General features: G+C 36.0%; 1 protein-coding gene across 1 annotated transcript; it reads right to left on the bottom strand.

Annotated features, from left to right (window-relative positions):
- Window positions 1-31804: 31804 nt before the first annotated feature.
- On the bottom strand, window positions 31805-32455 carry LOC123686178. The gene is made up of 2 exons (XM_045626187.1): window positions 32170-32455; window positions 31805-32094 (listed from the first exon to the last, which is right to left on the bottom strand). Exons 1-2 carry the CDS (start codon window positions 32453-32455, stop codon window positions 31805-31807), a joined length of 576 nt encoding a protein of 191 aa, XP_045482143.1.
- Window positions 32456-72089: the final 39634 nt, after the last annotated feature.

The following is a 72089-nucleotide window of genomic DNA, read 5'->3' as shown; positions in this document are numbered from 1 at the left end:
ACGCTTTGTTGCTTTTGATCGATTGTGAGCTCGCGCGGCACCCATTTTACACCCAGCTTCCTCATGTACAAATATTCGCGAATGATATGATGTACACATTCAGATGATATCTTCACAATGTCTGCTATCTCGATCAACTCCACTTCACGGTAATTCAAAATTATTTTGTGAATTTTTCTGATTTTTTCGTCGATGACAGCCTCTTTTGGGCTTCCAGACCGGGGACTTTTCAATTGGCCTAATATGTCAAAACTTCAGCAGGGGATTCATTGAAATCTAGGATCTGCAATGAAATATCCAAACCGCCTTAACTAAGCTGCCTGTACACATATGGCAGCACAACCAAGATGAACAGAATTCCCTATTACCGAAATCAGAATTTCATGGATATTATGAATAGCATACAAAAACTGGGCATTCCAATTTGAAAAAACAGGGCAGTATAATTAGTTTATATGTTTATGATGCTGGGTTTCGAAAAGATCGTATCATCAAGTCAGTGCTTCTCTGGATATTTTTATCCAAGATTTATCGCCCCTGAGCGGCGCTAGTTTGAGGGTCACTGTTCGAATTTAAAGTCGGTATTTTTTGGGTCTTTTCGCGAAGCCGGGGAACATATGAAGCGTGTAAAATTGGTTTGAAATATAAGTGCCATTGAAGCCTCGACCAGACCGATATCTTTGTCACCCTTCAAATGTCATTATAATGGCAGTCCCCGAGCGAATGGTCAGCAAAGCCAAGGAATAATAAAAGGGGGGATTCTTCACTCGACAATTCAATTTCTTTCGGTGATAGATCTCACATAATATGATATTGATATGACGCATACCAAAAATTTATTTATTTTTTATAGTTCGGATTGAATCCCGTGGACCCTATTCAACTTTTTTTCCTTAATGTACTTCAACTCTCTCTTCGTCCGCCATCCTCGTGAGGAATTTTCCTTTGTCCTGTCAATGTGCGTATGACAATGACAGCGGGGAATCTTTCGGTGCAATGTTTGTTTAAAAGATTTAAATTTCGATTTGTCCGTTCGTGATTTCTTTGTAAAGGGCAAAGATGAAGTTTCGATGAATTCCTTTCACAAGAGTTGTATTGGTAGAATACGACTTAGTCTCCACAATACGTTATTTGATGGAACTTATTATTATTTATTGATCATACGAAGAGTTAATATTCTCATATACCAAAATCTTTCACGAAAAAAATAGCAATAATATGAGTAGGATTCGAGGAGGCCGCCAAAATGTACAATTCAACGCAATATGACGTCACATGGAAGCATAAAAAACGAAGTGAACCAAGACTTTTCTTTTTATTATTGAATCAACGGTTTTCTTTTATGAAGATCATTTTGATTTGTATACTTATTTTTATTCGATAGTATTCCGTTGTTAAGATTGTGAAGGTTCTTACTATAACCTAGGAATTCATCAAGCTAAGTACTTGACTTTAAAATCAAGCTCGTGAGAAATTACATACTTGAGCTTGACTTGACTTGATTTTAGGTATATTTTGCTTGACTTGATATCAAGCTACTTGAAATTACTTGAGCTTGATATGCACGCGTCGCATGGCATATATTTCTGCAATCTCGTGCGGGCATTTATTGAATAAGGGGATTCCTCGAGCGCCGAGAGACTGAAGCATTCGCCAGTGTGACTTTATTAGTAGTTTTCTCACATTTCTATGAAATCTTTTGGTAGATTTTGGTAGCTTCAGAAATATCTTTCTCCAATTCTGTGGTTATTCCGTTTATTCTTCCACATCTTGTAGAACAAAATCGTGCGAGAATATATCAGAAACGCACAGTTTTCATGGTTATATTTTATTATTCTATGTTGGTTCTCCGAACTTTCCGCCACGGCTTTATCTGTCAATTCATCAATTTGCCTTAAAGAAATCAGTTCTGCCAACCAACATTTTTCAATGCAAAAATCACTCAAATATATTTATGGAAATATTTCATTAATTTCAATGAAAATGCAAAGAATTAGAGAAAATAATGTATAATACTCGTACAGAAGGCTCATTCTACCATTCGTTCATTCCAAAACTCGCAACTTCGTGGCTCGTTTTTGAACTCGTGGAAGAATATCAATGCCTTCTGCACTTGTATTATAAATAACTATGCCAATCTCCAATTCCAAGGATTTTCTATCAACGCCAGCATCTTCAGCTTCTGTTGAAAGACAATTTTCTAGAGCTGCTCTTACAGTTACAAAAACCCGCAATAGGTTAGGCGACAAATCCATAAGATGCCTCATGTGTCTTAGATCCTGGATGGAAAATTATGAAATCAAACAAAGCCTGGAGGTTTCTCAATATGTAGTATGTAATTTTTCACGAGCTTGAATTTCAAGTCAAGTGGTTGGTTAAAATGTCAAGCTACTTGGCTTGATGAATCCCTAATTATATGTAAGTACTCGGAACTCTCCTGTCACGGATTTACCCATCATCTGTCGAATTTGTGAAATAGAAAACAATTCTACCAACCAACATTTTTCAATACAAAAATCACTCAACGATATTCATGGAAATATTCCTTGAATTTCAATAAAAATTGATTGAATTAATAACGGACTTGACTGCCTGCCCAGACTTCGCACGTTCTGTCAGGAAACCCAAAATACATCCATCGAAGTGTCGAATTATACCTAACCTATATATTATACTCGTGCATTCAAAAATTTGAATTTTGAACTCGTGGAAGAATGTCAATGCCATCTGCACCTGTATTATGAATAACTAATCTGAAATACTTTGAAGTTGAGGATATTATCTATCTGAAGTCATCAACGGTGAGATTAGGGGGTTCAGGAATCATTTCCACACACTTCCAAGTTTTAGTGACTGGCACTTCTCAACTCCACTCGACAATCACGCAAAATAACAATCACCTATTGTTTCCCCTAATGACAATTTAGAACCATCAATATTTGATATCGTTTCCCTTCTTGCCTATACAGTGGCACCACACACCGTAATGCTCACGATTTTTCACTGTTTGCTCTTACTTAGTGGGAACGCCAACGTAATTTTAATAAATTCATTTCAGGTGGTGTTTGTTTGTCTTGCTTTATCGGTACATTTTTTTGGTAACATATCATTTTGCGCTTTAGGATGCCTTAATTATACGGGATCTAATGGACAACCGGTGTCACCGGAAATTATTCCCATTTTTTGGATTATTATCCTGTCAAAATACACGTCGAGGATTTATTTAGTTATCAAGAATGACGTTAGGAGGTATGTTTTGGTTTATTGCTACTAACAATAGGAATTATGTCGAATTGATGTTTGTAGAAACGTTTGTTACAAAGTGTCGGATATCTGAAAGGCCGGACTATATATTGTTTATTATTCTTAAATAGTTATACATTAATATTACATCAGAGGAAAAAATTTCTTTCACCAAGACAATGCATTTTGTCGCAAATCGATGAAAACCATGGTCAAATTGAAGGAATTGCTCCACTAACTGCTTGACCATTTGAGAAAAAACAGAAAAAATTGAAGTTCTATACAATATTCGTTATATCTCCTAAAATATTTTTTACAGGCCCCTCAAATGAATACGTTTTTTAAATATCGACCTCAAATGAAAAATACCTTGAGGGTTCAATTCCGTATCTTGCTTCAAGAAGAGGTATAGTTACCTCGAGAAATTGATCAACACTGGTACAAAAGCTATATGGTGAAAATTTTGAATTTTAATTTAAGAAATAAGATGCTAAACCGTCCTGTACTTAATTTATGAAATATACAACCCCTTACTATCCCAATCTTAATGGAAGGAATCCTCCACTAGATTATGGCCTCAATTTCACCGATGGGTTCAAATAGGATACGCTCTTGATTATTTGAACAAGGGTTGTCTCCAGGCGGTTTCTGGTACTGTTTACATTCAGTATAGTGAACCTTCAGCAAATATTGTCGAACAACAGTTCAAATGTTGAATTAGACTTGATGTCACACTAATAATATAACCTAATTGACTGTTATCTATTAAATCATAATATTCGATATACTGGAGTTAATCAACTACAAGACGTTCCAACGATTATTTACCACTCCCTCCCTGTAAGTCAGAAACAGATCTGAAATCGAAAATGTCAAAAGGGCACTTCAATTTTTCTAGGGAGTTGATCTTTGATATAAACTTCAGAATGGAAACTTTACCTACTAGAGGTCAGCAGCTACCTCCCCTATTTTCTCGTAAAATCAAAATAAGAATATAAAATTATTTTCTCTCTATTACCTCTGTATTTTTTTTAATCAGTTTATTCTTTATAGAGCAATTCGATGTTTGACGTTTTGTTGAAGTGAAAATTGGCAGTCAGTTTTTTATGTAGGAAATCAACAACAAAAAGTTTCAATGGGAATGAATTTCGACAGACAATTTTAATTTTTATTAAAATAAAACGTTAAACATTGAATTTTTCGATTGCACCAATGGCTCTAAAATAATAGAGGCGGTAAGAAAGGGGTGGCGCATGTAAGAAACACAAATTGGTGTTTTTTCTTTAAATTTTTGTTCACAGTACTGTTTCCGACTCAGAGAGGGATCACCCTCTTTTTGGAACACACAGTATAAAAATTTGGATATCTTTTACATCAAAAAGAAGAAGAGTTGTAGATAGATGATCCTTTTCATTCAATTGGATTTTATAATTACTGAATTCTAACTTGCAGAACTTTTTCCGTATATTTTATTTCGAAATGAAGACTGAGAAAGTTTGAGAAGGTGTCAATTACATTTTCAAATGATCAAATATGAATTATGTTGGTAATAAAATATCAAAATGAATGAATAAATCGAGATTAGCCTGCGGTTTGAGTTAGTCTAACGTGAATAAATCGAGGGATTGCCAGAAAACTAAACATTAGTTAGTCGAGCTTGAACGGATGTGTTGATACTGTTTCTTTGGGAATCAAAACAACATCGCGTGTGCATCAGAAACAGCAGGCTTCAGTTCCAGATTCGAGGAACGTCTCAATCCAGCCTGGAGGCTCAAATTATGCCTGTTGCATTCTCTGAACCGGAATAACGCACTGCTATAAGCTCACTGCATTTTCCTCCGTCCTAGCGTGAAATCCTTGTTTATCTCGGATCTTATCGGAAAAACTGAGTTTTCTAGACGACAATAGGTTATTCGGCAGTCTGAAAAATATTGTTCAATTAGATTCATGAGAATGGAAGTGATACGAAGGCTACTTTTTATGTATTGAGAATTAACATCGTAAAATTTGACATTTTTTGTGTTATAAGTACTCAACGTTTTACGTAAGAGCACAATTTTTGTTATTTACAGTAAATTGATAATTTCATCTCTTCCAAAATATGGATTTAACTCGTGAAAATGATGGTCCAATCGCTTATGCGAAAGTGTATAGATCTGAAAGGCGATTATTTTGAAAAGCAATAAAAATAATTTGCATCGAAATCGCTTGTTAATTTTTTGTATTCCCAATACATGAATAGTAACCCTTGTATTACTATGAAATTGTGTTTTGGGAGAAAAATTGATGCGAATTCTAAATATTCATTTTTATGTCCTTAATAAATAAAGATATAAATAAATCTGTCGAGAATTCTATTTCTCAATCGATTATATTCATTCTTCGAAATATCCTGTTGTGTCAAACGTAATGTGTAATGAGCCTTGGCGTGATATGAAAGCATCGTGCGGTAGAAAGACTAAGAAATGCTTTTTCCATTCGAGACTCGTAAAACATCTCGACAGAGCAGGAAGCCTGTTGATTTTCCTCGGAAAAACCGTTCTAATTTCTCTTGCCCGTCTCTTCCGATGCATAAATCTTGGAATGTCTTCCTTTGTTCCGATTCTGAAATGTTGCAGTTGCTAGCAACGGTTTTCTCCAGCTCTCTTGTAATATCCTGTATTACAGCCATGTATTCTTGAACTTATAATGCCTGGAGCATAAAGCAGTCTCGTCCTGAAATGGAAGGAAAGGAACAGACTGGATAACAAGAAAAAAAAAACATTGGTGCAATTTCCTGGAAAACTGAAATTATTCGTCCATAAATTTAGCACTTGCTATAGGGAACGACCTAGACGAATGAGTATTAATTCCCCTGAAATACCATTAAAATGATTAAAAGTTATCGAAGGGATATTTCACTCGCATAATTCGATAATATATTTGCTTCTGCATCGAAGTGGACTGGAATTGATACTTAATACGGAAAATAAGGGATTTCATTCGTCTAATATGTCACTTACTCTTTGGTAGTATTTTTATGGCGACATGAATGTTCCATATTTTAGGAGAAAACACACATAGGTTTCGTACTTTCTCTGCAAAAGAATATTCCAAGACACTAAAATTATCATGAATTTCGAAGCAAAGAATTGGCACCCAACGTGGGGCGCCAATTGTTGAAATTGATGAAAGGAATCTATTATGAATATCAAAATTATTACATATCACAACTAAACGTTTTTTAATAGGACGAATTATTTCAAAGCATAAAAGGAGAAATTTTCTTCACTAGTAGTATATAACCTCTGTTAATATACCATTCTTCCCTTTGCGAAGGTGAGAAGTGTTTCAACAAGTATTGTGGTAATAATAGATGAAATGGTAAGGTAATTCAAGCTAGGAAATTAAGAATTACAATATTTGTTGAAATTTTTCAGATAATGATACAAGTTTTCGATGAGTTGGGTAAATGAAATTGTAAAACATTGCGTGTAAATGGTCATTGTCATTGTAGCGAATTGAAATGGAGAAGCCTCTTAGCATAATATGATATTTCGTAGAGCTTCGTATTGGTATCGAATTCAATAATGATATTTCATCAAACATTTCGCTGGTATGTAAATTAATTAATATAAACTAGGCGACGGTCAGCGTTTCAGAGAACCTGATATGATCATTTCTATAAGGCTTCTGCGTTGCCCATATCCTGTTACCTTTTCGTAATTACTCACATTGTGATATATTGTTGTTCTATCATAGAAATTAATGGGCAACAATTCAACCTGAATTTGACAAGGGTGATACATTGAAAGAATTCGTCCACTTGAAATACTATTTTAACTTTTGAAAAATGATAAATTGGTGAAATGGAATAAGCGTGCAAAAAAAACTTCCATTGCCAGGATCCCTTCCTGCTCTAATCGATTTTACTTTGTTTCGAATATATGGGTCATTGCGTCTAGCTCTCTCTCATAAATGATTTCAAGGTAAAGTACAAGTGCAGCTTCCTAGGAGGGCTGCATTAACAGAAATTGCATAACAACATTACTCCAACCGCAGTTAGTTACTTGTTCAATGGAATCACTTCATGTTTTATTGGATTTTATGTCCGCACTTCCCGGGATGTCGATAAAAGTTTTTCAAGGATCCTGCAGTTCCCAAGGACTTCCGTCCATATATAATATCGTTTCACATTCGACCTTGCGACGAACGATTTTTAATAACGATATATAAATAAAAGCTCTCAGCAAGGACCTTCCCGACTAATCCTTTTTATTGGTCTTTGTTTATGTTTTCGGAACTATCCCGGACTTGTTTCCACCTCTTTTTTTTTTACTCTTCGGAATTTATGTGACGTGCAATAAACATGTACCACTTTGTACATTCGAGAAATTCCAGATTCAAGGAGAAGCATCTCTTTAAGTACCATCTATCTGTTTTGTCTCCGTAATATAGTCCAACATTTATTTGCCACTCGGGATGATCTCATCCCTTTGAAAATAGGGAGGTCCTGAAGGACATCGTCGGGATTTTTCAACAAAGTTTTTCATGAATGAATCTTGATTATTTTGAATGGAAACTATTTGATGTTGGGCGGGCTTTTGAAAACTTGCCATTGGCATCTCCGAAGTTATAAGAGGTTTTTAAGATATCTATTAAATTCACAATTTTGCCAGCTTTGCTGTAAAGTAGTCTTTACGAACTCTCAAATGATGAATTGTTCGTACTTTTTCAGTCTCGTGAAGAGCAATATGTCTATATAATGAAAAAAACAAGGGGGAGAATATCTGCAACAATCAATGTCTTATCATTCAACAAATACTGTTCAAATGAAATGGTGCATATGCAATATGCCGTCAATTTGTTCAAAAAGTGTCAACAATTATGTAGTATTTGCGCCTACAAGATATTTCATGTAGATTAACTGTACAAACTCAACAACCTGCAAACAATAGTCTGGGTTTTAGTAATTGGGTAGTTTCACCACCTTTACATGCATGCGATTCACACATATACCATCACAGTAGCCAGATAATTTTCGAAGGGGGGAACAACGGAAGCAATCATTAGTTTCGAGTTTCGTATTCGAAACTTTAGGGTCAATTAACGATAAAACTTTTTTTTTTTATCGACCAGTTCTGTGAATATGCAATTTCGAACTATACAGCTGCATGAATACCTCAACTGATGTCCATAATACACAAATGAAGTTCACATATACAATTAGGAATATTCATTTTCGATACTTTGTAATTACAAAACAAAATTGATATATATTTTTTGATAAATTTACTAGTAATCAAAATACATGGTAGTCTATAAGCTGATTAGTTAACAAAGGGATTTAATTCTTCTCAGTTAGCGTGGAGAGGATTCTTCTATTGAGGAGACCTCTTTATCCTCATCTGAGGTCAATTTGTCAAGTTCTCTTGAATCTTCTATTGGGTTGCTCCAGTTAGTATATTCTGTAAGATCAGTAATACTACGGCAGCATCTATAGCATTAGCTTTACCATCCGTAACAATATCTGTTGTGGTCCGTTCAGATCTTGACAGGTCTGCAGTCTATAAGAAGCATAGAAGAGGGCCCTGCACACAGCCCTGGGTCACACCAGATCTAAATGTTTCATGTTCAAATATTCAACGTTGAATGAATTTTTTTCTGAGAGTCCGATCGCTTAGGTGATATTGTAACAGTGCGGAGTATGATGGGAGTTTTTTCAAGATTTTGTGAAGAAGGACTTAATGCCTAAAAATGAGGATGTGTAGTATTTTTTCTCATTGAAGGACATGCTTATTTGGTATTCTGTCCTTGCTTGAGGGTTGAGTGGTGCTGTTGGAACCCAAATTAGAGATCTAGTTTCATATTTATTATTCCAATAATTCTTTGGCAGATCAACTTTCCAGGATTTCTACCGATTGGACTAATAGACCTATAGAACTGATTTCTTTCCTTATTCTTCTTGAATTTTTTATTCTTCTCATTGAACTATCATCACTAAATTCCACAAGAAGCTTAAAATGATTATTCTATATACACAGGCTGAATATCTACTCCATCGCATCTGTAATCATGAAAAAAGTATACAGAATCAGTAGTCGAATTTTGCTCATTAAGAAATAATAGTCACTATGATATTGTGTCAATATTTGAAAGAAACTAAGTTAATATAATGGAATAACCCAAGTATTTTCTTTCTGTATGTGCTTTTATTAATCGAGTCGACCAAGAAAATACAAGGGGACCATTGTTTTAATTTTTTTCACTTTTCAGATCATATCAGCGAACTTTGAACCATAATCTGGGTTGTGGGTGTTAAGACTGCTGGAGACATTAGCTAAGATCAGTAAGCCAGCCCAAGATCTACACCTGTTTACGGTAAGTGATATTAATTTATCTGGTCTAGGTACTTAATGAATTTTTCATGTTTTTTGTTCAGAATGTCAATGAGGGAAGTATCTTAGAAATCCATAAGTATCTGACAATAGTAAAAACGGATATCTTTCGATGAACCATTTTTCTCAAGGAATTATGAATGTAGGGAGGCTAAAATAGATCCTTGGGGAATTCCTTCTTTCTCGTCTTGACCGTCCTGAAATGCGCAATTTGTGAGTGTATTATTGTCGAGTGATTAAACCTAATCCAACCCAACAGATAAATCCCTACGTCTGACGAAGGTTGATAACCCAGGCTCGGAATTGATTTGAATAAAATACAAGGATAATAAGCAGCTAGATCCAATCATGTGTGTATCGCCGGCTCTTTTGGGGCGTATATATATGGGACAACGCAATCTTCCGAAAAAGTCGCCTTGCGTAGCGACAGAGATGATTGATGACATGGCGTCCCGGCGTCCGGCGTCGACACAGCGCCCTCTGGCGTAATCTGGTCTATTTGTCATCCGGGTTCACCTTCTTTATAAAGTGGAAAGTATTCTTTCAGACCCAATCAGCCGCCGCGGCTCGACTTTTGTTCGAGGTCCACAATAACTCTCCAAGATTACGGACACTTTATCTTTGTGTTATGAGGATTGATTAAGGCGAGGGGGGGGCCCGAATGAATTTCACACCAATTCCAGCGTCGTTGTTGTGTTTCGTCCGGATCGGAATTTATCGGCGACATTAGGGCCGGGCCTTGCTGATTCGAAATTATCGCGTTTTTTATTATAATGCCCGATTTTGCTCTCTCGATCTTTTGTAGTCGACCGGAAACGTTACAAATTGGGGTATTTGTCTGGCAGCCCTTATCGTTCCGGGTTTTTTTGTCCTTGCAGTTGTCTTTCCGTGATGATCCGCAATTTGCTCCTTCTCCTCATTTCGTTTCTGGCTTCCTGATGGTTTTCCCCGTCCCGCCATCCTCTGAAATTAATTTTGTTTGTTTCCATTTCTCGTTGGAGGTTTTGGATTCGCCCTCTCTGCTATTGTCGCAGCCCATTCTTTTTAGGATCTGTAACGGTGGACATGTTTGATTGGATTGAATCCAAGGAATGGGATGTTGCTTATACTGAGTTAATATGATAATATGTTATTCTGTATGTTTATTCTAGCTGTGTACTTCAGTATGTAATAATAAAAACAAGAAATGGTTTGTACTTCAGTACCATCGACAAAAATACTTTGTTTCCATTATCAAAGCGAAGTGACATAGTATAATTTCCCGAAATGTTGATCATCATTTCGAGAACTTATGATATGTTCTCGAAATGTTGATCATCATTTCGAAAACGTATGCTATGTTGCTTCACTTTGATGATGTGTCAAAACATACTTTGTTACCACCATCAAAGCGAAGCAACATAGCACAATTTCTCAAAATGTTGATCATCATTTTGCCTGAACATAGCATAAGTTCTCGAGATGTTGATGATCATTTCATTTGGAGCATAACATAAATTCTCGCAATATTGATCATCATTTCGAGAATTTATGCTGTGTCGCTGCTCTTAGATGATGTGTCAAAAATACGTTGTTTCCATTATCAAAGCGAAGCGACATAGCATAATTTCTCGAAATGTTGATCATGATTTCGAAACTGTATGTTACGTTGCTTCGCTTTGATGATGTGTCAAAACATACTCTGTTTCCACCATCAAAGCGAAGCAACATAGCACAAATTCTCGAAATGTTGATCATCATTTTGCCTGAACATAGCATAAGTTCTCTAGATGTTGATCATCATTTCATTTGATAAATAACATAATTTCTCGAAATATTGATTATCATTTCGAGAACTCATGCTGTGTCTCTTCTCTTAGATAATGTGTCAAAAATACTTTGTTTCCATTATTAAAACCAAGCTACATAGCATAAGTTCTCGAAAAGTTGATCATCATTTCCCTTGAACATAGCATCAGTTCTCGGAATGTTGATCATCTTTTTGATATGAGTTCAGCTGTTTTCTGGCTACAGAATATATTTTTCAGTAGTAATTTCTTGGTGTAGAATGGCAAAAATTCTAGGAATATTTATGCTCACGATTTCTGGTGGAATATGAATCATAAGACATATGTTTCAACTACATATAGAAGTGAATCAAGGCAAGACGTCGATGCTTACTACCTGATTACAGGGTAAACGAGTGTTTAAATAATGCCCACCAAGAATGAAGCTAAACAATGCGTACGTCCTCTTGACATAGTAATTGTGATTAGTTTAATAGAGAGGATGTGTTCGGGTCTGATCCGGCAAGCGAGAAATAGGTCAGAGGCTTCCTTCGGAGGCTCAAGAAGACGAGCTACGTGGACACGTGCCGGACGAAAATCGTAATCGATATAATAATACTTGCTCCAAGATAAACAGATCAGGCGGGTTTCAATATTTACAATGGAGAGAGCTGGATGGCGGAAGGTGGTGGAAACGTGATTGGAATCTGAGCCTGGACGTCTTGCGACGATAATCTCCACCGTGGTCCTTCTTCTTCTTCCTCAACAAAAACACGCACGGATTCCTTGACGGTCGGCCATATTGCGAAATTCCGGTAATCCGATAGTCGAGACCGATTGAGTTATGTTGCTCCGAAACCGGTAGACACCAAATAAACGAAAAATGTCATTAGGCCCGTGGCCATCGATTAGATTAGGGGCCCCGGCGTAGTCGAATTCTCGTCGCTTGTTTCGCAGTGGATTTTCTGGGAAAATTCTGTCCAGGAATAACGTTACGTAAAATTGAATGATGGATCGATAACTGCACAGGAGGATATTTTGTCCAGAATATGCGTTTCCGGTAATATACAGCCTGAAGGCCTCACCATATCAATTTATCCAATTATGAACGAAATTTTCGGATTACGCGTCCTGAAGTATAGTTTGAATCAGTTTTGAGAATTAATGAATTTTGTTCTTGACCTGGGAGGATCAATGTCTTATATACTAACTGGCAAAGAAACTGCAACACCCAGAAGGAGCTGTTTAAATTATATTTTTTTGGTGAAACAAGGCGTAAATGATTGAATTTGTAGAAAAGACCGTGAAGGTTTTTCATGTAAATAATTTTTGTTACTTTAATATTGTAGTCGTTTTTTGAAGGTTAAATTTTACAACAAACCAGCTGTTCAAAGAGATCCGAAGTCGATGTTTAGTTCTTGTTAAAATGTCTAGAGCACGTGTACGCGGAATTTATTGCCGGCTAAATGGATTTGAAAGAGGTCGAATTATTGGTCTACGGGAGGCGGGGTTGTCATTTCGAAAAAAGCGCTAACCGTGCGAACAGAAATACAACTACTGTTATGGGATGTTGTCAAGCGTGGTTTGATAATGCCCAAAATCGAAGAAGAGTAGGCACCGGACGTCGAAGGGGCACAAATGAAGTTCAAGACTTATGGCCATTAGAGACCGATTTGCGACAACTCGAACGGTCCGAACGGTTTACCGCCGGATAAGGTCTTTTGGACTGAAGCATCATCGACCCCATCTTATGTTACCTCTGACGGTTGAGCATCGCCGGCAACGATTATAGTGGTCAACATTGGAAGTTGGAATGGCATCAGGACATTTTTTCTGATGAATCTCGATTCTTCTTGGATGCACATCTTGGTCGAAGAAGGGTTAGACGACGTTGGGGAGAAAGACGTAAACCTCAGTTTGATGTTGAGCGTCATGTACACAATAGGCGTTATGGTATGGGGTGCTTTTGCACATGCCAGTAGGTCACCGTTAGTCTTTATTCGAGAAAACATGACAGCGCTGCGTTACCTTCAAGAAATTGTGGAGCCGTATGTTCTTCCTGACCTCACTCGGCTCGAGAATCCAATAGTTCAGCGAGATAATGCCCGACCTCATGTTGCCAGAGTTAGTTTAAACTTTTTCGAAGCGACCCACGTGAATATTTTGTTATGGCCGTCTAGATCCCCCGATCTTTCGCCCATAGAGCATGCTTGGGACATCATGGGTAGAAGGCTTGGAAATTTACCCCAGCCCCCACGGACTTTGGTAGCTCTGAGACATGAAGTACAGGTAGCTTTGGATAGTATTCCTCTAGAAGAAATAGACCAACTTATTGCATCAATGTCGAGACGTGTTGAGAGTGTATAGATTATCGCGGTGGACACACACATTATTAACAAACTTATTAAAAAAAAATTGTAAACCCTTCGTTTTTTTCTCCAAATTTCAATCATTTACTTCTTGTTATACTATCTATGTTTTACCAAAAAATAATTAAAATTTAAACAGTTCCTTCTGAGTGTTGCAGTTTCTTTGTCAGTTAGTATATTTACCTGGAATCTTCTGGAAACATCCGTTTTTATCACCGCATTGATCGTCCTAAATTTTTTATGTATTTCTATACAGAATTTTAGGTTGTTCCCAAAGAAAGTCTTGTAATTGCTTGAATGAGTTTTAAAATTGTTTTTCTCTAATTCTGTGGTTATTCCGTTAATTCTTCCACATCTTGTAGAACAAAATCGTGCGAGAATATATCAGAAACGCACAGTTTTCATGGTTATATTTTATTATTCTATGTTGGTACTCCGAACTTTCCGCCACGGCTTTATCTTCCAATTCATCAATTTGCCTTGAAGAAATCAGTTCTGCCAACCAACATTTCTCAATGCAAAAATCACTAAATTATATTTATGGAAATATTTCATTAATTTCAATGAAAATGCAATGAATTAGAGAAAATAATGTATAATACTCGTACAGAAGACTCATTCTACCACTCGTTCATTCCAAAACTCGCCACTTCGTGGCTCGTTTTTGAATTTTGAACTCGTGGAAGAATATCAATGCCTTCTGCACTTGTATTATAAATAACTATTCTCATCACCCAAAATATTCCCTGAGTTTGATCTAATTTTTTTCTAATACCCCCTAAATTATCTACATTCGTATGAGGCGAACGATCATTAAAATACAAGATATGATGGGTAACAAGTTTCTGGGTTCAAAATCACCATAATATCGTCCATTGAGCGTATAAAGGAACAATAATTGCAATACAAAAGAGGAGACGAGTATATTTCACGGGAAGACCTTGATATAACACGACTCCCACTATTACTACTTTATCGTTTGAATTTTTAATTTCGCTTCTACGTTGTAACCTCGTACATTGTAATAAAAATGCAGCGAATTGAACAGCTTTCCTCTTTGTCGAGCCATATCAATAAAATTCATCTGATACTATGATTGCATTTCTGAAAAGTGGAGATTGCATCGCTAATACTACAATGCTGGAGAAAAATCAGTTTTCCTAGGCGAGGAACTGTATGCTCTTTATGGTACCCTTGAAACTTATTTCCCACTAAACGCCATATCGAGGATCTAATGGAACATGTACGGGACATACGCGAAAACTCGTTAGCTAAAATCAATATTGCGTTTCTTTTTGGCTTCTCCCAGCATATGCAGTTATTCTACAGGGTGGCCACTTTTTCAATGGGATTGTATTGGTAACTTTTAAACCATAAGAGTTAGAAGGTCGGTCAAATGGAGAAAAAGTTGCATGCATAGAAGCATTATCAAGCAGTTCAAACAAATCGAAATTATCAGGGCCGATTATTAATTAAACTAAAGGTACCTGAATGTAATACAGATCCGACCTTAAGAAATTTGGATAAGGGTCAAAATCACCTAAAAATCAACTTTGAATGACATTGTATGATATATCGTTGTATTCAGCGTTAAAAGTTATTTCGAAAAGTGTCATAAAATATACAGGTCCGTATTGGAAAAAAGAGGGTGAGGGTGGTCCAGAGAGCACGAAACTTTGGATACGAAATCTGTTTACGTCAAATTGAGAACAATTTACTGTCGAATAAAAAATTCCTGTAACATTTTTTGATAATATTTGAAATAAAGTGGGAAAAAAAGAAAACTCAAAATGACAGAATTTACTTTTCTTATGATATCTCAATAACCGGCCCTGATAATTTCGATTTGTTTGAACTGCTTGATAATGCTTCGATGCATGCAACTTTTTCTCCATTTGACCGACCTTCTAACTCTTATGGTTTAAAAGTTACCAATACAATCCCATTGAAAAAGTGGCCACCCTGTATATCAGTGAGAATTTCTGGCCAATAAGTTTGTAATCTACGTTATCGAATCAATTGATTCCTATGTGGGAACTTCTAATTTTTGGTCAAAAACATTTTTTTTCAAGGTCCGGAATTACTATAGCTGAGCTGATTCCAAAAATGTATCACATGTTGATTCCAATTGGTACAGGGTGGACAAAAATACAATAGTTTTGTGTGTGCTTATAAAGTAACAATCTCCATTAGTTAAATTAACGGTATTATTATAAATACTTATTGTCTAACGGCAATTGGTTTGAATGTAATACCCCGTACTTTGTTACATTTTTAGATGAATAAAAATGAGCTGTCTCCAAACATGTTTGGTACTTGTGGTCTAGCAGACAGAATATGAAAGAAATTATTTCTTATTTTTATACATATTTATTATTCTAAAAATGTAACAAACTTCAGGGTTTTACATTCAAACCAATTGCCGCTAGACAATAGGTATTTTTGACAATATTGTCAATCAACTAATAAAGAATGTTAAGCGTTACTTTATGAGAACACACAAAACTATTGTATTTTTGTCCACCCTGTACCAATTGGAATCAACATGTGACACATTTTTGGAATCAGCTCAGCTAGCGTAATCGGAAAATTGAGACAAAATGGAGGTGTTCCATCAAAAAAAATGACGGTGACGTCATTACTCGAAAGTTATTCACCCTGTATATTAGATTATTAATTCAAAATACGGTAAATTGAAATGAAAAATTGACGTGTTTCATGATTATTTCTTAAAATGGCCTGTTTAGCTGAAAATTGAATTTGTAAAGTATTCATAAAACAATTTTAATAATTCATTCCACATAATAAATCTCTAACCTTAATTTTTCCGAGTTTCATTACCAAAAATAACAAACCAAAAGTACAACGGACGTCAGGTAGTCCTTAATCGGAAAAGGTGCTTCCTGTCAAAATGAATTACAAACAAATCCAACAGTGACCGGCTAACGGACACCTAACCAAAGTTAAAGCGAACAAAGAAGAGCCACGGCTCATTTAAACCGATATTAAGTGTAGATGGCGGCCTTCCGGGTTTACATTTACAACCGTCCTGATAAGATCTTTCACAGCCCCTCGCCACCTATGCCAGGGGTTGTGTATCGAGAGCCATATCTTTTTATTATTGAACTTATCTCGAATAGCAAAACCCTCACAGAAACAAACTCCTCATCCTGACTCAGACGATGAGGAAGAGGAAACCTACAAGGCTAGTCACTAATGGTAATAATACAATCTACAAGAGAGTCGAGCGCAGGACGTAAAAATGAAGAGTGTTTTTTTTCGAGGTATATAACTTTAAATTGGTATTACTGTTCAAGATAGCTACCGATTTAACAGCTGTCGAGTGATTTATTCTCAGTTTGGTTTGGCAATTCAATAATTCATCATGAACAGACTCACGCCTGAACAACGCTTGCAAATAGTGCAATTTTATTTCGAAAATAATGGTTAGGTGCGGAATACGTATCGCGCACTACGTCCATTTTATTTTGTTTAGCGATGAAGCGCACTTCTGGTTGAATGGCTACTTCAACAAACAAAACTGCCGCATTTGGAGTGAAGCTAATCCTCAAGTGTAAGTCGAAACACCGTTACATTTAGAAAAACTGACTGTTTGGTGCGCTTTATGGGCTGATGGAATCATTGGTCCGTACTTCTTCAAAAACGATGATGGCCAGAACGTTACAGTCAATGGTGATCGGTATAGAGCCATGATTACTAACTTTTTCATTTCTGAATTGAACAACCATGATGTCCAGTAGCTGTGGTTCCAACAAGACGGCGCTACATGTCGTACAGCTCGTGCCACAATCGATTTATTGAAAGACACGTTTGGTGACCGCCTAATTTCACGTTTTGGACCTGTGAATTGGCCTCCAAGATCTTGTGATTTAACACCGCTAGACTACTTTTTGTGGGGCTATGTGAAGTCATTGATCTATGCGGATAAGTCACAAACCCTTGACCATTTGGAAGACAACATTCGCCGTGTTATTGCCGATATACGGCCACAAATGTTGGAAAAAGTCATCGAAAATTGGACGTCCAGATTGGACTGCATCCGAGCCAGCCGTGGCGGTCATATGCCAGAAATCATATTTAAAATATAATGCCACAAGATTATCTTGCGGATAAATAAAATTCATGTCAATCGAATAATCCGTCGTTGTTTTAGTGCAATTTAAAGTTCAATAGCTCTAAAAAAAACACCCTTTATTGATGACAGACCCTCAAATTGAATAAATTTTTTTGATCTGAAACATAAAAATTTCAATTTTTCGATATGAAAATTTTCGGACAAATTCGAAATTCGACTAATTGAAAAACGTTAATATTAGCACTACCTACCGATCCATCGCAGACCTCATAGTTCATGTAAATTTCAACTCGAAATTCTGAAAAAATCAGTAAAATTTTAATATCAACACGAATATGTTATATCTCCCAAAATATTCAACACAGTCACCTCAAATAAAAATTTTTTTTATAAATCAAATTCTGTTCTAAAACATAAAATTTTATTTGAAAATTTCAGTTATCAACCCATTTATTTTGAAATAATGGACTTATCGCACAAGCATTTTTCTTTTTCGAAATAATGCTTTTTTTATTGGTTTTGAGAAGAGATCAATACAAACTTGTGTATTAAACTTAGAAATATCGTTTTACATCTACACAAAAAAATTTCATCTCGATATCAACCTAACCTTACCTAACCCTTTGTGCGTGTTATGTTCTTTTTTGTTCGGTTCTGGGCGCTGTCCGTTGAATGCTCTCACGTGGTCACTTCTGTGGGTCGGATTTCTAATTTATTTCGACAGGAAGGACCCTTTCCGATTTTTACGCGGCATCAAAAGGGGTTTTTTTATGTTACGCGGGTCTTATTATATGCGATACTAGTTTGTATCTGAATTATTGACCAAGGTATAATGGACATCTATAGCTCAGTATCATTATGGCTTACATTTCGTACTGCAACATTGTGATAATCGTACATTCATTATTTGAAACGGTCTAACGACTCCACAGGTATTGTCATAAGAGGAGGTAATGGATGTTAATACACGTGCAAGATATATATTATGACAACAGGCTCGGTCATATGAAAACTAATCAGATGCCCGATGATAACCAGGTAGTAAGGATCGTTTCCAGGACGTTGATTAAATTTCAACGGAGACCTTTCATGGCTAGACCCTCGAGAAAAAAAAGGAGACGTCGATGGGTCGAGAAGAAAAACCTTTCATCTTACCCTGATGTTCATATTCTGGGTAACTGAAAAAGTAAGCGCTGCCCAAGCTGTCAAAGACACTTTCAGCTTGAATTTAAATGCAGAAGTTACTCTTTTGAAATTGGAATTCAAATACTTAGCTGAAGTTACTATTTTAGATGCTCTATAAGATGCTTTTTTGGGTCCTTTATAAATTTAGTGGGCCTACGGTAACATATTAGCTAAAATTTTTCGATAGGATTTTCGGTATAGCTAATTTTCGGTATATAAAAGAATTTTTGGTCGGTAGGTATCTTAGATACTTTTCAGTAGGTATCGGATATGTTTTTCAGTAGGTATCGGAGATATTTTTCAGTAGGTATCGGAGATATTTTTCAGTAGGTATCGGAAATATTTTTCAGTAGGTATCGGAGATATTTTTCAGAGTCTGAGGTAGTATTTGGTTTTGAAAGTATTTTTCAGATTTAAAAACACTGAACGTTATCTAAAATACTCATGGACATCTAAGATGTTATTTTGAGTTAAAAATACAGTTCCTTTCAAAATTACCTGAGATACTAGTTACCTCTTGTGAAATTATAAAAGAAACTAATATACCCCAAAGTAACTGAGTTACCATTAATTAACTACGATAATTTTTTTAGAAGTTCTGGAGGAGTCAATTCATTATTTCATGAAAATCGTTTAGGCAAAGAAGTTTTAGACCCCTGGAAATATTCACATTTTCTCGATATCCTAGCTGAACTTGATCATGAATCTCGAAGGCTGTAAATTGACGATATACAGAAATAAGTTTATAGGTTATATTCATTATTGTTGATGATTCAAATGAGTGAATCCACTTGAATACGAATTGATGATACTATAGATTAAAAACCATCACAGATCAAGGTATATTGCTTCGAGTTTACAAGAGAGAAATGAGCCATAATAAAGGCAATCTAGCTCATTCAATCATGGAACTGAAGCGCCAACTTTATCCTCACCGAGACTTTTAACCTTTCCCGATGTAAAAAGAAAATTACCGCTTTATAACAGCAACAAATACTTCCAAGCTCATTCTCATTATTGAATTTAAAAATTGTTAATTGCCGCACTATACAACACTTAATGCATGAGGCAAATTGCAACGATAAGGATGATAGTCACTTGGAAATGGCCAGCAACAATTATGAAGTATTATTTAGATACGGAACCTTTTATACGAGATGAATATATAAAAATTGCAAATTGAGAGGTCGTTAACTATCTCATTCTGCTATTTGAGCACCTTGATACGAAAAGAGCAATGAATTTTGAGTCTATATACTTAATTCTATCATCTTAACACATATTTGAAGAAACTTTATCCTGGTCTATGAAATTATAAGGCCAATTGACATGTCCCCGGTCTGATGGATAGATGGCGGTGCTAGTATTAAACCCATATAATTTTTAGTTAGTACCAACCTTCAAACGATACGTGTTAAAATTTGACTGCAGTCCGACCAGTTTGTGAGATATAGCTACTTTTGTTATTTCAAAAAAGATCCCAAAAAAAAAAGAATTTCGTATGCTGATATAATATTGCTTTTTGAAGGAAAAAAATACAGTTGAAGCAAAAATGAATTTTTGCGTCGATATGTGACAATGGATGAAACATGGTTCCATCATTTCACACCGGAGTCCAATCGACAGTCAGCTGAGTGGACTGCACACGATGAACCGAATACAAAACGAGGAATAACACAACAGTAAGCTGGCAAGGTTATGGCATTAGTATTCTGGGATGCACAAGGTATAATATTCATTGGTTACCTCCAAAAGGGCCAGACCATCAACAGCGCTCATTATATAGCGTTAATGGATTGTTTAAAGGATGAAATCGTTAAAAAACAGCCCCATTTGAAGAAAAAAAGGGGCTGTTTCATCAGGACAATGCGCCGTGTCCCAAATCAATGAAAACAATGACAAAATTGCATGAAATGTGCTTCGAATTGCTTTTGCATCCACCGTATTCGCCAGATCTGACCCCCAGCGACTTTTCCTGTTCTCAGACCTCAAAAGAATGTTCGCTGGAAAGAAATTTAGCGCCAATGAAGTAATTGCCGAAACTGAGGCCTATTTTGAAACGAAAGACAAATCGTACTACAAGAATATTATCGAAAGTTGAAAGATCGCTATAATCGCTGTATCACCCTCGAAGGCAACTATGTTGAATACTAAAATCGAATTTTGCCAAAAGAATGTGTTTCACAATGGAAGACCGGGGACTTCTCAATTGGCCTCTTACCTGACTCTATGACTTGCCATGAAAAAAATAGAACGACGTGATACATTCCACACAATGTCATTTATAGATTTTTTGGAATGATTAAGTAGGGGAAACGATATTTCATAAATATCACATTTTATCGATGCTGTGAAAACTCGAGTCAGCATGGGAAGAGCTGTCAAACGTGTCCTATTATTGTCATGAGGTCTTTGGTGGAAATAGCCTGAGTAATAGTGGTAAATACGGACCAAGTAGATGTCAAACCGAGAATAGCAGTGCTCGTGTGTGATTGGAAATTCAGATTACGTATCATATGACAAAGGTCTTAACCATTGGTTCTATTTCTGGATGACCAATAATATCGCACCTGGGAATAGTAATCGAAGGCAGTTTTTATTTTACTATAGATTCTAATGGCCTGTACTTACAATCTGAAGTACCTATAAATAGTTCTCGATTAACTAGGAAGTTTAAGCGCGATAACTCTTCAATTTTCTTACCTACCACATCGATCGTTAGGAGGGACCAATTGAGTGCTTTTTGAAAATAGATTTATTGGAAAGTGACACCTGAATTATGTTAGGTCGACTTCAAAGATTCTATTAGATTGTAAATTTTACCTAAGAAGGAGTTTTATTTCAGATATTCAATAAATTAAATGTTGAAACATGCGAATCTTGATATACAGATGGTAAAATATGGTCTCTGAAAAAATCCAGAAACTAAAGATTTAGACCGTAAAATTAATAGGAATTCTGAAAAAAATTCACTGCCAAACTGGTCGTTTCTGCACACTGCCTAGAAACTGAGAACTCGTGTTGAAAATGTTGAAATTCAGGTAACTGGAAATTCAATTAGAGCTACACAACTCGAGTTAACAGAAAGAAACTGACTATGATTTGTTACACGAGTTAGGGAGAATTCAACTCGAGTTAACTCAAACTTAGCGCAATTCGAGTGAACTCGAGTTAGCAGGAAGAAACTGAGGAGTGTATAATTTGTTACACGAGTAGAGATAATTCAACTCGAGTTAACTCAAACTTAGCACAATTCGAGTTAACTCAAGTTAGCAAGAGAAACTGAGGAGTGTATGATCTGTTACACAAGTAAGGAAGAATACAACTCGAACTAACTCGAGTTAGCAGAAAGGAACTGAGTGTATGCATTCTTCCACGAGTGAGGGAGCACTCAAATCGAGTTAACTCAAACTTAGCACAATTGGAGTTAACCTCGGAGTTACAGGAGTAAGCAGGAAAAAACTGAGTGTATAATTTGTTACACGAGTAGAGAAAATTCAACTCGACTTAACTCAAACTTAGCACATTTCCAGTTAACTCAAGTTAGCAAGAGAAACTGAGGAGTGTATGATCTGTTGCACTAGTAAGGAAGAATACAACTTATATTAACTCGAGTTAGCAGAAGGAACTGAGTGTATGCATTCTTACACGAGTAAGGGAGCACTCAAATCGGGTTTACACAAACTTAGCACAATTGGAGTTAACTCTGGAGTTAACACGAGTAAGCAAGAAAAAAATGAGTGTATGATTTCTTACACGAGTTCGGGAGAATTCAAGTCGTGTTAACTCAAACTCAGCACAATTCGAGATATACGTCAGGCAACCATATGAAAGCCATTAGCGTCTCAAATATGCTCTTGATCCATAGGCTTGCAATTCCTCGAATGATGATAAGACCCAATAATTGTGAGTGGGAATATCCCATCTCCCCGCTTGAGGGCATCCTTAAAATCGATTCGATTCATCTGGATGTGAAACCAAAAGAAGGCAAATTGAAAATGCGAAAGGCAAGGGAGGAACGTAGAACGGAAAGAAAGGTAATTCGTGGAAGTAAAACCAAATAAAAATATCATTCCATTAATGCCATGCCGGTACTTTCTGATCTTCAATAAAAGGATATCCGGATGACTTTTCATCAGTTCATTACATTCGGCTGCTATTTAGCTTGCCTCCTGTTTACCTTTGAGTCGGCCTCCGTTTGTTCCAACCTAAACAACGTTGGCCGGGTATTGAAAGTCATTCGTGTACGTCGAAAATACCTCTCCAGGGATTAAATTTTACATGTGGATTGACAGTAATAACAATATATTCGGAAAGAAATGAGTCGGTGGATTCGCGGGGTTTTCTTTGATGTCAATATTAATAACCCGGAAATAAGAAGCGTATACCTTTTGTTATTTCGTCTGCATGCATAAAGAATTCCCTGCACTTTTATGCTGGGGCAGCATTGTAATGTTGGCTCGCGATAACGTAAGCTTAAATAAAATTCAAATACAGATATAAAATTTCCAGGGCAATGCCATTTTTGATCTTGTTATTCTTGGATCTCCAACCGGATTTACATCTTTATTGAATGTAAATGCTTCTCTTGCGAAAAATGGGGTAGTAAACACGATAAGGTGAAGCTGTCTAATTTTGGGTTTTCCAATGCATACGACGCTGTTTGCGGATTTGAATACATTGGTTAAAGTGAAAAAAACACCTCAATTTTATACTACAGTTAATTATATCCTCTATACAGGATGTTTCTAAATTGGGGGTATAAAGACAAATGAGAGATTCCTTGGATAATTAGGAAAAAAAGCATATAAACATTAGGGATTCACGGCTTGGCTTGATTTTTAAACTACTTGGCTCGACTTGATTTCAAGTCAGGCTCAAGCCAAGTAGTAGTTTTTCAATCTCAAGACAAGTCAAGTATTTATTTATCAAGTACTTGAATCATACTAAGCTATTTGATTTTTAGCAGTTTTATTGTGTAGTGTCACATCAATATAAAATGATGTAATGAGAAGGAACCTTGCAAAAAACACTTTCATTTATTGAGCTTATTGTATAGAAGAACCAAAAATATCAAATTTTTTGAAATAGAAACATGAATGAAATCACTATAAATCATAACAAAATGAGGAATGATAAAAGAATAAAGTTTCTTAATAGTGAGAAACCTCCAGGCTTTGTTTGATTTCATAATTTCCCATCCAGGATTTAAGACAATGAGGCATCTTATAGATTTGTCGCCTAACCTATTGCGGGTTTTTGTAACTGTAAGAGCAGCTCTGGAAAATTGTCTTTCAACAGGAGTTGAAGATGCTGGCGTTGATAATAAATCCTTGGCCATTTTGCCAAACTTTTGAGAGATATTTCTGAAACTACCAGAATCTAACACTAGATTTCATAGAAATGTGAAAAAACTACTAATAAAGTCACACTGGCGAATGCATCAGTCCCTCGGCCTTTTATTTAGTCTAAGCGCGCACGAGATTGCAGAAATATATGCCGTGCGACGCGTGCATATCAAGCTCAAGTAATTTCAAGTAGCTTGATATCAAGTCAAGCAAAAAATACCTAAAATCTAGTCAAGTCAAGCCCAAGTATGTAATTTTTCACGAGCTTGATTTTCAAGTCAAGTAGTTGGTTGAAATGACAGGCTACTTGGCTTGATGAATCCCTAATAAACATGGGCCCACAAACGCCCTATTTTCGAGATACAGGGTGCTTCTTGTAGTCCTACTTTGTTATGATGATTATACCAGTTTATTGAATGTTCATTGATTTTTTTTTTGATTTTTTCTCATATCATCCGTACTTCACTAGATATTGTACTAAAATTTGGCATAGTATTCCAACTTACAGTTCACATTTCAACTTTTTTTTCGGTGAACCACTGACAGTTCGAAAAAATATAAAAGGAACTTTGATTTAGTAATGAATTTTCTGGTTTCTTGTAGTTTTGTCGTATCTACCACCGAGTTCGAGAAAAAAAAATGCGCAAGTGTTTGTGTTTTTTTCAGTTTATTAATTTCTACTGTTTCTCAAATATTGAGTTTGATTTATATATTTTGTATTTGTATAAATATTGACAAAAATTCACCTTTATGTAAAACGTGGTAAAAATGATATGATACTCGCAAGAATAATATTTCGCTCGTGTAGAAAACATATGGATTTAAGAGTATTACAGACCGATAGTTAGAAAATATTAGAATTGCGAGGGTTTGGCGACTCCAACATCTATAACTTATTTTTCCGATATCTCCATCGAAAGATAGTGAATGCGGAGGATTCGATAAAGAGTGAGTAAAACCGAGCAGTAAATAATAATGATTTCGTAGTCGATATGTCGGCATCCTTACCAATCTTATCCCGATGCCGGTATAAACACATTTCTCCCCGCGTTCCCGTCAATAAAAAAGCAAGAAAATTTTTCCGAAGGATAAAGTTCAGCTTAAATAGATTCCGATAATCGTTATTCAAGAATTTATGTTAGGAGAAAAGGATCCAGCATCTGCGAGTCGTTTCGGGGAGACGTACCATTAATTCCTCCGCTTTGTCGCAGAACACCACTTGTAATAACAATAAGAAAACTAGCAAGAACGTCTTGGAGTTAATATTAAGAATTCACAGGCATTACTTATTATAGTTTTCGCCATTCTGGCACCCACATAAACCATAAATAAAACATCTAGCTGGATACGTCTGAATTTCAGTGGTGTAGATGCAGATTCCGCTCTTCTTTATATAAGGTGTAGCAAAAAGAAATCCATTATTTCGGCTTGAAAAACAAGGATTTAATTACCTTAGTTAGAATGATCCCTATTGGCAAATCGATTTTCATAAGCCTATGTTGAAGCGAATTTTTCACCAGCAAAATTGTTCGCCATGGACAGGAACAGATGGTTATCACTTGGTGCCAGGTTCGTACTATAAGGTGGATGCATAAGAACATCCCAACCAAGCCCCTGGAGCTTTTGGCAAGTCACTATCGGTGTGTGTGGCCTGTCGTTGTCCTGATGGGACACAATTATTTGACGCGCGTTCAAACTAAACTGAGTCAACCAATCACAAAACTGCCACAAAAGTTTTTGTAGAACGAAATCTCATATTTCTAATGGGTGGAACCTAATCGGACCTATACAACGCGAGATACAGATAACTATAGCCATCTATTGGAAGAATAATGGATTTCTTTTTACTACACCTAAATTTTGTTTTCCTGTTAATTATAGAGCCGCAGATTTGATCAAGATGAATATTCACATTTTCATATGAAATGAATGGATATTTTTGATAAGGGAGAGAGATTCCGTTGACTCACAAGATTCCACGCTGCCACTGCCAAGCAATCAGCGGTAGTCCTAGCGAATCTTTTTGATAATAGCACATTCGACTGAACCCATTTGTTCCACTTGGTCGCCTGCCTAACTGGATAGAACAAATAACAAGGAGCTTCTGTGCACATACACTTCGCTATTAGTAGGTGATAGAATGCCCTTTTTACTCTACATGGACGTTACTAAATCTGACATTATCGGAAATGATACTGAATGAGAGGAAACCCATTGAAACGTCTTGGGGCGTATCAATAACCTGAATGGGAAAAATATAGAAAAGATTATGGCATTGTCCTCACATTTTTTGTGTGGAGTTCAATGTCTTCGAATATCAGGGGAATTCGAATCAGATCACTTATATAAAAGGTGTTTTTTTCAGAGCTATAGAACTTTAAATTGCAATAAAACAACGATGGATTATTCGATTGACATGAATTTTATTTATCCGCAACATAATCTTGTGACATTACATTTTAAATATGATTTCTGGCATATAACCGCCACGGCTGGCTCGGATGTAGTCCAATCTGGACGTCCAATTTTCGATTACTTTTTCCAACATTTGTGGCCGTATATCGGCAATAACACGGCGAATGTTCTCTTCCAAATGGTCAAGGGTTTGTGGCTTATCCGCGTAGACCAATGACTTTACATAGCCCCACAGAAAGTAGTCTAGCGGTATTATATCACAAGATCTTGGAGGCCAATTCACACGACCAAAACGTGAAATTAGGCGGTCACCAAACGTGTCTTTCAATAAATCGATTGTGGCACGAGCTGTGTGACATGTTGCGCCGTCTTGTTGGAACCACAGCTCCTGGACATCATGGTTGTTCAATTCAGGAATGAAAAAGTTAGTAATCATGGCTCTATACCGATCACCATTGACTGTAACGTTCTGGCCATCATCGTTTTTGAAGAAGTACGGATCAATGATTCCACCAGCCCATAAAACGTACCAAACAGTCAGTTTTTCTGGATGTAACGGTGTTTCGACATACACTTGAGGATTAGCTTCACTCCAAATGCGGCAGTTTTGTTTGTTGACGTAGCCATTCAACCAGAAGTGCGCTTCATCGCTAAACAAAATAAAATGGACGTAGTGCGCGATACGTATTCCGCACAGAACCATTATTTTCGAAATAAAATTGCACTATTTGCAAGCGTGGTTCAGGCGTGAGTCTATTCATAATGAATTGCCAAACCAAACTGAGAATAAATCACTTGACAGCTGTTGAATTGGTCGCCATCTTGAACAGTAATGCCAACTTAAAGTTATAAACCTAAAAAAAAAAACACCCTTTATTATCTACAAGAATCGTTATATCTCCCGAAACATTAACCACAGCCCCCTCAAATTGAATTGTTTTTTATTGATCTAGCTTTGATCTGAACAATCTCGAAGTTTCATATGCCATTTTACGCCACTGATTATTCGAATTGAAAAAACAATGTGTTACGGCATAATTTATTGAATGTACTGTGCACTTGTAATTAAGATTATTCATTATTCATCATATTTAATATTTCTAATATTTGAAAAAAAAATACGATCACAAACATTTTATGAAATTTTTTTTTGATTCTCTTTTCTTATCTAATTCTTTCATGATATTTTAAACCTGAAATTTATAGACACACTTGTTTTAATTTTTCATTGAAAGTGTAGATTATAAATAAACATAGATTGATTCAGCTTACTTGTTATCTGTTAACCATAGTGTTCCTACTACAAAACAGAAATCTATCTCATTCTGCAATGTTGTCAACAAACTCCGTCCTTCGGCATACAACTGCGAAATCATTAAAAATTGGTATACGTGTGCATCATTGAACAGATTACAGATTTGAAGCGTACCACTGTGAGCTCTCAAAATGGGAGGGTAAAATGAAATGTGCCCTACACATTTATCTGCTTTCGTCCATTTGTGCTCCTATTCACACAAATTGAAGACATAAATAAAATATATTCGCTACGACGAGCAAAAATGCGAAACGTAACGTCATGGTCTATGTGAATCGGTTAATGGTTTTCAATGTGACAATTTAGGGGCAACATGGAAATTTCGTTGTCGGATTTTATCTATTTACAGCGAATCTGTCATTAAATTACCATGCATGATATGTTTGAAATATTCATATTGGAATGATTCTCGTATAAAAATAGTTTTGTCGAATTTTATTTCGATCCACTTTAACAATTTCTTTTTCGTATTTCTTTTTCTATTTCTTATTTTTCGTATTTCTTCACATTCTATCACTTCTTGTTTAGAATTTCTCAACGATGAAATTTTTAATTGTGTTACATTTTTTGTGTACATTAACAATTTTTTTTTCGTATTTCTCCACATTCTATCATTTCTTGTTCACAATTTCTCAACGATGAAATTTTTAATTCTGTACATTTTTGCTTCCGCCGTTTTGCAATAGATGGCTGTAGCGGTAAGTGGTAGTCGAAATAAATAGATCGTAGATGTCATACAATAAATAAATAAATAAATAAATAATAACTTTATTTCAAGGAATCCTCACGATAACAGAGATCAAATGAAATAGACGTCACAAAAAAATATAACTACAAGAGTTTAGTAGCTTCAAAGTATTCGCTCAGCGAATATGGCTCAATATTTATAAGAGAGTTTTTCAGTCTTTTTTTGAACACATTCAGGTTACATGAAATTCTTAAATTACTAGGAAGTGCATTGAACAATTTTATGCACATGTAAGATGGATGTTTTTTCGTCACTGATAATCTGTGAATTGGATAGTGTAAATTTTCTGACCTGGTTTCATAATTATGATGAGTTGTATGTACTTCAAACACTTCTCTATGTTTGAAAAAAAATACTAAACACTCAAATATATATAAAGCGTACAGAGTTAAAATACCGTTCTTTTTGAACACCCCTCTACAAGACTCTCTAAATGACATATGATACATAATCCTAACAATTCTTTTCTGAACTCTGAAAATTACATCTACCGCAGAACTACTGCCCCAGAAAATTATTCCATACCTCATAATCGACTCAGCATTTGCGAAATAAACAATCATTAATTCTTTTTCACTTATATACTTTGACAATGTTCTTATGCCAAAACTAATCTTACTGAGTTTAATTGATAAGTACTCAATGTGGTCATACCATTTCAAAAATCTATCAACATGTAGACCCAAAAATTTTGTTGATTTTTCTATTACTACAATTCTATTTCCGAGCTGTAAGGTGTCATCCAGATCTCTACGTGATTTATCAGTACTGAAAATTAATGCTGCAGTTTTATCTTCATTTATTTTAAGTTTATTGGAGCAGAGCCAATTTTTAATTATTGTGAAAATTTCATCAGCTTTCTCCTTTAGAACCAAAAAAGTCTCACCTTGTAATAATACGTTTGTATCATCCACAAAGCAAGTAATAATAATTAAAAGGTATTCAACCAATATACATAGATCATTTACATATAGAATAAATAATAACGGGCCCAGTACACTACCCTGATGTACTCCTGTTTCAACTTTTGTGAACTCTGATTCAGATAACACACCTTCTACTGTTATAACAACTTTTTGATGGCGACCTCCGAGGTAAGACTCAAACCACTTTTTCACCTCATTACGAACTCCCATTCTTTCAAGTTTTTGAAGAAGATAATCATGATTGAGACAATCATATGCCCTTGATTGATCTATAAATAAGCCTAAACCCAGCTTATCATCCTCCAGTATTTTTATTATTTCATGAGTAAATTGAAAAATGGCTGTGATCGGAGACCCCCAAGGTAACCATGTTGAGATTCACTAAATATTCTATTTCTTATACAAAATTCTAAAAGCCTTGCAGACATTGCTTTTTCAAATATCCTAGAAAAACTAGGGAGAAGACTTATGGGTCTATAGTTTTCAACTGCATTTTTATTACCCTTTTTAAAAATAGGTTTTATTAACGAATATTTCAGCTGATCTGGAAATATTCCAAATTTGAAAGAATTATTGTCAATATATGAAATCACGGTTTTCAGTTCATCGCTACAAGATTTGATCAGTGACAGAGGCACCTCATCATAGCCACTGCAATGTTTATTTTTGAAACTATTAATTATTTGAACAATTTCTTCAGGCGAAACTGGCGTGAGGGTGAATACTCCCATTATTTCCGGAGAAAAATTTACAAAAGGAATATCAGTGATTTCCTTAGCCAACTGTTGAACAAGCGAATCAAAAAATTTGGAAAATTTGTTTGACACGCAGAAGGTGACCCTTCAACACCACATTCATTGTTATAATTATTTCCTGTTACATCATTTACTATTGACCACATCATTTTGGATTTGTTATCTGAACTTTGGATCTTTTTCCCATAATAGGAAGCCTTGGATTTAACTAGAAGGGACTCATAGTTTTTCTTTTCAATTTTATAAAGATCATCATATATTTTATGATGAGTTCGCAGTAGTAGAAGATTATCTAATCTATTCTTACATTCCCTAATTTCCTGAGTTTCAAACATCTTTATGGAATCCACCTTCCTAACATGAACAAGTTTTTGAGGAAACTTCTCATGGAAGAGCAACAAAAATACATCCATAAAACTCTTCCATTGAGAATTCACATCACACTCAGCTGCCGCAAATACAGACACCCAGTCCTGCTCCCCCAGATCACTCCTGAAAGCCTCAATATGTTCAGGGGTAAAAAACCTTCTAAAAATTGGTTTACTTTTGTTAACTTTATGGAATTTCAAAGAAATTTTCTGACCGAAGTGATCCGATATTACAGTTCTGAGTATCTGCGATTCATATTCAGAGTAATGAAAACTGGTAAAAATATTATCTAAGCAACTACTACTGTTAATTGTTACCCTGGTAGGTTCATTAATGGTTTGAGTGAGTTCAAATGAACTCATTAAGGACAGAAAATCTATTTTATCACCTACATTTGTTGACTGCAAAAGGTCTATGTTGAAATCACCCGACACAATAATTTCCGGCCCCACACCAACTGAAGCTAGCACCATTTCCATCTTCTCAAGGAAAACATCCAAACTGCCGCCGCAGGGTCTATATACCGACAGAACGATCAACTTGGTCTTATTAATCCAGCACTCCACAGCCGCACATTCAAAATGGCCAATCACCGAGAAATCACTTAAGTCTTTTCTTTCTTTGCACTTCACTGATCTTCTTGTGTAGATTGCTGATCCTCCATGTTTTCCACTTTCACGACAAACAGAAGACATCAATATAAAGTCGTCAATATAACTATTCAGTTCATATTTCGCCTTCCAATGCTCAGTAATGCATAGTACTTGGCAGTCTTTATGGTATATGAGGAGAATTTGTAAAGAATTCAGAGCATTTCCCAATGATTGGACGTTATGATGGATAATGCTGTACCAATTTTTGGAGTTATCAATTTTTCTGTTCTTATTGTCAGTTATAAAAAATCAGATGAGGTTCGACTCTTTTCATAGGCTCGAAAATTGAATCTTCTGATCCCCACATTTTCCGGCCAAAATTCGGTGTCATAAAGTTCATCTTTATGTTTAAAAGGAACTTTGACCAAAAAGCTCTTCAGATCACCATGTTTCCCGGCCAAAGATAGCTCCTTAACTTCCACAGTTGTATCCTTGAAATTATTTTTGGATTTAATGTAATTTTTGACTTGCTCCTCGGTTACGTGAGATTTAACTCTGTTTATAAAGAACCAAGCCTTCTTTTCTTGACCTGTGAAACCATTCTGATTATTTTCGGTTTTACCTGTCCCATATCTCGTTTTTATATTCTTTTTTCTTCTTTTACCTACGGTTTTCCATTCCGAAGACATTTGCGTAGCTGGACTAGTTGTTCTGTTGCTGGTTTGTTCGCTTAAATTTTCACGAGATTTTTGTTTGTTTTGATTTACACTTAGGTTATTCAGGGAACTTGATTGTTTATGTTGAGTTGCGAGTACCGGAACTGAAACTCCCAGTTGATCTCTACCATGATCGTCAGTTGCAGATTGCCTAACTTCACTGCTCGATGGAATGACGTTCATGATATTTTCAATATATTGTTTATCACTTTTTTTGTTGCGTTTTATCTTCATTTCTCGAATAATCTCTTCTAAGCTTAGGTATTTGTAAACATAACGCCATCGAAATATTAGTCGATTTGTGTATGCATCATAAAGTTATTCTCTATAAAACATGAGCTTGCGAGCCAAATTCTGGTCATTTGCTCAAGGTTTTAATTTTTTACTTTAATATGAAGGAACCTGCGACTGAGGCTCATCGAATGCTCTCAAATACCTAAGTGAGGCCGCTTTTAGTGAAAAAACGGGCCGAGAGAAGGTTTTCGAAGATGTAGAATTGGAGGCATTACTTGATCAAGACTCGTGTCAAACGCAACAAGAAATGGCGGGATCATTGGGAGTGAAGCAACAAGCCAATTCAAAACGCCTGAAAGTCATGGGAATGATTCAGAAACAAGGAAATTAGGTGCCGTACGAGTTGAAGCCGAGAGATGTTGAACGGCGTTTGTTTGCTTTTGAATAGCTGCTTGCAAGGCAAAGACGGAAGGGATTTCTGCATTGCATTGTGACTGAGGACGAAAAATGGGTTCATTACGATAATCCCAAACGGAGAAAATCATAGGGATATACCGGCCCTGCTTCCACGACGACGGCCAAACCGAATATTCACAGTTCCAAGGTCATGCTCAGTATTTGGTGGGACCATCTCAGCATAGTGTATTATGAGTTATTTAACAATCACAGGCGATCGTTATCGAACTCAATTAATACATTTGAGCCGAGCATTGAAAGACAAACGGCCGCAATACAACGACGGACATGATAAAGTGATTTTACAGCATGACAATGCTCGACCTCATGTTGCGAAAGTGGTCAAGAGATTGCAGAAATATATGCCGTTCAACGCGTGCATATCAAGCTCAAGTAATATCAAGTAGCTTGATATCAAGTCAAGCAGTAAATATCTAAAATCAAGTCAAGTCAAGATCAAGTATGTAATTTATCACGAGCTTGATATTCAAGTCAAGTAGTTGGTTAAAATGTCAAGCTACTTGGCTTGATGAATCCCTATGAGACATTTTTTTCAATATGTCGAAAAAAAGGATTCGATCTAATCAAAAATCAATATATAATGTATATGCACAAATATAATTCGAATAAAAGAGCAACGACGTTTTCTAGAAACCTAACAGTTCAAAAGATTATCGCATTCTTCAATTTAATCAGTGAAATTCAAGTGATTTTCATTCTAGAATTATTTGGAATCTGACTTGTCAGGTGCGTTTCAACCTCATCCGTAACTCCTGTCAACTGTCAACCAGATAATCGATTATAAAAAGGATACAGGGTCCGGCCACAATGCTATTATGACGTATAAGATTTTAATCCTTCCACAGCGCCCAAAATCTCTCTGTGGCAACTCTGTTCACTTTGTTGCCGTTCAGTCGAAACCCAACACCCTTGAACATCACACAATTTAAACCGAAGATCTTGGTTTGATTTGTGGCACAATTGAATTTCAACACTTAGGGGTGACACTTGTAATAAAATGTGGCAGTTGGGACGAGTCAACCCCTTATGTTGCGTTCGAGTTATTGTGTTTTACACAATTAAATTTCGTGTTAAATGAAATCACCGCTCACACAAGATCAGGTTCGAATCGAATCAGGGTGGTATCGATTCGAGTTCGTGTGGAATATGAGTAAATAATATATAAATTGTTTCTTCGATTGAATGAATATTCGCTCACATCGTTAAATGTTCAGTGTTCATTGAATTCGTCTGACAAGTATAGAGTCCTATAAAAATTGAGAAGGGGATGATAAATTAGATATCTACATGGGCAGACAATTTTGCTTCCGCCGTTTTTTTTCCGAAATTCGAGGTTTTATTGTAAAAGGCTGCTTATACTTTTATGATTCAGTCCAGTATTGTCCATCGCTGGCCACTACTTTCTCCCATCTTTCGGGCAGCGTACGAATCCTGTTTTGAAAGAACTGGTCATCTTTAGAAGTGATCCACGAATCGATCCAATTTTTTATTTCTTTATATGACCGGAAGTGCTGGTCAGCCAGGCCGTGTGCCATTGATCGAAACAAGTAGTAGTCCGAGGGAGCAACGCCTGGAGCGGGTGGGGTAGGATTTTCCATTTCAACGTTTCCAAGACTAAATAAGGGGATTCCTCATGCGCCGAGTGACTGAAGCATTCGCCATTGTGACTTTATTAGCTATTTTCTCACATTTCTAAGAAATCTATTAGTAGATTTTGGTAGTTTCAGAAATATCTTACCAAACTTGGCCAAAATGGTCAAGGATTTTCATCAACGCCAGCATCCTTAGCTCCTGTTGAAAGACAATTTTCCAGAGCTGCTCTTACAGTTACAAAAACCCGCAATAGGTTAGGCGACAAATCTATAAGATGCCTTATGCGTCTAAGATCCTGAATGGAAAATTATGAAATAAAACAAAGCCTGGAAGTTTTTCAATATTAAGAAACTTAATTTTTTTATTATTTTTCATTTTGTTATGATTTATAGTGATTTCATTCATGTTTTTATTTCAAAAAAGTTGATATTTTAGGTTTTTTTATACAATACTTTCAATAAATAAATAAAGCTCGAAAATCAAGCCAAGCCGTGAATCGCTAATAACTCAGAAAACATTGGGAGGATTTGGTCCAATATTTCAATTGTGTTGCAAAATTTATTGTAAATATTTCATTATTTTTGAATGAGTCAGAACACAAGACATAATATATCTATGTGTGAAACTTCAGTTCAACTAATTTTTTAAGACTAATAGGTGTAAGTATCCCTGGTTTCAGTTCAAATTGACGATCTTCATTAGTTCTGTATGGTGTAATAGGAGAACGAGCCAAATATTTCACTGTTCAGTCGATCTATCATACACGAGTTATAAATGAAGTTGATTATTTTAAATATAGCTTAAAAAAACAGTAGGCACCGTTTTACAGCGGCAAGAGGCATGCGTGACATACATATTTCGAATATGTCACTTCACTAATGTATCTGGTGTTCTTTCTAGCTCCGTCTCATTAATACTGGGTTCGGGTGATGTAATTTTCGAATTTTAACACGTGACATCAATGAACCAGGGAATTGTGGTGTCAGGTTTCATCTAGGTATGCGGGACTCCCCTTTCTTTATGTGTAAATATGTTGCACGGAAAAAAATTGGGGCCTCAAAGAGTTGTTTATGTATCTGTGTCGAAAGATGGGTTGAAAAAAGGGAAACAGATGTATAAATCAGTGTAACTGAGAGTTGCACGACTTCTCTGAGTACAATAAGTCATGTACAGATTCAGATATTTTACAAGGGCGAAACATAGCTTTGAAAGATTTCGATAGTAGATTTTCTACTGAACTACTGTTTCGGAGTTTTAGGATTTCGAATATTTTATTTTTGACTAGAGAAAAATAACCTTAATTCATATCTTACGGAAGAATAAATCATTGTGTAACATTTGTAGTTATTTTTTTCTTTAAATATTGTTAGGTTAGGTTAGAGGTTTCGCTACCATAAATATTGAAATACTTCAGAAAGTCTCTTCAATATAATCACTTTCTGAAAACTAAAAAACTATCTGGAGCTACTTTGGGTACCTAGCTCTTCTTTCAAAATAGGGATTCACGGATTGACTTGATTTCAAGTCAAGCTCAAGTCAAGTATTTATCATATATTGTGCAGTGTCACACTTTTATTTATCAAACTCATTGTATGAAAGAACCGAAAAAATCAACTTTTTTGAAATAGAAACATAAATTGAATCACTATAAATCATAACAAAATAAAAAAAATGTTTCCTAATATTGAGAAACCTCCAGGCTTTGTTTGATTTCATAATTCTCCATCCAGGATCTAAAACACATGAGGCATCTGATAGATTTGTCGCCTAACCTATTGCGGGTTTTTTAACTGTAAGAGCAGCTCTGGAAAATCGTCTTTCAACAGAAGCTGAAGATGCTGGCGTTGATAAAAAATCCTTGGCTATTTTGGCTGAGTTTGGAAAGATATTTCTGAAAATACCAAAATCTACAATAGATTTCATAGAAATGAGAGAAAACTACTAATTAAGTTACACTGGCGAATGATTCAGTCTCTCGGCGCTCGAGGAATCCCCTTATTTAGTCTAAACGCGCATGAGATTGCAGAAATATATGTCGTGCGACGTGTGCATATCAAGCTCAAGTAATATCAAGTAGCTTGATATCAAGTCAAGCAATAAATATCTAAAATCAAGCCAAGTCAAGCTCAAGTATGTAATTTTTCACGAACTTGATTTTCAAGTCGAGTAGTTGGTTAAAATGTCAAGCTACTTGGCTTGATGAATCCCTATTTCAAAATGAACTCAGACACTTGAGTTGATTCCTTAGTCTCTGCTTATCCAGGTCCTTCATAAATTGACTTTTTTGTGACATATTAAATAAGAGTTGTCAGTATGAGTGAGATATTTTTCGGTAGATATCTCATACAATTTTCGGCTTCCAAAGCATTGTTTCAAGTTACAAAATGCAGTTCGGAAGGAACTCGAAAGTATTCCAAAAATCAACTGAGAGTTCTTTCTGAAAGCTCTGATAAAGGAAAATATTTCTGTCTCAGGATAATTATCGTCGCAAAGTCCTCACAAATCATTAACGAACAATATTCATTCGGGACAGGCCTGACAAATGGAAAACTGGAGACATACGTAGGTGATAAGAGAAATCTCGTTAAACAAAATTAACAGTATTCCGTGAAGACATAATAATTAATGAACAGTTTTGTAGCCCAGCAACAATTGCCTGATAACGCCCTTCCTTATCACAGGATTAATGGCAAAAGAGATTGAGTTACGTTGGCAAAGCTGCTCTCTGGCTTCTCTAACACGCGCCCATTCATTTGTTGATGCTGCGTGTGAATTGCCCTGTCTCGAATTATGGGAATACAATGAAAAACTTGCAAGGGTCTAGGTCATTTGTCAACCAATCCGAACTGTACTGAATCTGCCTCGGTGATTCTATGAAAAATCGAAGGCAGTATTGGGAAAGTCGATGAAAAAAGCATGACTAGCATTGTTTCAGGATTGGGGTCAGCGCTCTCCTATTCGGAGCTAGGAAGTTTCAGAAATATATTGAACGTTTGTTTCTGTTCAATGTACTTCTCAGTATCTTCACTGAAAAATATTTTCCTTTTTGGTGTAACTAACGGGTGTTTTTTTCGAGGTATATAACTTTAAGTTGGTATTACTGTTCAAGATGGCAACCGATTTAACAGCTGTCAAGTGATTTATTCTCAGTTTGGTTTGGCAATTCATCATGATCAGACACATGTCTGAACAACGCTTGCAGATAGTGCAATTTTATTTCGAAAATAATAGTTCTGTGCGGAAAACATATCGCGCACTACGTCCATTTTATTTTGTTTAGCGATGAAGCGCACTTCTGGTTGAATGGCTACGTCAACAAACAAAACTGCCGCATTTGGAGTGAAGCTAATCCTCAAGTGTATGTCGAAACACCGTTACATCCAGAAAAACTGACTGTTTGGTGCGCTTTATGGGCTGGTGGAATTATTGTTCCGTAGTTCTTCAAAAACGATGATGGCCAGAACGTTACTGTCAATGGTGATCGGTATAGAGCCATGATTACAACTTTTTCATTCCTAAATTGAACAACCATGATGTCCAGGAGCTGTGGTTCCAACAAGACGGCGCAACATGTCACACAGCTCGTGCCACAATCGATTTATTGAAAGACACGTTTGGTGACCGCCTAATTTCACGTTTTGGACCTGAGAATTGGCCTCCAAGATATTGTGATTTAACACCGCTAGACTACTTTCTGTGGGGCTATGTAAAGTCATTGGTCTATGCGGATAAGCCACAAACCCTTGACTATTTGGAAGACAAATTTCGCCCTGTTAATGCCGATATAAGTCCACAAATGTTGGAAAAAGTCATTGAAAATTGGACGTCCAGATTGGACTACATCCGAGCCAGCCGTGGCGGTCATATGCCAGAAATCATATTTAAAATGTAATGCCACAATATTATCTTGCGGATAAATAAAATTCATGTCAATCGAATAATCCATCGTTATTTTATTGACATTTTAAAGTTCTATAGCTCTAAAAAAAAACACCCTTTATAAAGAATTAATAATGAAAACCAACACTTTCGTGTATGTCACATGATTATACTCTCAAGTGTTGGGGTTTCTTCAAATTTTACGATTCATATTGGTATTTTTTTGGAAACATTATTTTATGCGTTCAACAATCACTGCAAATTTGAAAGGATTCGAACAATAAGCTTTTCTCCGGAGTGTTTGTCAAGCGTTTTCGGTTGAAATTAATCCTGAATCCCCATCAAGAAAATTCTTCCTCAAAGAAAGAAATAAAAAAGAAGGCTTGAATCGCCACAAAGAAGGTTGCGTTTAAAAATCAGTCGGAAACGTTCAACTTCTCGAGGGGGGGGGTGTCGTATATTTTTCATTTTATTTCTCAACCCTGGCGAGAATCCACCAGAGATGCAAAAAAATTCAGATGGGCAAGCTGAATGGAGATACTGCACTTGGTAATTTAGCCGAGCAATTTTCCACCAGCGGTGCATTTTCCACGTAGGATTTTCGGGCGTTGTTAAGGAAGGGGAGACCTACCCCCGGTTCCGTAACAAATAAGAATGCCAAAAATGTGACCTGACTGAGTCCTCGCTGAAGTGCCCTTTGATGAAAGGAATCGAGACAAAAAGGTAATTGGAGATTTTTAAGGATGACTCTCTAGAGAACATCGACAGGCATTCAGAGGAAAAATGAAGATGGTGCAATTATTTCTTTCGGACATAAGAGCGGAACTGGAGTTCTGCAAAACAATATAGGGTCGCCGAACTAGTAGGAATGAATTGAACTACAACGTTCTCCAATAGGAGGTTTCATTTTGAATAGACCGCTACCTGAGCAGCTGTCACTTTTGAAGCTCTCATCTCTCTAACATTTACGCCATTACTAAAATTGAAACGATACGATATTGTGCTACTCTTTCTTCAGCATTAGGAGTTACCTTCCAAGCTATTTTCAAGCGACTCCATGCGTTGGGAATGATTAAAAAACAAGAATTTGAGTTCCTTATGAATTTAAGTTTAGTTTTTCTACAATGAACAACTGCTTGAGCGAAAAAAGAAAGGGCATTCTTCATCACATCACCGAAGATTCCAATTTAGTCATCAATCATGTAAAGGGTGTTTTTTTAGAGCTATAAAACTTCAAGTTGCAATAAAAAAACGATGGATTATTCGATTGACATGAATTTTATTTATCCGCAAGATAATCTTGTGGCATTACATTTTAAATATGATTTCTGGAATATGACCGCCACGGCTGGCTCGGATGACGTCCAATTTTCGATGACTTTTTCCAACATTTGTGGCCGTATATTTGCAATAACACGGCGAATGTTGTCTTCCAAATGGTCAAGGGTTTGTGGCTTATCCGCATAGACCAATGACTTTACATAGCCCAACAGAAAGTAGTCTAGCGGTGTTAAATCACAATATCTTGGAGGCCAATTCACAGGTCCAAAACGTGAAATTAGGCGGTCACCCAACGTGTCTTTCAATAAATCGATTGTGGCACGAGTTGTGTGACATGTTGCGCCGTCTTGTTGGAACCACAGCTCCTGGACATCATGGTTGTTCAATTCAGGAATGAAAAAGTTAGTAATCATGGCTCTATACCGATCACCATTGACTGTAAGCCATCATCGTTTTTGAAGAAGTACGGACCAATGATTCCACCAGCCCATAAAGCGCATCAAACAGTCAGTTTTTCTGGATGTAACGGTGTTTCGACATACACTTGAGGATTAGCTTCACTCCAAATGCGGGAGTTCTGTTTGTTGACGTTGCCATTTAACCAGAAGTGCGCTTCATCGCTAAACAAAATAAAATGTACGTAGTGCGCGATACGTATTCCGCACAGAACCATTATTTTCGAAATAAAATTGTACTATTTGCAAGCGTTGTTCAGGCGTGAGTCTATTCATGAGGAATTGCCAAACCAAACTGAGAATAAATCACTTGACAGCTGTTAAATCGGTCGCCATCTTGAACAGTAATGCTAACTTGAAGTTATATACCAAAACACTCGTTACTTCCGAAGAATTTCGATTACTTTTTGATAAATCAACCACAATCCAAATTTTTGCAACATTCCTCTCCATTGCAGTTGAAAATTTCAGGGGATAGTTAGCAAACTCTAATTTATTGCTTCAGTTTATGAGTTGAATTAATGGCGTGAAAGATTCTTACTGTTCGAGTTCAGCTACTATGAATATTCAATATTCAAATGCAAGATCTCGCTCCAACAAATCATTTGAATGAGGCGAAATATGCCACTACTAAATAATCATTCAGTTTACCTTCTTGATGTTTTGTCATCAGCAAATGAGCCAAGATAAATTGTACCTTAATTACTGCAACTGCTAAAGTGGATAATTGATTAATCAATATTCAATCTAAGCTAATGAGACCTTCCCTCCGTCTTCTTTGCCACTCATCAATTTTATTAAAATATTCGAAATGCTTCTGGAACGAGCAACCAGCACCTAAATTTTTTTCCACCATAAGACATGTATCACTTTGAAAGTCGAACTGCTAGAAGTACTTAACGGCATCTCTTATTGGGCCCAGGAAAATTTATAGTGACACATGTAACTACCATCTGTGAGGTAAATTGGTGATCAGTGCAGTTCCTTCTTTTAAGCGGCTGAATGCGTTCCACGCTTATATTGGCCCTGGAACCCACAGGATCTGTCAACAGAATTTACAGTCCTCTGCAGATGACGTCACTGCACTATTTCTCCCTAATGATTATATATTACCTTCTGTCCGGCCATAGATTTTGTGCTATTTAGGTGAACGACTGGATGCAGGAGAATTGAACTAGGTCAGAGCAGAAAACAATCCTTTATTCAAAATCTCCTGACTCTAAGTCAGGAATTTTTGTCGATTGAGCTCCAAAATGTTTCACTCGCTAATAGTTTTGGTCTGTTGTTTGAAATTTGATTTTAATTATTATTCAACTATGTCTATTGAACATAATTTGCATTTTGAAAATGTTCGACTGCCTTTGACTTATTATATTTCACAATGTCGTTGATTGATTGGTTTCTTTTTTAAATTTAATACATATACACTGTGTCCGTAAAGTATGGAACAAATTTATTTTTAGCTAAACAGACCATTTTAAGCAATAATCCTGAAACACGTCAATTTTTTATTTTAATTTACCGTATTTTGAAATAATAATCTAATATACAGAGTAAATTACTTTCGAGTAATGACGTCACCGTCATTTTTTTTAAATGGAACACCCCCATTCTGTCTCAATTTTCCGATAACTCTAGCTGAGCTGATTCCAAAAATGTATCTCATGTTGATTCCAATTGGTGCAGGGTGGACAAAAATACAATAGTTCTGTGTGTGCTCATAAAGTAACGCGTAACATTCTTCATTAGTTCAATTAACAATATTATCAAAAATACTCATTGTCTAGCGGCAATTGATTTGAATGTAACACTGTAGTTTGTTACATTTTTAGATTAATAAAATTGACCTGTTTCCAAACATGTTTGGTACTTGTGGTCTAGCAGACATAATATGAGAGAAATCATTTCTTATTTTTATACATTTTTATTAATCTAAAAATATAACAAACTACAGGGTGTTACATTCAAACCAATTACCGCTAGACAATAAGTATTTTTGATATATGGTTAATTTAACTGATAAAGAATGTTAAGCGTTACTTTATGAGCACACACGAAACTATTGCATTTTTGTCCACCCTGTAGCAATTGGAATCGACATGTGATACATTTTTGGAATTAGCTCAGCTAGAGTAATTTAGACAAAATGGGGGTGTTCCATTAAAAAAAATAACGGTGAAGTCATTACTCGAAAGTAATTCCCCCCGAATATTAGATTATTATTTTAAAATACGGTAAATTAAAATGAAAAATCAACGTGTTTCAGGATTATTTCTTAAAATGGTCTGTTTAGCTAAAAATGAATTTGTTCCATACTTTACGGATACGGTGTATTTGCTTTTCCCCATCAGGTAATTGTCTTGTAAATTCCCGAGAACATTTTCAAACGTGGGTATTTTGAAAAATATTCTAAAATGTTGAATACTGTTATTTATGGTGAAGCGTCAAAACAACAGAAGATTGGATCCTTATTTTGTATTTTTATTTCGCAGACACCGTCCACTTTTATCAGGTTGATGTACTGATTATTCTTATCATTTGATAGATCAGAACGAAATTTATCAGCATGCTAGTTTTTTTCGTCCGTAATGAATGGTTAGAGCACAAAAGCGAGTGCAAGTCACGATATGCGATATTGTCAACGTTTTAGAGACACGCTGACATTCAACGGATATAATGTACACTTTCTGTAAGGTATCTGATAACAGGTGATATAATGGGCATTATGTGTAGACGAAAACTGGAGCCAATTCAAGATCTATTTACTTTCGTGGAAATCAATTTCAAAGCTTTTAGGCGTGTCCCTCAGGAAAGCGTGTTATTCTTATGTCCGTTTCCGTATTTCATTCGTCGCTTTTCACGATATCAAACGCACATGTCAGATAAAGAGAAATTCCCATGGAAAATTGGGAAATTACATCATAATTGATGCCGGGCTAGCGATTGCAGTGTGTCGAGCTAATTGAGGTGGAAAATTGGCTGTATTCCATTATGAATATTAAATTCCCCATTCCTGAAATAAATTTGTGTAATTTCTTCTGGGTTCATCGAATTTCACTCAATTTACTAGTTGAGATTCACGGCTTGGCTTGATTTTTAATTTTTCGATCTCAAGTCAAGTCAAGAATTTATTATTATATATTATATTATTTATTTATCAAGTACTTGAATCATATGAGCTACTTGATTTTTAGCACTTTTATTGTGTAGTGCTACATCAATGAAAAAATAATGAAATGAGAAGAAACCTTGCTGAAAACACTTTTATTTATTGAACTTATTGTATGAAAGAACCAAAAATATCAACTTGTTTTTAAATAGAAACATTAAATCAATCACTATATATCATAACAGAATAAAAGATAATAAAAAAAAAGTCTCTTGATATTGAGAAACCTCCAGGCTTTGTTTAATTTCATAATTTTCCATCCAGGATCTAAGACACTTGAGGCATCTTATAGATTTGTCGCCTAATCTGTTGCGGATTTTTATAACTTTAAGAGCAGCTCTGGAAAATTGTCTTTCAACAAGAGCTGAAGATGCTGGCTTTGATAAAAAATTCTTGGCCAAGTTTGGAAAATTATTTTTGAAACTACCAAAATCTACCAATAGATTTCATAGAAATGTGAGAAAACTACTGATGAAGTCATACTGGCCTATGCTTCAGTCTCTCGGCGCTCGAGGAATCCCCTTATTCAATTTAAGCGCGCACGAGATTGCAGAAATATATGCCGTGCAACGCGTGCATATCAAGCTCAAGTATTATCAGGTAGCTTGATATCAAGTCAATCAATAAATATCTGAAATCAAGTCAAGTCAAGCTCAAATATGTAATTTTTCACGAGCTTGATTTTCGAGTCAAGTAGTTGGTTAAAATATTTAGCTACTTGGCTTGATGAATCCCTAGACGTGAAGTCAGAAGTTTTCGAACGGTTGATCATTCATGCACCCTTGGAGATCACATTAATGTATCGGTATTTATGTAGTCTCCAATGGTGCAATTGGCGCATGAACGAACGTCCTGAAGGCTCATAGAGCTTTGCTAATTTCTTCTTGAATTCCCTTGCGTACATTGATTATTTTATTGATATTCAGTGAGTTCTGCAGAGAAAAAAGAGGGAAATCATTTTCTTTGATGAAACGTCAAATTGCTTCGAAAAAAAAAGCGGTGAATTACTGCAGCGAAAGATTTCCTTGAATATTTTATCGAACCTGAAAGCGACACTGGCAAACGGAAAAAGAAAGCGATAAATCAGTTCCCCTTCAAATATAATTGAGTGTATCTAGCATCCATCTTGAGCTTTCTTGAATGGAAAATGTCGCGAAAGTGGGTGGTTTTTCCCTTTTTCGAAGGTTGAAGGTGTGTTTATCTGGTTAATTTAATCAATTTCCAAGATTTGCCCTGTAATTCAGTTATGCTAATACGGTTTGCATTCAAGAGATTTGCATGTCATTCTAGATTATCTGAAATGCGAAGCTATCAAGTTTCATATAATATTCATTTATTCATTTTCAGATTCAGGGTGCAAGGAGACGAAATTACGACATTATCATCGATACGGTGAGTGAAATTTTGATACATTTAATTTTTTTCAATTAACTTCCGTCAATTTGTGTACAACTATCTTCAGACATTTATCTTTATTGCCAAAAATGAACATTTAGGGAACATTGAATTAAGTAACCTGAATTTTTGCAATCTAAAACTGGGCTCCTACATGTTAAATATTATGCATTGAATTTGGTTCAAAAACACGCTAAATTTTACAGTATAGTTTAATATTTTCTTTTTTATTCAAAAGTTCAACTTCAAGCTAATTCGTTACAAAATCTTAATGAATATTTTCTTTGTATTGAGGTATCAATACAGTTTGAAGGAATAATTTCTATGGGATATTTTCCAAAACTGTTAGTTTCCTTGTAAGAAAATCGTCCAATTTTCGATGACTTTTTCCAACATTTGTGGCTGTATATCGGCAATAACACGGCGAATGTTGTCTTCCAAATGGTCAAGGATTCGTGGCTTATCGGCATAGACCAATGACTTGACATAGTCCCACAGAAAGTAGTCTAGCGGTGTTAAATCACAAGATCTTGAAGGCCAATTTACAGGTCCAAAACTTGAAATTAGGCGGTCACCACATGTGTCTTTCAATAAATCGATTCTGGCACGAGCTGTGTGACAAGTTGCGCCGTCTTGTTGGAACCACAGCTCTTGGACATCATGGTTGTTCAATTCAGGAATGAAAAAGTTAGTAATCATGGCTCTATACCGATCACCATTGACTGTAACGTTCTGGACATCATCGTTTTTGAAGAAGTACGGACCAATGATTCCACCAGTCCATAAAGCGCACCAAACAGTCAGTTTTTCTGGATGTAACGGTGTTTCGACATACACTTGAGGATGACCTTCACTCCAAATGCGGCAGTTTTATTTATTGACGTAGTCATTCAACCAGAAATGCGCTTCATCGCTAAACAAAATAAAATGGACGTAGTGCGCGGTACGTATTCCGCACTGAACCATTATTTTCGAAATAAAATTGCATTATTTGCAAGCGTTGTTCAGGCGTGAGTCTATTCATGATGAATTGCCAAACCAAACTGAGAATAAATCACTTGACAGCTGTTGAATCGGTATCCATCTTGAACAGTAATGCCAACTTAAAGTTTAATACCTCAAAAAAAAACACCCGTTACATTAGTATCGAGGTTCTTATTTTTCGAAAATTTTATTCTGATTCCGGAACTTCTAATCACTAATTAAAACACCACAAATTGGATAATTTTCGTTAAGGTTGAGACAATAAATTGTGGGAAATATAGTTTTCGCATTGTTTTCGCGTATTGAACTGGTCCTGCACGTCGGATAGACGTACCGGCTACACGTGAAATCGTCTTGACGCAACAAGGACGGGCGTATCGAACGTATTCGTTCCCCTGTTACATTAACAGGGTCTAATATCATATCCCATTCCAATTTTTCAATGTGAGTGATGCCGCAAGCCACCAGAAAGTTATCAATGCATTAGCGATGGTGCCGGCGTCGGGATGGGGTTGCGTCGCATTGTCGAAATGATGTAGCCAAAATTGAATTCCGCCCGCGTTTGTCAGCCCATTCTACTGTAAACAAATCGCATTCAAATACTTAAAATTTTTAAATTCGATGAAGGGGAGGGTAGGCGAGGTTGCACTCCGTGCAATTCTAGACACGGTTTCGCGGAAATGTCATCTGATGAGCATTGTTAAGATTGTCACGACATCTGCCAGGAAATCCGTCAGGCGCGGGCTCTTTTCAATTTAATTAATGGTTTAATTCTGATTTGAAAGCATCGACTGTCGTGCACTTTAAAAACTCCCCAACATTACGAGCCGTCGCCCGTTCGTTTCGAATTGAAGATAAGCGCCCAACCGCGAACGATATATTTACCCCCTTATTACACGCAATAATGCGTTTGGAGATTTTATTGAAATCGATGGGTTTTATCGATGACGAATTCGAATTCGGGGTTTTCCTCTTCAGCAGTTCCAGTTCTAAGGTTTTCTTTTTTAATACGTGAAGTAATAATTAATGGCCTATTTGAGATTATAAAAAATATTGTTATTAGGCGTACAACTTTGCTTCCGCCGTTTTGCAATAGATGGCTGTAGCAGTCGAAATAATTAGATCGTAGATGTCATACAATAAACTTATGTATTTGTAAACATAACGCCATCGAAGTACTAGTTGATTTGTGTCTGCATCATAAAGTTATCCTCGATTAAACATGTCAGTTTACGAGCCAAATTCTCGTCATTTGCGGGAGGTTTCAATTTTCTGCTTCAATATGAAAAAATCTGTTGCTGAGACTTATCGAATGCTCTCAAATACCTATGGTGAGGTCGATATTAGTGTAAGAACGTGGCGAGAGTGGTTTCAACGCTTCAAGAACGATGATTTTGACGTCGAAGGAAGGTTTTCTAAGATGCAGAATTGGAGGCACTACTTGGTCAAGACTCGTGTCAAACGCAACAAGAATTGCCATATCCTTGGGAGTGAAGCAACAAGTCAATTCAAAACGCCTAAAAGTCATGGAAATGATTCAGAAACAAGGAAAGTGGGTGGCGTACGAGTTGAAGCCGAGAGATGTTGAACGGCGGTTGTTCGCTTGTGAACAGCTGCTTGCAAGGCAAAGACAGAAGGGATTTCTGCTTCGCATTATGACTGGAGACGAAAAATGGGTTCATTACGATAATCCCAAGCGCAGAGAATGATAGGTATATCCCTGCCATGCTTTCACATCGACGGCCAAACCGAATAATTACGGTTCCAATGTCATGCTCAGTATTTGGTGGGAACAGCTAGGCGTAGTGTATTATGAGTTGTTAAAACCGACTGAAACAATCACAGGCGATCGTTTTCGAACGCAATTAATACGTTTGAGCCGAGCATTGAAAGACAAACGGCTGCAATACAACGAGAGAGTATTTCTAATTATTAAAATATTGCGCGTAGGAGACGAATAAACTGATCTCACCTCGAGAATAAACCTTGATGCAAAATTCGGCAGCGTTTTCCATTAACACTTTGTTATTCCATCCGCGAGATATATCCGCTCGATTCCTTTCCTAGAAAAGCCAGAGGCGGGGGGTGAGGAGTCCATTATGGCGTATAAAACCCGACGTGTTTTCGACTGTAAAATATGTTTTTCAAGCCAAACTGAATTATGCCACATCGTAGTATTCAAATCCGGTGCCGCAGCTTCCTACTCTCGTCTTCCCGGCAATATATCCTCTTCAGTTCCTTGAAAATTTATGCGACACAGACCCGTTCGTCCGGAACTAAATCCAGAAAACTTCCAAGTCGGTATGCGAGCATATTCGTGAACGTCGAACGCCGAAAATGATTCCGACCAAATTGGTTCGTTCACGGTCTAGTGGCTAACGTGCAAAGAAATTCTTTGCGGGTGCTGTTTGTAAGACAGTCGATAAGTTCAACCTCCGCCACCCGAACATGCCACCCCTCATTTGTATTTCGAGCTTGCCGATCGATCATTCCGCTGAAAGAAATAGAAGATTTAACCGATTTGGACCATTTGCTTTCGCTGTTCTATTGTTGAATTCTGGAATCTTGTATGGCTGACAACAGGACAACTGTTCATATTGTCGGAGAATTCTTTGTATGAGAAAAATGCTCCAAATTCTATTTCTTCTATCTGATGGAATGTCTCAACTGAAAATATTCATAACGACCAGAGTGTCGGAAAAATTATCTTAGTTACTTTCTAGTTTTTGGCAGAAAGTGAACTGAATATTTATAACTTAAAAAAAGTATCTTAAATACTTTATCTGTTACTTAATATAACTTTTTGGTATATGTTTACTTTTGTGTCTAGAAAAACAATTCCAAATAAAATAAAACAATATAATTTCCACTGTATTATGTAATTGTTTTACAGACAATTTGCCACACTGTGACTTCATTAGGCTACATTTCTGACTGATAAGAGTACAGAGTTTTTCGGAAACTTAAATAGGAACAAAATTCGACATTGGCAGAAATATATTCGATAGGATATCATAAACTGCAGAGTTATATTTGACAATTTGCCGCCTGGGATTTCCAAACTATCGGAAGGAATTCAATAAAGGAGATGAGTTTACATCTGTTTGTTCATTCAACAGAATATTTTGGATATTATATCTGTTCATTTCTAGGGATTCTAAGAGTGTTAATCTTATGCTCTTATTTTCTGAATGGACGATTTCAAAGTTGTCATTAAAGGTGTGATCTAATTCTTTTAAATGATTTGCATAAGTTGAAAACGAACTATCAAAGGTATAACTCTTTTGGTGCTCGTTTATCCTTTTCTTGAAATATATTCCTGTCTGTCCAATATAAACCATAGGTCAATCATTACAGGTTAATTTGTAGACACCGGATTTATATCCTTTCTCAGTTTTATCTTTATCGTTTTTTTTTATGAAAAAAATAAAGATAAAACTGAGAAAGAAAATAAATTTACAAACTCACACTTGTATATTCATTTCGCTAACTCACATTTGAGAGTAGGCTAATTGAAACGAAAGTTCCGCTGGTAAGATACATAAAGATAGCAATTTCAACAGGTAGTTAAATGTCCTATTTGTTACTCTTCTGTGAAATGGATATGCAAATCAAAATTTACAATGGAATATTGAAAACTAATTTATATAAATACAGAAGTAATTAATAAGTTACAGTCCTACTTCATTAATGAAGGAACTGAAAAAGTATCATATAAGTTTGAATAGAGGAACTAGATACCCAGAATAAATTTAGATACTCAGAAAATAACCTTTTCAGATACTATGGGTGGTATTGATATGTATAAAGAGGGGGACACTTTAACATACTTTAATAGCTCTTGAAACTAGTATAAACTTCAGAAAACCACCACTGAAGGCCAAGAGGGTGTACATCATAACTAGAATTTCCAGGAAAAACCATCAGCTTGATAGTAAACGCCCTGAAGGTTAGTTCGCTGGCGAGGATCTTCGGATAAATTATCGCACATCCTTCAGCCTGGAAAATCTTCCACCTCCCTGTCTATAATCATAAAAGAGGGTCAGAAAAGTATGAAGTGCCTCATTATGACCATTCCGATTTCCCACAGCTGATGGCATAATTCTGGTACGGACTGTATTATTCCGAACACAAAGTCGGGAGAGACTCGGCTCGAGGACACTCGAGAATATGCTCGCAGAGGTTTCGCTCTCTAGAGGTCTAGAGTTTAAGTGCACCAACTAGACTGACCAATGACTTCCCCGACATTTTTCTACAACGAAACATGAATCATTTTTTTTTTCCATCTTCGCTCTCTCGTTGAACAAGTTGCGGCTTTTATACTTGAATGGTCGTAGAAAAGCGGAGTGGTGGAATGTAAAATTTATTCCAGTTGTTTAACTACGATGTAATGATGCGGCAACAATCCATTTCGAGAAGGTCCTTTCATCAGGCTCTCGAGCGGGAAGAAATCTCGCCGGAGATTGTCCACCCTCTTAGATTATCCCTAAGGAATTTCACACGGTGGTTTATTATTTCTTATGGAACTCTGATCCTTATTTTTTTTCTTTCTTGATTCTTTCCTCAGGCCTCCTGTTTTTTGTTTTTCAACACTAGTTTCCTAGTTTTTTCTGTATAAACTTTCCTGGTTCAGATTTTCTATTGGGTAACTGAAATCATTTTGTTTTGTATAGACTTTATTAGAGTATCTGACCTTTCTGCTTTTTTCGCTATTTGCATGTTCTTTTATCTGTCTATTTCTTTGTCATCTATTCTATTATTTTCATTTTTCTTATAGACTGTGTCCGTAAAGTATAGAACAAATTCATTTTCAGCTAAACAGACCATTTTAAGAAATAATCCTGATACACGTCGATTTTTGATTTTAATTTACCGTATTTGAAAATAATAATCTAATATACAGGGTGAATTACTTTCGAGTAATGACGTCGCTGTCATTTTTTTAAATGAAACACCCCCATTTTGTCTCAATTTTCCGATTACTCTAGCTGAGCTGATTCTAAAAATGTATCACATGTTGATTCCAATTGGTACAGGGGGGTAGTTTTTTGTGTGCTCATAAAGTAACGCGTAACATTCCTTATTAGTTAAATTAACACAATTACCAAACATGTTTGGAAACAGCTCATTTTTATTAATCTAAAAATGTAACAAACTACAGGGTGTTACATTCAAACCAATTGCCGCTAGACAATCAGTATTTTGATAATATTGTTAATTTAACTAATAAAGAATGTTACGCGTTACTTTATGAGCACACACAAGACTATTGTATATTTTCCACCCTGTACCAATTGGAATCAACTTGTGATGCAATTTTGGAATCAGCTCAGCTAGAGTAATCCGAAAATTGAGACAAAATGGGGGTGTTCTATTTAAAAAAAATGACGGTGACGTCATTACTCGAAAGTAATTCACCCTGTATATTAGATAATTGTTTTAAAATATGGTAAATTGAAATTAAAATCGACGTTTTACATGATTACTTCTTAAAATGGTCTGTAAAGCTAAAAATGAATTTGTTCCTTACTCTACGGACACAGTGTATGTTAGTTATTCATGTATCATGGAGCTTTCATACGACAACTGATTATTTTATTGAGTGCACTCAGTGAAGTTGGAGTTTTCCACATTTTGTCATGTGCTTCCTATATCTCCTATTCTCCTTGAATTTTATTTGAGATGATTTCAAGTCAAGCTCAAGCTACTTGAGCTTGAGCTTGAGCAAAGTAGCTTGAATATCAAGCCAAGCCGTGAATCCGTATTCTTCCCCAATCATTTGGCAAAACTCAGGCTTTGATAGATAACACACCTAGATATTTGGCTTCTTTTTTCCATTCGATTTCCTGACCTAGTATAATTACATTTCCATGTTCTCCTTTCAAATAGTTTCCACTAAATTAGTTTGCTTCCGTCTCATTTAAATTTATCTGCATTCTCAATTGTTCGAAATGATTCACAACTTTAAACAAGTTCTTCTGGAGCTTTTGCGTTTAACAAATTGATCGCAGTGTCGTCTGGAAACTATTAAATAGTAGGGGCCTTATTATAGACCCTTGTGGTACACCTGATTTGTCAAATAATACTTAAGGCTGATACCAACTTTGCCCACATAATTCTTATGGACGTTTCACAAGTCTACGGTCATCTTGACATACACTGAATTAAAAAAAAATATGTGTATACGACTACAAATATTATTAAGCTATCTTCACTTTAATGACTCCTTCGTCTAATTAGCATACTCAATTAATCCATCAAGTTTGAAGACGTTTTGAAATCTCATAACTAACTAGCATTATTAGGCAATATTGTTCCTGTATAATCATCCATAAGTTCCTTGTGTTAAGTGTATTAAGTATTACGATCAGTTTCACCTACGTATAATTCATCGTAAATGAAAGTGAATAAACCGGAATTCTCGATTAGTAAACAGAAATAACCGTTAAAAACTACATCGAACCTATTCATTTTCGTGCTCGATCCGTGATTTACTGTGAAAGCAAGCGTTTTTTTACCACACATTCTCTGGAACCTAATTTATCTCACTCTTGTGCCGAAATATCACGTCCGACATTTTTTTCTGGGTCCAATATTTCTCGGGGCTCGAAGCATGTGCAGAAAAACCAGTTCGGAAGATCACATAAATAATCTGAACTCAACAATCTGTCCATAATTCATAACAGCAAAGAGAAAAGGCGTCGGAATCTGAAGATAGAAAGATAGGGTGGGAACTGAATTAAACTGAAATAATGCGTGTCCTATCTGTAATCTTCAGATGAGCAGTGGAATTCAGGAGGGCCCCGGGTCCATATTTAAAGCTTAGAACTGAAGTCTGGCTTTGTAATATGTGACGATGATAGGAGCGTTCGCGGCTTAACGTGTGATAAATATATGTCAACATGTTGTTCATTTCATTTCTTGTTCCCCACGCTCCGATTCGACTGCTGTAACGAAAATAAACAGTAGGTCTATCAGATGAAGGATTGAATCGCTTAACAAATATCTAATGACACTGCTTCTCTTTATTGTTCTTGTTGAAATTATGCCTACTGAGATATCGTTGTACGCATCTTTTAGGTCGCGTCAACTAGGGAGCGATTCTATTTTAAGTAATTGACAAGTGCGTTTTTTAACAGGATCTGAATAAACAAGGGTTATGTATAGTTCTCGACGGATAATCCCTAATATGAAGAAATAGTTTCAAATGCACAGGAATGAATTGCCTGATAACATACTATTTCTGCAGAAAAATTATCTCGCTATCATCTATTATCAATATCCGATCAGAAAAGATATCTTCGATAATTCAAGAAAAGTGGCTCTGTAGATCTACAAGCTATTGATCTATAGATTTTTGCAGATACACCATCAAGATCCAGCACTTGTAGAATTTACACAATTCATCTATTACATCTATTGATCTACCGACTCTATGAATTCACAAGCTTTGTTGGTTTTGTTGCTTCCCACCTTTCGGTTTTAGCTCTTTGGTCTTTCGCTCTTAGCTACCCACTATCTAGTTCATCAACCCTTCGCGCCAATTTCCAGTTTCTAAATTTGCGAGTCCAGTATTACTTCATTTGCCCACTCATTAGCCTTCTGTATGTCTGTGTCATTTTTTTTTCTTCCATCCTTCCTCAATTGAACCATTAGGTCTCCATATTTCTTTTCTATATTTTCTCTTGCTGTTTGTCTGAATTCACAAGCTATTGTTCTACCAATTCTCTATATTTTGGTAGATCTACAGAATCCATAGTTGATATACCGACTTTTTGGATCTATCAGCTATTGCGCTACCAATTCCGTAAGTCCACCAAGATCTACCATGGATCTATCAGCTATGAATTCACCGTTTCTGTACATCTACTAAGATCCTCACAATCAATAAAATTCGCATATTTCTATTTGATCTATTAGATGAGTTGATTTACTTATACAATGATTCTCTCAGCTATTGATCTAACGATTCTGTGAATCTAACAATATCAATAAGGAGTTAATCTACCATTCTTCTGACTATGGATCTACCAGCTATTAACCGATTTTTGAGATCTTCAGAGATCCACAGTATTAGTACAATTTGGGCATTTTCAATTTTTATATAAATTGAGTTGATCTATTGACTCAAAGGGTCAATTGTTCTACATATTCTCTAGATTTTGGAAGATCTACATAATCCATAGTTCGAAAACTAAGTTGATCTACTTATTCCATGGATCTATCAGCTATTGCGCTATATATTCAATAGAGCTACTGAAATCCCACAGAATCAGAAAAATCTTCAAATTTTTATTTAATCTATCAGTCGAGTCGATCTACTGATACTATAGATCTACCAAATATTGATTCATCAATTTTTTATACCTTCTGATACCTCTTATAGATCTGCATATTCAAGTTAGCCTACAGATTGATCTATCGATTTTGTAGATCTGGTAGATCTACAGAATGAGTAGTTGATATATACATCAAGTGATTGATAAAATGAATATGTGAAAATTTTTAAGCTAAATGTTGCTAGCTCAATTGTGTAGATCTTCATTATAATTGGCTGAAACGGAAGAATCAGTAACTATCAGATATACTCTGGGATAGTAAAGAGTAGAAAACTATACGCATCACTCGTTATCATAATATATAAAAGGAAGGGCGATCTGTTTCCGAGAAAAAAACGTCGAAAACATAGATATCTGCAGTATGTCTGCCAGATATCTATTGACGGCAAAGGCTTTCTTTCCCGATCAGAAAATGTTTTTGTCCAAACGCGCCAGCAAAATAACCGTTTATTCCGTAGAATGCCTCAATAAACCACCAGGGGACGTTAATAGGTTTCGACAAATTAATTGAATATACCTCGAAGCAATTCTATTGGATGGGATTCTTCTGCCATCTTCGTGCCTCAATTGATACTGTACGTGGATGACAAATTATTGCGTTATAAACTTATGGATGATTGGCAATCACATTAAAGAGATAGTAGTAAATTGCTTTATATCTTCTCTGTAATTAACACTGTATTGATTAATGAGTTCGGTTCTACTGCTGAAATCCAGTGGAATGAATAATGGAGTCTAGGTTTCGAACTGATTTTCACCGCATTGAATTGAACGTAACCTAGATAAAGTTATGTTTCACTTTGAAGAGACATTTTACCGTAAGGATTGAACACGATGCACTTTGGCTTTGAAATTTCTTTGTAAGGAATTGACGTAAATTATTATTGTACTAATTATACCCCTTTTGAGTTTACACGTTGAATAAGTTAGTTGTATGTAGACTATCCAAGTGTGTACACGTTGAATACAGGATGTTCCTATATTGGAGGTACAAAAAAGAATCTTTAGAGAGCCAGTGGAACCCGCAAATGCTTTGTTTTCGAGATACAGGGTGTTATCTCCCCTCCACAAGATATTTGACTTGAATTTAGCATAGATCTTAAAGATTAGGGTGATATTTTTCTAGAACAGTGCCAGCTTCATTCCTCCAGAACTTCTTCTGGTGGTAATTTAGAAGTAAGTGAAAAGAACCTTGGTTCAGTACTTGGGGCTGAACCAGAGATTTTTGCTAGAAGAATAAATTTTAGCCTATCCACAGTACAAAGACAAAGCCAGGCTGACCAGAAGATCGGGATCTGGAAGAAGACTGTGCACATTTTTGAGGGATTACAGATTCATGGTTTCCACAAGTCTTTGAAATCACCATCTAACTGTTGATGATGTTCGAAATCGATTGATGGAGGTAGGTCAGGTGAAAGTAAGTGAATGGACAATGAGACGACGTCTCTCAGAATCGAATTTACGACCATACAGACCTTCGACAGGTCCAGAACTTCTCAGAGAGAATCGAATTGAGCTTTTTCAATTTGCACGAGATCACATAAACTGGTTAGAAGCCCAGTGGGCCTAGGTACTCCTTTCTGATGTATCCAGATTCAGTCTTCGAGGAGCTGATGGTCGTAGATGCGTTTATAGACTTCCAGGAGAAAGATACGCTGATGCCTGTATAGAGGAGCGAGTTCCATTTGGTGGAGGATCTGTTATGGTCTGGGGACTGTTATATCTTTAGGAGACCATCAGAGTTGGCTCTCATAAATGGGTCTTTAACAGCAGTAAGGTACATAGAGGAAATTCTTATGGACCATGTTGTACCTTATATACTATTTCTGGGAGAGCAGAGAATTTTTTGCATGACAATGCACGTCTGCTCGAATTTCAAGGTTTAACTGTCCACCACGAAGTCCTGACTTCAATCCCATCGAACCTTCATGGAACCAATTGGGAAGGCGAGTCAGAACTATGAATCCACCGTACAATAATTTACAAGAGCTCTTTGAAGTTCTTCGTCATGAATGGGGGAATATTCCACAAGTGAATATTCGAAGGCTCAGCACGAACATGCGCAGACGTTTGTAAGCTGTAATCAGAGCTAGGGGAGGTCACACGTCATACTGATACTGAAATTTTCTCAGAAAATTCTTTCAATTTCGAACTTTTTATTTTTTTCAAAAAAAGCTTATTATTTTCATTTTTTCTCGTAAAAATTTTGTGTAAGAACCCATGTTTTCTGCTCGCCAGTGTATTGGCTAAGTTCTTCTGGTTTTTCGAATGCGGAGCATAAAAAGTTCTTTCGATAGAGAAATTCGATGAATAATAAAAACCGTACGGGGTAAGATCGTAGATAGTGCAACAATTTTACGGCCACGCTGGTTGTATATATCGAAGTGAATTCCATTATTGGGGTGTACAAATTGTTACTTCACACGTAAATTGTATTATGGTGATAATCACCGAGTTCTTGGGAACATTGACATGTGCGCAACCTGTAAATCTATATAATATAGCCCGAGCTCTTTGTTTTACACCATGACTAACGTCGGCCACGGTATAAATCAGTTACGATGCAAGTGGATTTTAGCAGTATGACATATTATCCACCTGGTGTCATATACTCGCCCACCCCTTTCTCTCCATTAGCTGCACGGATGGATGAAGACAATGCGGCGCTACTGTGTTGGCTCGGGGATCCATTTATCAATTCCAACGGAAACTCCTTATGGCCTTTGATGAGCCATCAGAAAGCGTCGAAGTTTTATCGATTCAATATAGATATGTCTTCATGTCGACGTTTCATTACGCTTTTGGGAGGATTTTAACTTGAACGAGATTGATGCATATTCCGAAATTCAAAATGGTTTGTTGCTATATTTGATATTGAATATTTCGTTTTCTCAAAAGGTTTTGTTATACTTTTTCTTAAGGTTGAATTAAACATTTGTTATTGTAGTTAAAAACATTTCTTCAGAAAATTCTAAAAGAATCATGTTCAGTTGTTATATTTCCGAAAATATTGATCACTGCTCCCTCAAATTGAATCGTTTTCTATAGATCGAGCTCTGATCTAAAACATATCGGAGTTTCATGTCCTTGCTCCAGTTTACAACCTATTTCTTCGGGTTAGTTCGCAATTCTGCTAATGAGGGATTGTCAATTCTGACACCGCTGACCGATTTTTCGTAGACCTCACAGTTTTGGGGAAATTCGAACTCGAAAATTGTGAAAAAACAGTAAATATTGAATTTCTATCCAAGAATCGTCAAATATCCTAAGATATTCATCACACACGCCTCGAATGAAATCGTTTTTCAGAGATCTAGTTCTGATCTGAAACATAACGAGGTTTCAAGTGCATAGCTCATGTCCAGAAGAAGTGGCAGCCTCGAGAAAATTATCAAATTTGTTTTTTAAAATGTAGATTATTACCTTGAATTCTTTGAATAATGAACGGGTGTTTTTTTTTGTGGTATATAACTTTAAGTTGGCATTACTGTTCAAGATGGCGACCGATTTAACAGCTGTCAAGTGATTTATTCTCATTTTGGTTTGGCAATTCATCATGAATAGACTCACGCCTGAAAAACGCTTGGAAATAGTGCAATTTTATTTCGAAAATAATGGTTCTGTAAGGAATACGTATCGTGCACTACGTCCATTTTATTTTGTTTAGCGATGAAGCGCACTTCTGGTTGAATGGCTACGTCAACAAACAAAACTGCCGCATTTGGAGTGAAGCTAATCCTCAAGTGTATGTCGAAACACCTTTACATCCAGAAAAACTGACTGTTTGGTGCGCTTTATGGGCTGGTGGAATCATTGGTCCGTACTTCTTCGAAAACGACGATGGCCAGAACGTTACAGTCAATGGTGATCGGTATAGAGCCATGATTACTAACTTTTTCATTCCTGAATTGAACAACCATGATGTCCAGGAACTGTGGTTCCAACAAGACGGCGCAACATGTCACACAGCTCGTGCAACAATCGATTTATTGAAAGACACTTTTGGTGACCGCCTATTTTCACGTTTTGGACCTGTGAATTGGCCTCCAAGATCTTGTGATTTAACACCGCTAGACTACTTTCTGTGGGGCTATGTAAAGTTATTGGTCTATGCGGATAAGCCACAAACCCTTGACCATTTGGAAGACAACATTCGCCGTATTATTGCCGATATACGGCCACAAATGTTGGAAAAAGTCATCGAAAATTGGACGTCCAGATTGGCCGTCCGAGCCAGCCGTGGTGGTCATATTCCAGAAATCATATTTAAAATGTAATGCCACAAGATTATCTTGCGGATAAATAAAATTCATGTCAATCGAATAGTCCATCGTTGTTTAATTGCAATTTAAAGTCCTATAGCTAAAAAAAAAAACACCCTTTACAAGCATTTTCGTGATGTACATAATCGAATCAATCGATAAAAGGGTGCAATATTTCCATGAAGGAAGTTTTAATTAGGTATCGTCAATTCTGACAACGGCCACCGATTTTTCGTAAACATCACAGTTTTGGGGAAATTCGAACTCGAAAATTGTGAAAAAACAGTAAAAATTGAATTTCTATCCAAGAATCGTTATATCTCCTAAGATATTCATCACAGACGCCTCGAATGAAATCGTTTTTCAGAGATCTAGTTCTGATCTGAAACATAGCGAGGTTTCGAGTGCGTAGCTCATGTCCAGAAGAAGTGGCAGTCTCGACAAAATTATCAATTTTTTTTTTTTTTAAATTTCAGTAACTGAAGTAATTCCTTTTTCGGCAATAGTGAATTTTGTGGAAAAATTATGTTACTCCGAACTCCGCTGAGTGCTATATTTTCAAAAATTGTACATAAACTCTGTACCTACATCATAATTTCGGTTGGAGTTTATGTGGACAGATCAAGGCCGTTATTTATATTTTGGCGATCAATGGAAAGCTATACGCTATACCTGACGCTGTTTATGTAACGACTTATCGTCATTCTTATCGAAATAAGAACGGATCCATCCTGGATATAACTTCCAGGCAAAAACCATAAAATATTTATTACGCCTGGTTGAGAAATAGCGCAAATAAAAGGCTGCCAGAATTGAAACATTTAATTTGTTTTCTGATGGGGGATGGTGTTAACCACTTTCATACTTCCGTCGGTAGAAGGGTTCATTATATGATTCATCATATAACTCAAAGGTAAACCGCATTTAACGATAGATACAGCGGTGAATATTAATGTGTCCTTTTCATCCCGTTCCGTAATCGATAAACATAATAAAGCATTGGTAATATTGTGTTCAAACATTGAATGAATTGATACATAACAGCGAGAATTGTGTCTGTGGGTATGTACACATTGACCTCAACTAACAGGCCAATTGAAAAGTCCCTGGTATAGCGATTATAGCGATCTTCCAACTTTTCGATACCATTCTTGTAGTACGATTTGTCTTTCGCTTCAAAATAAGCCTCAGTTTCGGCGATAACTTCTTCATTGGCGTTAAATTTCTTTCCAGCTAGCATTCTTTTGAGGTCTGCGAATAGGAAAAAGTCGCTGGGGGCCAGATCTGGCGAATACGTTGGATGCAGAAGCGATTCGAAGCCCAATTCATGCAATTTTGCCATTGTTTTCATTGATTGTCTTGATGAACCAGCCCTTTTTTCTTCAAATGGGGCCGTTTGTTAACGATTTTATCCTTTAAACGATCCAATAACGCTATGTAATAATCTCTGTTGATGGTCTGGCTCTTCTGGAGGTAATCAATGAATATTATGCCTTGCGCATCCCAGAATACGGATGCCATTATCTTGTCAGCTGACTGTTGAGTTTTTCCTCGCTTTGGATTCGGTTCATCGTGTGCAGTCCACTCAGCTGACTGTCGATTGGACTCCGTAGTGAAATTATGGAGCCATGTTTCATCCACTGTCACATATCGACGCAAAAATTCAGGTTTATTGACCTTAAACAGTTTCAAACACTGCTTAGAATCATTAGCACGTTGTTGATTTTGATCGAGTGTGAACTCGCGCGGCACCCATTTTGCACATAGCTTTCTCATGTATAAATATTCGTGAATGATATGATGTACACGTTCATCGCCATCTGTGCATCAGATCGGGGACTTTTCAATTGTTTAATATTGTGGGGGACTTTCTTGCGGTTTTAATATCTTCTTGAAGCAGTAATTAATCTTTTTTTCTGAGGAAATTCATCGCCATTTGAACAGAGAATAACGCAGATATAGTCATGGCCAAAAGCTTGGTGTTGATGTAAAAAACCAGACTTTAACTGCAAATTTTGAGCAGATCATATCCTATTCATAAATTTTGAGAGCTCAAAATCCAACATAAAGAGTTTAGAAGGCATAAGGAAAAAAGACAAACCTATATGAGCTTTCGTAGAGAGTTTAATATTTTGATCTAATGATTTCAAAAGTGTGTTATCGAAATTCAGAATTATCTGAAGCTATTTAACCGAAATAGTGTAAAATTGGGGAAGTACTTGGTGAGTCAGATTTAACAACCAGAACAAAGGCATCGTTTCGCATAAGAGTTCTCAAATAAAGATTCGGATCGATCTTCATGGCGAAATGATGTGGCTGTGGACCGACTGCAATACTCTGTTTGCTTTGTCATTTTGCGGAGATCTCAATTGAACGAGAAGCCTGGCCATAAACTTTATATGGAAGATAAAATGTTTACTGAAATAATCAAAGAGAATAATAATGACTGCCTGAAGAAATATAAGAAACCCGCATCAAAAAGTATATTATGGCCGGACAGTTAAAACGCAATAATATGATCTACACCTATCAACCCCAAGCTCAATTATAGCGAAAGATATTAATAATTTTATGACCCGGTATCACCGAGATAAGGAATCATAACTTACTTTTGGGGGTATATTTCGGTGAATGGTCCCTCGTCTAACTCTATGGCCCAAATAAGACGAATTACACCCTGTATCTTTTATTGGAGGTGGAAATTAGTTCAGCTAATAATATTAGTTCCTTTCAGTTTATTATTATTTCCAATAATCTTCGTTTTAGTTATCATATTAAGTGAAAACATTATAGGAATATTCATCATTATAATGTATTCGAAATTCCGTGAAAAAAATGTATCTCAGTTACTTTGAAGTATTCAACTCATCGGATCTTAGTTATTCATATTTTTTTCGCCAAAATTAACAATTGTTCCAGTTAATTTTCGAAATAAATCAATGAAAAATGTCTAAGATGCTGAAAAATACCTGAGATATTTAAAAGTATCTCAGATATCTAATCTGTCATTAAAAATGATACTTCGGATCTTAGTTATTCCAATTTTTTGGCTAGAACTTACTAGTGTTCCAAATAATTTTCGAAATAAATCAATGAAAAATGTCTCAGATACTGGAATATAGCTAAGATATTCAAAAGTATCTCAGATATTTAACCTGTCACTGAAAATGATACTTCGGATCTTAGTTATTTCAATTTTTTGGCCAAAACTAACTAGTGTTCCAGATAAATTTCGAAAGAAATCGATGAAAAATATCTCAGATGCTGAAAAATAACTAAGATATCACAAAAAGTATCTCAGATATCTAACCTGTCACTAAAACTGTATCTTGTGTCTCAAGTGACTCAGTGTACATATTTAGTTACACTTTCAAGAAAAAAACTCAAATAATTACCTGTATAAGAGACATCTCAATTTTCTTCATGAAATGAGTGAAACTTTTGATTTGATAAGATATATTACATAATAAGTGAGGTATCTAAAAAACTTTCCGGTAGATATCTCAGATACTTTTTGATATCTGAAATACTCTTTAGTACCTTAAATATATTCAGATCAAAGATACTTCTTCAATTGTAATATACAGTTTCTGTGGAAAAATATCTGAGATAAGAGTTACTTTTCCCAAAAAAAGGAACTAAAATGAAGCAGCTCAGATACAAAGTAACTGAGTCCACTCTAAAGTGATTGAGATACTTTTTTCAGGCAGCTTTGCATATATAAACGGTACGATTAGAATTGTTCCCACCACTTTTGCGCCATCATAAAATGTTCAAACACTCTCGTGACACCATTCGATATAATGCATGAGATAAGAGTTAATATCTGGGACATCCCATCTGAGTGATGATCTGGGAAATTAACAAACCCACCAAAATACGGCAACTCTCCTGTACTCTACCTCCTGCATTCAGAACGGTATAAAGCGTAGAGGCATCGAATAGCGGTCACAATATCGTAAATCTCATCTGTTGATTTGCCACGAAAGAAGCGACACAATTTGAATGCCCCTTCTTTTTTTTTCCAACAGCTCTTGTAATAATTCAGTGATGATTCACACACGGTAATTGACCACTTCCGTTTGGTCTTACCTGGTTTCCAAGTTATGTTAATTTCTGATGGTTTGTTTCATCAGATAGGTGGGTAGCGGACGCATGGACTCGCCCTATATACTGGTCAAAAAAAATTGAGGTAGAGAAAGCTCTAGGGACATTTTTGAAATTACAACAATTTTTGAATGAACTTGTATGGAAGAGAGAATTGCTTCAAGAAAAATAAAATCTTTCATTCGATTTGTGTAAAATTAATGAGCCTTTTTGGAAAATTTATGAGCCGAAATTGAAAAAATTATCGTTACTGCAAATTTCTGTATCAGTATGACGTGTGACTTCCCCTAAATCTGATTACAGCTTCCAAACGTCTTCGCAATGTCTTGATGTGCTTTCGAATATTCTCTCTCTTGTGGAATATTCTCCGGAGAATATTCCACAAGAGAATATTCGTACGGAAAGAGCTCCGTTTGAATTATTGGGCGATGGAACCATAGTTTTGAGTCAGGTTTGGTACTTGTAGTCTAGCAGACAGAATATGAAAGAAATTATTTCTTATTTTCATAAATTTTTATCAATCCAAAAATGTAACAAACTACAGGGCGTTACATTCTAACCAATTGCCGCTAGACAATAAGTATTTTTGATAATATTGTTAATTTAACTGATGAAGAATGTTACGCGTTACTTTAAGAGCACACACAAAACTATTGTATTTTTGTCCACCTTTTACCAATTGGAATCAACATGTGATACATTTTTGGAATCAGCTCATCTAGAGTAATCGGAAAATTGAGACAAAATGGGGGTGTACCATCTAAAAAAATGAAGGTAACGTCATTACTCGAAAGTAATGATTACTATTTTAAAATACGGTAAATTAAAATAAAAAATCCACGTGTTTCAGGATTATTTCTCAAAATGGTATGTTTAGCTTAAAATGAATTTGTTCCATACTTTACGGACACAGTGTATATCCGAAATGAGATATTCTGCGAAATCGGGTAAAAAGAAAGTGGCAAGCCTTTGTGTCGCGCAGTGTAGCGGGAGGTTCGTTACTCTTTACACTCATGACTAAGTGAATAATCGGAATGGATCTGCGATGTTTTTAAACCATTTTATTTCATATCATTTCGCTCCATCTCATCTGCGTTGCTTCCAACGAAATTTCCATTAATTAAGCGTGTCCCTAAAAAATACGAACGTGGGAAATGATGGCTATGCGTACGTAATCAGACGGCCGTTCCGTGACATTTTACCTAACTATCGGCATACATTAGAATTATTGATTAACTTTGACCAGATAGGAGCAGATTTGCACTCTAAAGGGAATAGTCGAACACCGTGGGAAGATTCACCGTAACACACAATTACGTGATGTGGCATCCATGGATTTCATGATCAAAGGGCTCATTCGCTGACTATTACATGCCTGTAATTAATGACGTGTTGGCGGGGTGTGGCAACATAAAGAAATTAAACGAAAGTTACATGGATTTCTGAATTATTAATTCCATCGGATTACGTAGACCATTCGACAGGATTTTTTTATCCACTTTAATTATTCAGTGAGTTCACAAAACCTAACTGCAATTCGCATATTTATCGAAAAATGGCTATTAAAACGGTTTCATTGAAAAAGGACGTCAAAATGTGCAACGTGATTTCAGTGACGTCACTTGGAAGTATAAACAAATAATTCTGATATACGTTTGTTTTCATTAATGATTCGAACTGTTTTAGTTAATGTTTTTTTTTCTGAAGTATTCGTTGTAGGTATAGGATTTGATGCTTTAGTAATCTCCACAATTTTTTGTACGTAGAATCGACTGAAATAATGAAAAATATAGGTTCTAATTTGAAAATCTTGAGTTTCCATGAATTTGAGTTGTCTAAGTTCATGATCTCCTTATGAATACCCTGTTCATTTTTGATCAAAACTGCAAACAATCTCATAATACTACGTATTTGCAATATCGAAAATGATAAAGGTTTTTTCGAAAAAAATGTTTTCTGCAGAAATATTCAAAGAAATCCCATTAACTCATGAACCGTTGAGTTTTTGCCCAAGGTAGCATATTGCCGAAATTGTCATCAAAAAAGCTATCTAATGATGCAATAATATACTGGGTGTGCCATTTGAAATAAGGAAGTAGTAGGCTGTTTCCGGTATAAAGGGAAATTGCAGAGACCTGACAATATTTTAGGGAGAAAGATCATTGTCTCAAATCAAACGTGAATTTTCAGCACAAAATTGTGATCAGTTTTCCATAAGCTCCTAATAGGCCGTCGTGGTGAATCGCCCTGTATAACAGAGGCTAAGATGAAAAATTTCAGGATTGAATCGAATAGTAAGGCTCCTGAAAGAAAAAACAGGGTGGAAAAAAGGTTTCTCGGTAATCGGAGCAAAATATGTCAATGTCATTTAGTCTGCAAGTGAACCCATAACCTCAAACTGCATTAACTAAGTAGGAACTTGATTTAGGTGGTTGAAGTAAATGAGTCTTTCATGCAAATCTTTACATCAAGTAGTTAAACTTTTACAGGGCAAACGGAAAACCTGTGCACACTCTTACAGCTGTAATATCTGCGTCCTTACTATTCCCTACATAAAATTTTCTGGCAAGATTATGGCTTCTTGTGACCCCTGGCGTAATTAGTTCAGTTGCACTGTAGATAAAACCGTTGGATCCATATAAAATATTAAGTGCAAAATTACCATAACTATTTCTAATTCTGACATTTCCCTATCGAACGCCAAACGTAATCCATACCACTTAAAAGCAGAGCAATCTTAATCTCAGTCCCCTGAACATTAATTCAGATGTAAAAAAGCAATGTCGAGAATAATAAAGCGATATTACTACCACAATTCTATCTGGAACAAAAGGAGATTCATAAAAAAGTGGAAATTTTTACAGAAACGCCCGCATTTACTGAAATAATAAAAAAAGATGAATCGATGCCTTTGAGTTTATTATTTTCAATAAAAAAAATTGCGATTTGTTTCATTCTCTTGTAATATTTCGAATCTGAAGATAGAATGAAGAAATCTCTACTTCGAAAACTCCAGATTTGAAATTATGTACTTGATGCATTTAACTGTTGATTTCTGGATTCGATATAACTTTTGAATAATTGTAATTAGTCATTAGGAGAAATTAGAAAATTCTTACTATGCGGTTTGATTTGAACAGAGCACAAATGAATGGCTTTTTAAATTGCTCATTGATATTTTAAACCTTGATGGTTTGATGCATTCACCTATTTTCCATAGGATTCTTAATTATTCATGAGGAATGCTGTGGACAAGGTGCTCCATTGGGAAAAATGAACCACAAAATTAATGACTGTCCAATCTCACAAGAGAAACTGTGAAGCGTATTACAATAGGGAAACCAGTTTGATTTAGAAACCCCCGTATGTGAGCTGCAATAGAAAAGATCACGAACCGTGAAAGCGCAGTTCTATAGATTCGAGTTTGGCAAGCAATTATAAGTTTGTAACATTCGAATAATCTAATTGTCCTTTGCCGATTCACCTGACCTTGATGACCCCAAGATAGTTCTCTCATGAAACCTTTTCAATTTGTACAATAAAACGTACTAGTTAAATTCGATGATAATTGTTAGTGAAACAAGAATTTCATGAAAGAGTAGAACAGTTGGATTTTTTCTTTGTGGGAGAAACAAGCCCCAACAATGTGGGTACAATTATTTTTTACGATTCGAAAATGTGCAAGAACTAGTCCGACCAGACCTTGAATAGAGCAAATCGCAGATCTATCTAGAATAGAATTATTCTGGACTGTTATTCCCCTGAATTTTTTACAGTTTGAATGATCTGAAAATTAAGCAATGATGGACGTGGTTAATATCTGAAAGGGTGAACGATATTTCTGACTTAATGTCAGATATTTGAATGCGGTGGTGAAGAATTCGATTAGAATTTATTTTCCGTTGTGTTCGGTAGAGCAGGGATTGTAGCATCCTCTGATTTTCATTCTGTATTCAGTATCCATATCGCGAACGATTTGTCAGGATTTGAGCGATCTGTCCTCCGACGGCCGGAAATGATTGATTGATCTAAAGTCAACTTTCACCCCTTAACAATTCCATCAAAACACAAGATTCTTCCAATTCGGTAATTGCATCGCATTGGCCAGGGTGGAACTTCATCTAGTTCCGCTGATTGAACACGTCTAATTATTTATTTTTCCCTTATTGCTTTCTCGAACTGAATTAAGTAACGTAAATAATCTGAGTTTTGATATATCAATCTATACTAACTGACGAAGAAACTGCAACACCCAGAAGGAGCTGTTTAAATTTTAATTGTTTTTTTGTTGGTAAAACATATATAGTATATCAAGAAGTAAATTACTGAATTTGGAGAAAAAAATCGTGAAGGACTTTTCATGTAAACAATTTTTGTTACTTCAGTATATTAGACGTTTTTCAAAGTTTTTTGAATTTCACAACGAACCAGCGGTCCGAGGAGATCTAAAGTCGATGTTTAGTTGTTGTTGAAATGCCTAGAGCACGTGTACGCGGAATTTATCGCCAGCTAAGTGAATTTGAAAGAGGTCAAATTATTGGTCTTCGGGAGGCGGGGTTGTCATTTCGAGAAATCGCTAGCCGTACGAATATAAATCCAACTACTGTTAAGAGATGTTGTCAAGCGTGGTTTGATAATGCCCAAAATCGAAGAAGAGTAGACACCGGACGTCGAGGGGGAACAAATGAAGTTCAAGATCGACGTTTAAGACTTATGGCCATTAGAAACCGATTTGCACTAACTAGATCTTTGACTGATGAGTGGTTAGGAAAACAAGGCCATCCTGTAACTGTCCGAACGGTTTACCGCCGGATAAGGTCTTTTGGACTGCAGAACCCTTCTTGTGTTACCTCTGACGGTTGAGCATCGCCGGCAACGATTACAATGGTGCAAAGAACGTCAACATTGGAGTGTGGAATGGCATCAGGTCGTCTTTTCTGATGATTCTCGATTATCCTTGGGTGCAAATTATGGCCGAATGAGTAAGGTCCGATCACACCACCAGTCCAAAATTCGTACCAAAAAATGACATGTTGAGGATGGAGAAGGTTTTCAGGAATAATTCTTGAATTTTCGGCGCCAAATCCGACAATTCTGCTTATTTACGTAAATGACAATGGGCCTCATCATTGAAGATGATTTTTCGATGAAAATCTGGATCCCTTTGATGCATTTTGAGGACCCCATCAGCGAAGATATGACGTGATTGTTGTTCATGTGTTAACTGAACTTTAAAAGCCTTAAGACCTAAGGGTTTGCGAAATACGATGTAATATTGTTGGTGGAATTTCTAATTTCCAAGAAATGAACAAAATAAACAGTTAAAAAGAGCATATAGGACATATAAGACACAATAATTTCGATTAGTTCGTTGCTGGTCATAACTGTTGATATATTCTAATCATACTTTCAAGAATAGGAAAGAAGGGATAAAAATGTATAAAAATAAAGATGATTCGCCTTATAATGACTTCATTTTGACGTCCACTATTAGGAACTTTTAAGGGGATAAAGATAATAAATAGAATATTTTTACAACGATGTTTTATACCTAATATGCTGGAAGTTAGGATGAATCAACAAATGATGTTTTACTGGTTTCCAAGGAGGCGACCTCTCGAGTAAGACGGAGTAATAAAAATTCAGGCCTCTTGCGCCCATTCATCTTTTTCTCGGCTGTGGTCCTATTTTCGGGTACGTGATGCGATTTATATGGAAATCCTATTATCGTCGATTCAGATCTTTGTTTCGGTGCATAATATCGTTTGAATGCGATTTACACCCGTCAAAAAATTCGTAATCGAAATAAAATTTGTTTTTAAAGGCGAGGGCCCACAACGGAACCACCTACCGTATGAAATTCGCAAGCATGGCCGACTGGGATAATTATGGAAAGAGGTGGGAATAAATTGACTGAATTGAAATTGAATCTCGGCTTGGAAAAAAAATTATAAAACGAATTTAATCCGTTAGTGTACACAATGAAGGGGTTATTCTTCCGCGCAATAGATTTCTCCCCCAGAATGGAATAATAGTTAATATTTTGCAAGACGCATCTGTTGAAATTTTCAACCAGGATCAGACGATTATCAAGCATGACTAGGCAGCATTATGTTTATCGATGAGGTGAATCCACAAAGGGGTTGCCAAAGGGTATATTCACCACCAGGTATAGGAGGATTTGAAGATGACTTTTACATTCTCTTTAATGCATCTCCCTTTTAAGATAAATAAAGGCTTGAGCATAATACAGTATCATTTAACTTCAATAAGTTCTGAATTTCATTCAGACAAGATTGATTTCGGGTTAGTTTGAACCCTGGTGTAAGATTAGATAACAATTAATTTGTTGACAACGTATTGAATTCTTTTCTGATAGTGTTCGTTTGTGTGCAAGGATGTTTTTTTGCATGATTTAACATTGGATCTCCTCTATATTTAACGGTAGTCGATTCTCTGAAGCTACCTTCTATTTGATTTGACAAACGAACTTTGCTATGATTCTGTAGCACGGACCTTGAAATGGTTATTTTTTTTTCGTTTCCATAGAATTTTTGATCTCATTCGCAATTTTGGCTATGGTTTAAATTTTCTTTTTTTTTCCAAGTAGCCTTGGGTCATTGCTGATACATTATGCATTTATGAATTTTTAAATTGTAAGAACATGAAAATCTCATTTTGGAACTAGCAGAATCATCATATTTTGAGGTCTAGAATCAGAGTTTGGTCATTCTTAATGGATTACCCTGCAAAATCGATATCTGCTGGTATTCATTATGCTTTTACAACTGAAATTTCTTAATGAAATAAAACGTATTAAATTGAAAGGAATGAGTATTTCGAATTTCTAGAATATCATTTCGTAAAAGTTGCAGAATGGATACCTTTTACAACACTCATGCTTTCGAAAACTCGCATTCGTGTTGGAATTGCCTTCTGCAACGAGTATTAGACCATATTTTCTCTATTTCAGTGAAGTTTTGTGAAATATTGTCGAAATTCAATGAAAAATTCAGATTATATATCCTAGTGACTTTTGTATTGTATCTTGGCAGTTGGTGTGACTGTTACGAACATTGACAAATTACGGAATTTGAATATGAATCGAACCTTACGAATTTCGAATTAATTTACAATTACCCATTAAATTCGTGAATTATGTGTTACGAAATCGAGATAACACCACATAAATAGGAGAAATTGTGAATAATGTTGCAAATAATTTCACTACATCCAAATTATACTATATTGACAATTATTGACGTTTGTTGAAATTTGATAGGATTGGAAGTCAGTATAGACAACCATAAAACAAAAAATATAACTGAAAACGATGCTGTAATGAGTTAATTACAGCACTGTTTTTAGAACTGTAATGAACTCATTACGATACTGAAATAGAGAAAAGATATTCAAAGACGAATAACTGAATAATTCATTCAGATTTATAATGGAGATGTCCCAAGGGAAAAAAATCAATTAACCTAACTATTTCGGCCGTTAGAATGTGGCAGTGTTGATGTCCTCAATTACATCGCTTCGACAAGGCCATTGGGGTCCTAAAAACCCCCAAGTTTGTCGAAAATACTGTCGTCTGACCGGAGTCGTCCCATGACAGGACAAATGGTTTGTTTGGCATTACAAATGGTCTTGTATTGTGTCCGCATAAATATTCAGTGGTCTATTATAGTCCTTCGGGTTTTTTGCTCGGCCGAAATGAAGGTAATAAATGGGCTATATTCGGTCAGTAGAGTAAAAAATAAATTACGTAATATCCTAGCGCATACAAATTTTCAGTGTGACGTATTGATCCAGTCGACAGGCAATATTGAAATGAAGGGGTGCATATGTATTTTTAGTGGCTGTAATGAGCACAATTCTCCCCAGATTTCCTCTCAGGCACTATACATCTCACAGGATATTGAGGCACTAATCACTGTCTCCGTTCGAATAAAATATTGAAAGTGTCCGTTTGTAGCTTTCTAATTACGAGGGCTATTTTTATAAACACGAGTACGTTCTCCGAAAGATATTCTGTGGTTCAGATCGCAAAAAATTGTGTCTACACTAGCTGAAATTATGGATATCTCAAAATTTAAGAGAAAAATGAAGGAGAGATTTCGAGGTGTCGATATTCTACGAAAAAAAAGGTATTTTTGATTCCCTATGATACAATACTCCGTTCGAGAGTTCTCATGTACAGGGTGTCCAAATTCGATGCTCACTGAAAGTATCTCGAGAACTATAAGATCTAGAGAAAAAAATCTGCAAGTACTTCCGATCTCTTTTTTCGAAACAATGAGATATCAGAAATGAAATCATAGATATGTTGATTCGTTCTCGAGTTACAGGGTGAATTTTTCAAGTATTTCGCTGTCTCTTGGTTTCTGCTCGAGAATTTTAAAACTTTTTCAGTGATTTTAATGGTTTATATGATATTCATAACAGATCATAGAAATTAATTACCGTTTCAGAGATATAGAGCAAGGTTGGTGTTTTTCAAATGGGACATCTTATATTTTTAAAGCCAGTTTTTCAGCTGTAGATTTGTCGAATTGCATCCTGTTCCAGGTTTTTCAAAAATATCATTCATTTCAGAGATATTAAATTCTTCGACTCCGTTCTTTTGATGAGACAAAAAAACTGTGCTAAAATGTGATTGAGAGTTTTCCAAAATAATGATAGATGAAGAATTCAAACAATGGAACAGCCTATATGAAAAAGGTGAAGAATTGGAAAAAATGACCGAAGTGCAGAAAAAGAAAACAGATTGAACGGAAATCATGGATAGTATTTTCCAAGCAGAATCTGAAAAACAGGATTCTCAAGAGAGAAGTGAATGAAATGATTTTCTTCACTCTGATATAATCAAAAAGACGAAAATTGAAAATTGTTTCTCTCTTTCTGTTGCAATTCTTCGTAACGCGTTGTATCCTATCATTTCGATAACGAATGAGAACTGATGATATATGCAAGTTTGATTGTGCAGCATTCATAATGCGATAATATTCGACATTAGCAATTTAAATTGAACTAGTTTTAGTTTTCTCGAGTCACTGGTCATCTAATTGTCAATAGCCAAGACGGTCTATTGGCATGATCGACGATATTACTGGTTAAGCTAGTTGTGCATGTTCAATTTTCTACTTAACCGTTTACTTTCACTTCACCGAAGATTTATACAGGCCAAGTTAGTTAAAGTTCTCTTGAATCACTCCAGTTGAGAGATTAATATGAACCCTTAACAATATGATAATTGACTTATTGCGAATGATGTTCAGCCGTTCTGAGCAGTCTTTTTGTTTCCTGAAGGAACCTGGCTTGATCGAAATAACGAGGTGTCATTTGGCAGTTGCGCAATTTGCATATCAAACCCCACAGCCAATTCGGGCATTTATGGGGCTTAGCACAGATACGTTCTGGATTGTTCGGGTGTTAAAAATAATAAAACGCTTTAATGATATTAATACTTTTGTGCAGCAGAGCGTCGATAGTGAGCGCGCGTCGTTAATCTTCCTAAAACTGACAGATAATAAAGCGCACCATGAGAATTTACAAACAACAACCAATCTGTATAATGTAACAATGCAATCCGAAAAACATATCCTACCAGAATATAAAACCATAAAACGTGAAAACGGGTGCAATCGTTAAAAATATTATTGCCAAACCCGCATCTGTAGTATGTAAATG

This window comes from Harmonia axyridis, chromosome X, assembly GCF_914767665.1.
Source record: "Harmonia axyridis chromosome X, icHarAxyr1.1, whole genome shotgun sequence".
NCBI classification, from domain to species: domain Eukaryota; kingdom Metazoa; phylum Arthropoda; class Insecta; order Coleoptera; family Coccinellidae; genus Harmonia; species Harmonia axyridis.
The sequence above is the reverse complement of the archived record's forward strand: the minus strand, read 5'-3'. Positions and strand labels throughout refer to the sequence as shown.

What these genes read in the sequence shown, in the direction of transcription:
- LOC123686178 (XM_045626187.1), bottom strand. Translation starts at nt 32,455, where the DNA reads ATGAAGATAAAACGCAACAAAAAAAGTGATAAACAATATATTGAAAAT. An exon ending in TTCGGAATGGAAAACCGTAG is followed by an intron (nt 32,095 to 32,169) that starts GTAAAAGAAGAA and finishes ATGGTTTCACAG; the next exon opens with GTCAAGAAAAGAAGGCTTGG.